Source organism: Aulonocara stuartgranti, assembly GCF_965226115.1.
Source record: "Aulonocara stuartgranti genome assembly, chromosome: 16".
Taxonomy (NCBI): domain Eukaryota; kingdom Metazoa; phylum Chordata; class Actinopteri; order Cichliformes; family Cichlidae; genus Aulonocara; species Aulonocara stuartgranti.
In genome coordinates, this window is record NC_138952.1 from 1,289,787 (window position 1) to 1,360,074 (window position 70,288).

A 70,288-nucleotide genomic window follows, 5' to 3' on the forward strand; every position below is an offset into this window, starting at 1 on the left:
AGCAGCCGGTGTGTTTGAGGAACGGACCCCAACGAACTATGGTTTAACAAAGAGCCGTTGATTTAAGCTGATGAGAAAAGAGACAAGCGAGGCGAGTTGAAACAAGGGTGAAACATAACTGGGAAACAACTGTGGCTAAATATGGAAACAATGACAAGAGACTAGAGCATGAAACTGCACAGGAACCTGAACAGTAGGAGCAAAAACTCTATGACATGAAACAAACAGACGACCCGACCAAGGACAGTAAGCGGACTGAAGCACACAGGAGGGTAACGAGGGAAGTGCAAACACAGCTGACACAAACGAACATGATGGTGCCCCAGGGGGAAGTAAAACCAAGCACACTGAACACAGAACACAAAACATGGAGAGACGTGGACATGACAACATGCAGACAATAAACACATGACAAGAGACGACTTATAAATGAGGAATTATAGAAGAAACAAAACCAGAATGAAACTCAACTAAATCCTAACTAATAATAGCAGCGCAAGGACTAAGCATACTTTCAACATGGACTCCAAATGCTGAGTCACAGACACCGACACAGGCTGCGTTACAGCTGATCAAAGTTTAGGACCACATGCCTTCAAAAGGCAAAAATGTGGATTCATTGTCATTGAAAAACTGCATTAAAATTACGTTTGAAGTAAAATGGTCATTTGGTACGTAGAGGAAACTGATTCGTCACAGATCTGTATGAAACTGAAGTTTACCCTGAACAGCTGGAGCCGACCCACAGTGGCCACAGTCCATAATAAAGTTATCATCATGTCAGTGATGCTGATGCTGCTCTGATGGAGCTCGGTCTAAACCCCGGGACACTGATCTGACCAAACAAATCTCATCTTTCACTCAGTTTGAATTCTGTGGACACAAACGGTCGTTATGAACATGAGAGGAAATGTGTGGCCGACTCTTACAGTAAGTGGAGATCGTTCTCCAAGAGCACAGATGCACCGTGTTAAGCTGTGAGGCTTCAAAGGCCTCATTTGTTTCAATTACACGTGATTTTCTTTCACTGAAACTTTGATGGGCATCGTGCATTATTTTGCAAATGGCTTGATTTTGTACTCCAGAGTGTGGACAGTGTTTCTACAGTCTACACAAAACGGAGCCACTCAGAGACGCATTACTGCTCCTGAAAAAAAGGTCTCCCGTTCAAAGTAAAAACATCAATATAGCCAAATTTCCAGTCCCTTTGAAGCAGCAGCTCTTCCCTTGAGACTAAACTTATGAGAAGCGAGCTTATTACTGGAAGGTCACAGATCCACTCGAGAGAAGAAGAAAGGATTGTTTCCTCTCGTTCCAAAGTGCTCCTGTGGGCGTCTATTGGATAACGTCCGATGTAGTAAATGCAGCATCTGAAAAGTGTCAGTAATGTATTACTGCATCCAGTAGTTGCACTTGTGAGGCAGTTAAGTGTACAAGGTTGTGAAGCTTGCCTTGTATCATTCAGTCCTTTTTGTATAGCTATACAAACGTTATATTACAGGCAGTATTAGAGGGAAAATCACAACAGTGGAAAGGAAGGACCCCGCTTTGACTCGAAGAGACCTACAGCAGAGGTCTGCCAGGACTCTGGCAGCAGTGGTCTGTACATACATGCTCAGTTTTAAAGACCACGTGAGAACATAGACGCATCTTTTTGACTGAAATGTTACGCTTAGCGCCGTCTTCCATCCTGTGCTGAGCTTTAAAGACTTTTCTCTCCCACTGTGTGCTGGGTCCCTCTCCTGCTCACACACTCACAGGAGCGGTGCTGATGCTGAAGGGCTCTGTGTTACGCTTCAGCTTCTTGGACTGCATGGGAGCTCTCATCCAGCCCCCCTATGAGGTTTGGCGGGACCACAACGCCCCCGAGGACCCCGACCGACTGCGGAGGCGCAAGCTGGTCCACTTTTCGCCATCGTCCTCCCAGGACGCCTGCGGAGACGGACACTTGGCTGTGGTGTGCTCTGAGAGGCAGGCCAAAGTGTTCCTGATGCCCTCGCAGTCTTGCCTGTTTGTCCACAACATCACAGAGTCGTCCTTTGTGCTGAGGGCTGACGTGGTGTCTGTGTGCAACAGCGTGTGCCTCGCCTGCTTCTGTGCAAACGGACACGTCATGACACTCAGGTATGACCACGGCCGCTCGAGTTCTCTGTTATTAGATGTTTGTTTTAATCTGCGCACGCTGTAGCGCGGCCTGCTTTAAAGCCTGCTCTGTCAGCGCAGCTATCATTTCTGTGTTTGCACTGTTAAGCTGAACGTGGCTGCGTAGCAGCTTTTTCCTTTTCACAGGTAAGGATACTTAATCTGAACCGGTCAGTGAGAGCGTTTTGGTGCAGAGGAAATCTGAGAGTTACATGTGACTCTATGCAAGGGCCACTCACTGGGTGGATGCTGAATGGTCTGGCTCTATCCGGTCTTTAAGTGATGATGTGATGAACCTGCTTCCGAGTCCAAACTACTGTGTTTATTAAGGCTGCTGTGTTTTTAACATGTTTTGTATCTTGTTCTATTTAATCTGAACAAGCCCCTAAAAAACTCTCTCTGTTTTTACCACCACTGTTCATTTTAAAGCTCAGTGTTTAAACCCTTACGATGTAGCTACAGCCCATGCAGCAGTATATGAATGACTAACCTCGTATTGTGGATGGATTATCTCAGTTGTTCTCCTGACTGAAGTTTGGTCCGTTTACAGCATCCTGCCATGCGATTGCATTTGTCTCTAACCATCAGGAACCCTCATGTTAACTTTTATCGTGTGGAAAAAAGTTAGCGTTCATCCTCCAGCTTCACTGTGTTTATGCTATGCTAACATAGCTGTGTCGCTAGTGATCACGTAGCACATCATTATATAGCAGCTAGCCCAACTTCAGTAACCCTACAAACGTCACTGCTGTTTAGTTTTCTGTCTTCATTTATGGTGGAAGTGATAGCAGAGCTGTACGTTTGAATTTTCCAGAAATCTCTCAGTCAGAACATGCTACATCATGTTTAGGTGGAAGCTAGCGAGCGAACTTCCTGCTAACTTCTAACTCTGTTAAACGTAATAAATCCTGTTTTCATGGATGTTAAACTGAATTGTTACACCTGGTAAAGCAGCAACGCTGATCATTTTATTAAAGGTGAAAGAATTTAGACAGTTTGTAACTCTCAGTGATGCTTCAGTGTTCGTTTGACTAATGACGTCAGACTTAAAGACCGGATTCGTGCAGTTTACCTCTGAGACTACAGCCTATGAAAAGCTGCTTTGTTACCAAAGATTAGAAAAGAAACATAATAATGATTTCTTTCTTTTTATTCTGATGTTCAGTGTAGTTTACTTTTGAAGCTCAGTAATTATTACACAGCTGTTCTTACCTTTCTTCACTCTTTCATTCTGCCCACAGTCTGCCCAGCTTAAGACCGCTCATGGATGTCAATTACCTGCCTCTGACAGACATGCGCATTGCAAGAACCTTTTACTTCACCAATGGGGGGCAGGCACTGTATCTCAGCTCCCCCACAGAGGTCCAGAGAATTACATACAGCCAGGAGATGTGCGATAACCTGCAGGTCAGCACTAGGGCTGGCAAAATTGGCCATTTGGCAATCATCCCCTCCGTCTGTTGCTGATGGCCAGTGAATTATCTGCCATCTTCTCTGATTACATCCTTCGTGCAACTTCTAAAATTCTTTTTTTTTTTTTTTGCAGGAAATGCTGGGAGAGCTGTTTACACCAATAGAAACACCAGAAGCCCAGAACCGAGGATTTTTAAAAGGCTTCTTTGGAGGAAATGCCCACACCTTTGACAGAGAAGAGCTCTGTGCGTTGTCTGTCTACATTATTTTCTTAATATAAAGCATTCAGGAATGCATGACACCATATTATACTGCTAATAATAAGACATGAATGTCTTTAGCCTGCACATGGCAGATTACATAAGATGTACTTGCTGATTTTGTGGCTTTGGTTGTGAGACTAGCACTCGCTCTAACCAATAAGAGGTCGCGCAGTGAGACGGGGCGATGTGAGAACACCTTAAGTTTTCTTAAGTTGAAAATACTCAGACTAGTTTAACTTGTATCAGACGAGGCAATCGCAGTCAGAGCGAGCACACAATGTTGGCAAACAATGACAAACAGTCAGTTGGCAAAATCAGGAGGCGTGTCTGAAGAACCCCAGGGTGCGTTTGATTTCCACACCCCTGTCACTCTGTCTCGTTCCAACAGTCGGCGAGGCTGCGGCTGGGAAGGCTTCTCGGAGTCTTGCGCAGCACATCCCTGGACAGGGAGGAGTGGAAGGCATGAAGGTCGCCGCTAGTGGAGTGGTGGGCGAGCTGGCGAGGGCGCGCATTGCTCTGGATGAGAGAGGCCAGAGGCTGGGGGAGCTGGAGGAGCGCACCGCCCTAATGATGACTAGTGCAGAAGCCTTCTCCAAGCACGCTCATGAGGTGAAAATGAAACATAACATGATGTGAAAATATAAAGAGCATCTAAATGTACAACTTTGGATTTTGAGACATTAACAAAAACTGAACTGAAGCCAACAAAAGTGGTTATTAAATGATTCTCTTGTTGGCAAATCAATAATTTACTCCCCAATGCAATAAAAAGAAATGCTCTCAAGGTTTCAGTCCTTCTCATTAAGAAGATGTCCTTTTGTATCTTTTCCAGCTGATGCTGAAATGCAAGGACAAGAAGTGGTACCAGTTCTAATAGCAGGACGGGGGCCTCGGTCTGCCCTCATGCTGCTGGGAACGATATGCCGCGACGGGACTTTCACTTCAAAAATGAAAGCATTCAAAGAGAGGCACAGTGACTTTGTCTTTATGGCTTCTGGCTTGGCTTCATGCACACACTGTCACATCGCTGAGTGATGAGGACGGGCTAGTTCCCCGTCTAGACCTGCAGCGAGAAGGACGGTGAGGAGATGGCGGCATTTGAAGGTCTGAAGATGGAACTGGAAGTGTGTGTGTGTGTGTGTGTGTGTGTGTGTGTGTGTGTGTGTGTGCGGTTTTTCTGGACCTTACTGTGTAGATAGTCAAAAACTAAGAAACCAACAAGAAATGCATGAAACAGCAATGAATGACTAAAAATATACAACTGCCATATTAAAAAGCAGCATGCTACTTTAACATGAGAGTCAAACATAAAAAGACGTTTTATTTATGATGTAAGCCAACAACACAAATTATGAAAAACTTTCTATTTTTTGAGATATTAACAAAAAATGATATATAAAAAGGGAAACGTATACCTGCATTGCTACTAAGCCAAAAGTTGTGTTACTTTCCCTTTTTTTAATGTTTCTTTTTACTCCCTAGTCTCAGCTCATATTACTTCACACACTATATATACCAAACGCACACAGTTAACTTTGTCGACACACACTTAAAAACCGCTAAAACGTTGTTCGTACTCTGGGCTGCACAGTGCAAATGAAATATAACTCAGTTGTATTAACACTCAGCTCTCAGCAATCTAGTTCCACTTTTCAGCTGCTGCAACTTACAAACCCGTGAAATGAACACGAGAGAAGGCGTGGGTGTGGGAGCGTGTTGCGGTCAGTGTGTTTATATCTATACTACAAACTTATATTCACGTGCCATAAAAACCACGGAGGAGCTGATCCGGGTTTCCTGTGGCTCACAGCAGAGAACGGTGACCGTGAACATATGAAGGCGTGTTTTAGTTGTCCCTGATCTTTGAGTCTATCGCTGCCTTCGCGCGACGTTAGGTCGCGTGTGCAAGTGTGAGTGAGGCAGAAAGAGAACCACACCCTCCCTCAGCCAGAGCAGCCAACGTGAACGACACCCTCACATCTCTCTCCACCTCACTCTGCAGTTGGTGCATTCTGGTGTGCAACCCGAGCAGTCGTCTTTTCATAATGACAGGCAGTACTCGTGGTGACTGTCACCGTCTTCGTGATGGGAACATGAAGAGGAGTTGTTTGTCAGTAAGCGGTTCGGGAGAAGTGACAGTTTTTTCCAGTGATGTTCAGCCGTCGAGTACGTGAAAAAAAAATGAAGGCGTTCGTTCGGTTTTGGTTTCTCTTCCTTTCGATATCGTTCTTGATGACTGTGACTATGATATCCTTGTGTCGCAGTCCTATATTTGATGGTTACGGCCTCTTTAACGAAGGCTTTTGTATTTTAAAAACAACAAACGTGTCATGATACATGGTCGTCGTGTATCACATCGTGATTGTGTTACGTGTCAGTGGGTAGCCACACGACAAGGACGAACAACATCGAGTGAGGAGGATATTTTGTACTTGTGTATTTGTCTGTATTTTGAACTGAAAACTCAAACGCGGGATAACCGGCATCCGTCTCTCACACACATCAGACCTTTATGCTGATCGTGGCGGCGTCACGCCCGCGTGAAACGTGCACGGCAGCACATACATCCACAGCCTGAAACAATAAGAGGAACACGTGAATCTGCATTGCTAATCATCTTTGCCTGCTTCCTGTCAGGCGGCTGACACATTCCTGAGGCTCGAGCGGCCTTCACGCGTTTATTTTTACCGACTTCACCTGAAATCCTACAGCCAGGCTACCTGGATTTGGTTCAACGGGGTGTCTAAAACACAGCAAACTAATAATGTCGTTCTCTCTTATCTCTGTACCGTCAATGAGTTTTGTGTAAGTGCAGAAAAAACAACACAAAACCAAAATACACAAAAAAATGACAAAAAAACTCCGATTCTGCTGACAGGGTGTTTTGTTAGAAGGTTTTCGGTTTCTATGTTTTCAGTTTTTATATTAACTGTACAGTTCAATCTTGGGTGAAAGGTGAAACAAAAAAATAAAAAATAAAGTATATTCTTGGGATATTTTCTCGTATATGTTGTACCTGTTACTGCTGGTACTGTATCTGGTATTCTGGCTCTGTCTAAATCACAGGAACGATGTAGTTCTTCACACTGTAGTATGTTAAAGAGGCATTCACTTGGTTTTCAATGATGGCAGCAACGTTTGTCTTATTTAAATGGATTCTACCACTTTTTGTTCTTCTTGATATTATACTGGTGTAATAGAAATTACTTGACAAAAAATGATCTGAAAATATGTTGATGCAACAGCAAATTGAAATAAACATTGATTGATGTACACGGCTGAGAGCTCTCGTCACTAAACCAGCTGCGAGTGCAAAAGCACTTTAGTTTGACCTTTGTTCAGGTAAGTAACCACGTTTTGACCCACAGGTAAAGCCAGGATCAGGTTTATGCAGTTATTGTCATTTACCTTTCATCAATAGTAATAAAGCTTCCAGACTAAGAACTGTCCTTCCTCTGGTAAATTCAACGCTACCTGCCAGGTGAGTCTAATGACATAAAGAGGACTGGAGTTCATTTAAGCTCAGAAATAGTTCATGAACAGACGTAACTGTGATATTCTGTGATGTTAAGAGCAAAAAGCCTGATTTTACCAGTGCATCATATTTATGTAGAAACTTTAATTATTTTGACAGTTTTGTTAGATTTAGTAGGTCCATAAGTTTTCTGACTGGAACACAGTTTGTGTACTTTTATACACCAGTGCAGTGCATTTATAAATCAATACGCGACTAACGTGCAGACTCCCTGATTTTATTCAAGGTTTAAGAAAAGTACTGCATTTACTGTTCATTTCTATGCGCTGTCCCCACTGTCAGAGGCTCAACAATAATTGGCCTATTGACTGACAAACAGTTTAACCAGTTACGCTTTTATCCAAACCCAACGAGCTGTCAGTGGAAGTCGAGGAGGCCCTCGTTAGGCTGAAAAGGAATCAACGTGTCACACAGACAGAAAAAACAACCGAAGAAGGCAGCTGAGGTGGATGATCGCAAGTTCTTTCTTTAGTTAAAAAAACAACATTTTAACACTCCAGAGGAGGGAGGAGTGTTATTGTCAAAGAGACACCTTCATGAATGTAAATAAAGACGGTTTACATTCAATTTTATTTATACAGCAGCTGTTGGCTCAAGGTGCTTTATACTGAAGGTAAAGAACTACAATGATATACAGTCAGTCGTGGCTCAAAGAGTTGGCAGTTTGTCTTGTAATCGGAAGGTTGCCGGTTCGAGCCCCAGCTCGGACAGTCTCGGTCGTTGTGTCCTTGGGCAAGACACTTCACCTACCGCCTACTGGTGTTGGCCAGAGGGGCAGATTAGCGCGTTATGGCAGCCTCGCTTCTGTCAGTCTGCCCCAGGGCAGCTGTGGCTACACCTGTAGCTGTTGTTGTGAATGAATAGTGGAATTGTAAAGCGCTTTGAGGGCCCCGAAAAGCGCTATATAAATGCAATCTATTATTATATGACCCCCTGTGATCATGTGTGACAGTGGGAAGGAACCAGGGGGCCATCTGCTGCAACTGGTTAGGGATGAGGGGATGAAAACGGGACAAAAGACGCGCTGTGGAGTTAATAATAGATGCAGAGTGGTACATAAACACTTGTTTGCAGTAATGAGAAGAGAAACTGGAGAAGGAGGAAACAGCTCACGAGCCAAAGTTCGGCTATGGCTGCAGTGGAAGAAGGTTGTTCGTCTTGATTGTGACTGCTGATCGAAGCAGCAGGATGAGCTGTGAAGAGCTCAGGGCTTCCTCTCTGCTCACATTCAGATAATCCTGCAGAGCTGATCAGACAGAGCTTCACAGTGCAGACAGATAATGAGCCAAAGCAAACTGCAAAAACAGCCCAAGACTTTCTCAAGGAAAGCAAAGAAAGTCTCCAATGTCTGAGTCAGTGACCTGATCTCAGCCCAACAGAGCAGCTTTAGTTATTAAATGCAAAACTTAAGGCAGAGACTCAGAAACAAGCGGCGGAGAGACACTGGCAGAGCATCTCAGGTAAGGAAACAGCACGTGGTGATGTCACCAGGCAGTAAAATATCATTGCAAAGACTTTTATCCAGATACTAAAATATAAAGTTTGTATTCAAAATTATGTTAGTCTGACCAACTACTTCTGAGCCTCTGAGACGGGGAAGATTTATGGGTTTTATTTATTTGAATTAAAGCTGTGAGTTACAAAAATGGTTTAATTTTCCACATATGGCCCGAACTGCACTTTCAAACAGAATATTTAATATTTACACTGGAAAAAAAGTTCTTAAACTTTAACTTCTTTGAAATCTTTCAGGACTTCAGATTTGTACAAATTTAATTTAAGAACATTTCTATTTTGTACAAATAAATATAAATAAAATTATATCTAGTAAAACAAATACGACTGCGCCGTATAAAATCACATTAATTATAGTTTGTTATAACTTTCAGGTGACATTTATAACATGTTTATTATCATTTATATTATTACCAGTAGTGGGAGGAGTCGTTTTATTGTTATTTAAATATGAGGTAAAGTTTTCATTTCCAACCACTTACATTCAGGCCAGCATGTACCCAAGACTTTAACTTCCGTGTTTCCGTCCAATCACATTTACACCTGGAGCTCCATCGGTCTCTTGGCCAATCGGGTCTCACAACGCGCTCTGTTGTCCCGCCCCCTTTCATTCAGCTAATTGTTTACTCGACTGTAAAAGATTTTTTTGAGTTAGCTGCCGGTGTGCTAGCAGCGTTAACGTTCCTGAAACAGCGACACCGCGCTCGTTCTAACCGGATGTGAAATGCGGTGTCTGCGGTGAGTCGTGTGAGTGTAGATGGAGCGAAGCGAAGTTCACACGCTGCACACTGACTTCAGTCCGTCCGCTCAGTTTTCACAGAGTTGAACGAACAATGGCAGTTTGGGCCGGCAGAGGCCGAGAGCTCGCACGACTGTAACCCGTGTGAGCCTGCGCATTGGCCGGTATGTCTGCACTGCGGCCGTGGTGGCTGCTCGTCTGTCTGGCTGTGCTCGGGCATGACCTGCGGGGGTCTCAGGCGGGCTCGGCCCCCAGCGCTGCGAACACTTTAGTATGGGGACCCGGGCTGGAGGCTAGCGTCGTCCTTCCAGCTCGATTCTTCTACATACAGGCGGCGGACAGCTCGGGGAAAAAGTGAGTAATGCGAGGCCTGTGGTATGCGACTCCAGCTGCAGAGCCTGGAGTTTACTGTCGTATCGGGGTGTCAGAATCACATCACTGGTTTTCTCATTATCATGCGCATGTGCAAGCCGGAGACCTCACATGTGACCACGCAGGTGTGATTTAACAGTCAGAAGTACCAAAGGTCTGAATGTAGCTGTGTGCAAAATCACGTCTGTCTCTGAGTCTCCTCCGTATCACCTCTGTGTCACTATCAGATATCCAGTGCCATGTCAAACCTCTCTGTTCTTTATATTAGAAGAGAAAGGGGACACGAATTTGCTGATAAATATGGAAATGCAGCAAAGAAAGAGTTTATGTGATTGCAAAAAGCGTCCGAGTGAATATTTAGTATGACCGCTTTATTGTTCAGCACAGTCTGAGCTCTCTGAGCAGCTCTGTGAGGATCTTCAGGAACTGTTCTCCAGGCTTCCTGAAGGACAGTCAAAGCTCTTCCTCGGATGTTTCTGCCTTTGCTTGTGTTCTCTGTCAGGATGATCCCACACTGCTTCAGTGGAGCTGAGGTCCGAGTGTCATGCTAAAGAGATGTTTCCAGATGTTCCTGCGTGGTGGATCAGACTCTGTAATTCATCAGTTTATCAAAGAACCTGAAACCATGACACAGCCTCCACCGTGCTTCACAGATGGCTGCAGACGCTCACTGCTGGACCTCCTCCTGACCTCCTCGTACACACTGACCATGATGTGGATCCATCTCTCCATCACACCTGTTCCTCTGACCTTCAGTCCAGTTCTGGTGTCATTTTCAGCCTCAGCCTTTCCTCCTGTTTCCCTTCAGCCGTCCTTCACTGAATCTTCTCTGATGAGGCTTCAGTGAAGTGTGACCATCGCTCGGTGGATTTTTATGCTTGAATCAGAGCTCCTTTGATGGGGTGTCCAAAGAAAAACACTGAGACACCTTCAGAAAACTGGAGAACTATTGCTCAAGAGAACCTTTAGAGAACATTTTATCTTATCTATTTGTACTTATAAGCCAAAAAAACCTGCATGACTACAAAAGAACACTATATAAAATAAAGTGTGGTGTTAAATCTGAAGTTTTGACCTGTGAGGGCAGATATGACAGACAAACCACAGGCAGGACGATGTCAGACGGCCTCCAATGACCTTTTTCATCACACAGTTGCAGGAGCTTATCAAAGGTGCCTCCTCTCTGTGGTGATCATGCCTGCTACAGTCATTACTGCACCGTGAGCTGGTGCAGACACACTGACTGTGCAAAAAGTGCACCCAACCATAAAAAACAGTGCACAAGTTGTTACTCTGAGTGACGATCCAAGTTACCCAGACACATCTGTTAGGAGACCACCACGGCACAGATGTTTTCTGTGACACGCAAACTTTAAACCTTCTTGTATGTAGAGAGTATAAACTGTGAGTGAGCGCTGAAATGAACCATACGATGATGAACTGGCAAAGGTTCAGTCCGCTGCTTTGTAAACATCGGCTCGTATTTGTTGTTATAAGATGAGATGCTGTCCTCCTGAGCAGCAGTAGATATCTTTGTATTCTCCCTCCTCCCACAGTTTGACTGCATCACCTGGTGAGAAAACCTTTGAAGTAAAGATTGTGTCTCCTGTGGAGCAGTTCACCAGGATTTGGATCCAGGTCCTGGATCGTCGGGATGGCTCATTCCTGGTCCGCTACCGAATGTACGCCACCTACTCGGAGCTTCACGTCCACGTTTTGCTGAAGAACGAGCACGTTGCCAAGTCACCGTTTGTTCTCAAAGGTAGGGCGCGGTCCGTGAAGCTGCGATGTTCACTCTGATAAATGACATCATGGACTTGATTCCTGCTCACGCTCCAATCCTGAGTCTTCACCTGCTGTTTTTGCTGGATCCAGAAACTTAATGAGTCAGTGTTGTCGTCTGCAGGCCCGGTCTATCACGAGGGATGCGACTGTCCCCGGGAGAGCGGCTCTGCGTGGGAGGCCCACATGCACTGCCCTCCGTCCTTCGCACAGATAGAGAGGGACCTGTCCTTTTACCCGAGTGTCGACCCAGATCGTAACGCACAGGAGATCCCACAGCGCTTCGGACAGCGGCAGAGCCTCTGCCACTACACCGTCAAAGACAACAAGGTGATTCCACCTGGGGAAACAAACACAGACGTATCATAGGTGTTTATGTTTTACCTGAGAGGAAGCTGAGAAAGTCAGCTTGTGGGCCTCTCAGTCATCCAGCCAGGCCTTCTTAAACCACGACACCATGTAGGCCTCTGGACACACATCAGATCCAAAGGTGAGTGTAGAAGGGAAGAATATGAAGGGTAATGTTCCTTCATCCTGGACCCTGGAGCTGTGTGACTCACCTGTAAGAGCAGAGCCAGGTGTGCATGAGTGCTGCTGTGATAGCGATGAGTCTAAAGCCCGGTTCACACACTGCTCGCATTACATGAGAATATTCAGGAACGTATCCGCTTCCATGACTAGTTCCCTCTAAAGGTATGACTGTGGTAAAGTGAAATTGATGCTTTTAGTAGTAAAAACTACTACAGTAGTACTTTGCTACTGCATTTCATACTGTGTGTGTGAGTGCAGCCGAGTCCCTTTATCAGAGGTGAATGTGACGAGTGTCACGCTTCAGGGTTTCTGTTGCTCTGTGTTCACTTCATATCTGAACACTTTAAATGAACGAGAAGGAATAAAGTCATTCCCACATTTCCCAGCATGCCGAGTTGTTTAATTATTTTAATGTCTGCATCATTTTACAGCTCTGTCTGTTTTCTTTATAGTTTAATGAAATACTGAAGTCACTGTATCATTGCAGTAACGACTCAGCTGCCACTGACTCCTGTAATCCTGTGCAGCGGTGTAATCTATTACCTGTGAAGGTAATCTTGGATTGGTGAGCAGCTGTTTTCTGTAATGTGTTTCTGTTGTCTTTAGATCTACGTGAGGACATTTGGGGAACATGTCGGGTTTAGAATCTTTATGGATGCCGTCCTGCTGTCTCTCACCAGAAAGGTAATCCGTGTTTACGTTTACTCAGCCGTCGCTCAGACGACCAGAAACACACTTTGATTTTAATGTCTGTATATGTTGATGCATCAGGGATGAAACGTTCAGACACAACTGGTGCAGTGCATGCTGGTTATCATCGTCATCATCAGTGCAGATATGCGATCAGACGGTGGCAACAGTAATGATTATCATGAAACATTTTCAGGTGCGGCTCCCTGATGTGGAGTTCTTTGTTAATCTCGGTGACTGGCCGTTGGAGAAGAGGAAGCCTCCCGAGAAGCTTCATCCCATCTTCTCCTGGTGTGGCTCCAATAACACCAGAGATATCGTCATGCCGACCTATGACCTGACCGAGTCCGTCCTGGAGACCATGGGGAGGTAAAGCTCTGTGTGGATTCAGCTAAAGTATTGCTACGTTACCACGGAAACTGGCAGTAAATTCAATTCAGTTTTATTTACACAGCACAAAATCACAGCAACAGTCGCCTCAAGACGCTTTATATTGTAAGGTCGACCCTACAATAACACATACAGACAAAAACACAATCGTATGATTCCCTATCTGCAAGCACTTTTGGTGACAGTGGGAAGGAAAAACTCCCTTTTAACAGGAAGAAACCTCCAGCAGAACCAGGCTCAGGGAGGGGCGGGGCCATCTGCTGTGATTGGTTGGTGTGAGAGAAGGAAGACAGGATAAAGACATGCTGTGGAAGAGAGAAAGAGATTTATAACAGATATGATTCAGTGCAGAGAGGTCTGCTAACACATAGTGAGAGAAGAAGAAACCCCCAGTGCATCATGGGAATCCCCGGCAGCCTACGTCTATTGCAGCATAACTAAGGGAGGATTCAGGGTCACCTGGTTCCTGCTCCTCTTCATGTACGCGTGCTCTGCCATCACCGAGGCCGTCAGTAAGCAGACTGCAGTATGAACCTGCATTTCCTCCTCTCACCTTGCTGCTGTTTGAGTTGATATTTAATGCAGGTGTGATGATGAGAGCTGTTTAATGTTGGACCCTCACCTGTGAGGTTAGTGATCTCACAAACTGCAGAGGATGTAACATTCAGCACGTCCTCTGCCGTACAGGGTGAGCCTGGACATGATGTCGGTTCAGGCCAACACGGGGCCGCCGTGGCCCGAGAAGAACGCCACCGCCTTCTGGAGGGGGCGGGACAGCCGACAGGAGCGCCTGGAGCTGGTCAAGCTTTCGAGGGCTCACCCGCACATCATAGACGCCGCCTTTACTAATTTCTTCTTCTTCAAACACGACGAGAGCCTCTACGGGCCGCTCGTCAAACATGTTTCGTTTTTTGACTTTTTCAAGGTGAGATGAATTATATTCCATAAAAACGCTTTTATTATGTCAGATATTCTTATGCTAATGTGTGTGTTTTCATTGTGTCCATGCATCACCAGTACAAGTACCAAATCAACATTGATGGCACTGTGGCAGCTTATCGGCTGCCGTACCTGCTGGCGGGGGACAGCGTGGTCCTGAAGCAGGATTCTGGGTACTACGAACATTTCTACAAGCAGCTTCGAGCGTGGGAGCACTACATCCCTGTCAGGGCAGACCTGAGAGACCTGCTGGAGAAGATCCAGTGGGCGCGTGACCACGACGAAGAGGTGACGAGAACACGTGACTGGATCCTCGCTGGTTTCACTAATGACGAGTGAAGGTGGTGTCATTTTGTTTTCTTCTTTCAGGCAAAGAAAATTGCTCTCGCAGGTCAGCAGTTTGCCCGCAGTCACCTCATGGGGGACACCATCTTCTGTTATTACTACATACTGATCAAGGTAATGTGATTACAGTTTCAGAGTTACTGCACAACTGAAAAAGTATACAATGTTACTACTCACGCAGTCTTACTGTGCTCGCGCTGCGTCGCACTGACACAATGCTGATCATTCTTCATTCGGACCGATGTAAATGTGTCGCACTTCCCTCACATGTCATATTTATGCGTGCGAACTAGGACTACGCCAAACTCCAGGTCACCGAGCCGAAGATCCGGAAGGACATGGAAGTCGTGGAGCAGCCTGCTGATGACCTGTTCCCATGTTCCTGCCACAGGACAAACGTGAGAAACACCCAAATGCTTTGTTTGCTCTGCAGCTTGTCTGCAGATCCGAATGATCTTATTTTACTTTTTGCACGTTAAGAAGAGGAAACAACGTTAAATCTGGGATAGTTTTATTATTCTACAGTCTGTGGCGCCATCTGGTGTACGTGAGGCGTCACTGCAACCACCAAGAAGCCACGTTAGAGTGAACGTTTGGACCAACGTGCTGTTCTAACAGGAGTGTTTTCATGTTTGTTTTTCAGGTGAAGGATGAACTGTGACTGAGCTCCTCCCACTTCATAACTGACAGCCTTTTCTTTTAAAGTGCCAATCAATTGTATGACTATGGTTTGAATATCTGATTCTTATTTTTCAATAAATGCTTTTAATGTGTTCAGAGCGTGTTTTTCTCTCTGATGTCAGATTATTTACTCAGTGAGGTTTAGTGTCAGCCCTGAGGTTGAGCAGCTGACCGCTGTGCCTGTTGGAAAATCAGCCGTGGCCACGCCTTCAGTTTACCTGACGGATAAAACAGAACGGAAAACATTTAAAATAAAAATCGTATCCTTGTGAAAAAGTAAACAAACGGAAGTGTCATAAAGTTAATGCTGCTGTTTATAACTGACCATTACCCTGTTGCATGGTTTAGATTTGAACCACAAAGCATTGAGTCGCTGTTGGTGAGGAGTCACTGCCCTGTACAAAGTGATATTTTTGCTGAGATATTTATCCTGATATATAAAATCAAACGTATAAAATCAAAGATGCTCAGACATGGATAAAACTGAAAGTATGAAACATGATAGAGAGTATAGGGTGATGTTTCAATTGATCAGATGTCAGTAATATCCAACAATGTGCCAGTGTGCAGGATGACTGGGAAGGAAGGGAAGTGTTACAGAGACTGACCATTATGAAGTATGATGCTGCGTTTCCAGTACGTCCACTGGATAAAGATATATTAAAAAGCGAACAATCTGAAACAAATAATTTTAATGAAACATAAACATTTCAAACCATTTATTTATTTTTTAATAAAAAGTACTTTAGATACAGGTTTGGTGACGCTGTAGTGACCACTCCTCCCCGCTAGGTGTCACTAATACGTATTGAAGTCCTCGGTGTTCCAGAGAAGAAGCTGCTTGTGATGGAGACGTTTCTGGAGGTAAATATGAAAAATAAAAAGCAAACATGTCAGAAACCAGAGTCAGGTTAGAATGAAACGGAACTCGAACCAGGAGCGGAGCCCGGAGCACCGAGAGGACGGGTGCACGAGAGGCTAGCGCGCGCCACGTCCTGTGGGCTCGGTGTGCTTCACAAACACACAAACACCTGCGCAGGTTACAAAGCCTGTAGGCAGTGAGCGCAGCAGGAAGTGTAAGCCTCGGGGAATTCAAAGGTTTCGAGTCTGATTTTGAATAAGAGCGTGGCTGGAACTGATCTCAGACCAGCAGGCAGCTGGTTCCAAAGATCAGGACCACAGTAAGTGAAGCACCTCCAGCCCCGAGCTCTGGCTCTGGAGCAGCTGATGACCTGACAGGTGTGACTGGGTTAGAGACACGGACCAAACCACAGAGAGCTGTATGAACTATCAGAAGGATCGTAAAGGTCGCAGGGAGCCAGTGTGGAAGTGGTGTGGAGTAATGTGGTCACGTGTGTGTGAGGATGAATGAGCTGATGATCTGGAGAGTGTTACAGTAATCTGCTGGATGTGATGGACCAGTGAGTCAGAGTCAGCTTGAGATAAGACTTCTGATTTTTCAAGTATCACCATGTAATCACCTTCACTGGCTCAAGAGTTGGGAGTTCGCCTTGTAATCGGAAGGTTGCCGGTTCGAGCCCCGGCTTGGACAGTCTCGGTCGTTGTGTCCTTGGGCAAGACACTTCACCCGTTGCTTACTGGTGGTGGTCAGAGGGCCCGGTGGCGCCAGTGTCCGGCAGCCTCGCCTCTGTCAGTGCGCCCCAGGGTGGCTGTGGCTACAATGTAGCTGCCATCACCAGTGTGTGAATGTGTGGATGACTGGATGTGTAAAGCGCTTTGGTGTCCTTAGGGACTAGTAAAGCGCTATATAAATACAGGCCATTTACCATTCACTGCTCTGTAAAGGTCGGGAGAGAGAATGGTTGGCTGTGAGGTGCTGAATCGGTGCTCGCTGGCTTTCAGGAGGCGGTGAAGGTGCCGTTTGGGGCCAAATCTTTAGATGCTGCCCTGTGCGTCCCTGCCGCCATGTCGGACGCTCACATCGCCGTGATCCTCACGCACGGAGCCGGGGGAGACATGAACTTCAGTCAGCTGGTTTCTCTGGCTCACCAGCTGGCATCACACGGTTTCCTGTGCCTGCGCTTTACATGCAAAGGTTTGAACCTGGCTCACAGGCTGAAGGCGTACACTGCTGTGTGGGTACGTGTTAAAGTCAAAACTGCACTCACTGCTTTACGTGCAATATTACACGTTTTTTGTAGAGCACCAGTATGATGTAACGTGTGCTGTTTAACGTGTTTCCACCTGTAGGACTACCTGAAGTCACTGCAGAGGTTCACAGTAAAACGCGTCTTTTTTGGAGGTAAGAAGCCTTAAGATGTTCAAAACAAAAGAGGAAGAGCTCAGAGCAGAAACGCTGTCGGGTCATTTTGTCTCACGTACTTCAGTTTGCAAAGTGTTGTTGTACCTTAACAGTTTACTTTGGTGGGAAGTATGTTAATGTGGTAAAACAGACCCCACGTTGATGTCCGGGGCTTAAAGACCGCACTCTGTCCATGAGCGCCTGCCTTTAACTGATGACATCACCAGATACCACATCTTCACCTCTGAACCTCCATCTATGTTTCAAGTGAAGACGAGGACATGCAGCAGTGTAGAAATAACTGAGTGGGAGTCCTTGAACACTGTGACGTTTCCACAGGCAGGTCGATGGGGTGTCGTGCGGCTGCAGCTTTAGCTAGGCGACTGAGCGAGGAATCCGAGGCCGCGGTGGAGGGTGTGATCTGCTTGTCTTTCCCCCTGCACCCCCCAGGACAGACGCATGCACACCGCCAACGGAGCGAAGATCTAAGGGTGCTGCCGGCGCACACGCGTGTGCTGTTTGTGTCGGGCACTGAGGACGACATGTGTGACAGGGTGAATAATGAGATTCATACCTAATGCATGTTTCCTTATTAAACTATTAGAAGACTGTCCTGTGTGCTCATTGTTGCTGTTCTGTTTGCATGTAGTTCTGATGCATCTGTGTAACGGGACATTGCTCTTGCTCTTGGGACGTGCTGCAGTGCTCACTCTGCTCTGTGTCCTCGCTCAGGTTCACTTTGACACGACGGTGAAAGAAATGAAAGCTCAGGTTGAGATTTTGTGGCTACGAGGAGGCAGCCATGGACTGAAGGTGAAAGGCCGTTCTGAGGTGTCCGTGATGGAGGAAGTGAACCTAAAAGTCATCTCTTGGATCAGGAATCAGGCGGCACAGGCCCCTTAATGTCCTCTCGTTAAATCTGTTGCTTTTGTTCCAATAAACGATGGCAGTATTTCACAGTGGGCGTCTGTGTGAACACATGGGGAACTTTTATTCTGCACAGTATGTGAAACCCGAATCTTAATGTGCAACATGGTGATGAATGTTGATAAATCAGTCTGTGCAGACATTACTCTTCCTCACACTTCCTCTCCGTATTCATCTGAAGTCATAACTCATTACAGTTTAAAGGTGTTTTTCTGCTGCACAGACTACCTTTAGCAGCACTAAAAACTATGCAACAAACAGTTCAGGAGTTGTACACGAGAAGACGTTTGTTTGGGATTGAGGAGCCTTAATGTGTTACATAAGAACAGTCCTGGTTTATGGGTCAGGAGGAGCCCCTCAGAGGCCGCCTGCAGCACAAAGGAGAACACCGAGGTGATGATGATGCTGTCGGTTTGTGAGAGGAGCTGAAAGAAACTCTTTCACATGGAGGTTTTCACATCGACCCCTCGCTGAAGTTCCTCTATGAGTGTAAAGTGGAAGACGACCCTCGGTTTGAAGTTGAGTGCTTGCTTCCTGCCTGTACTGTCACAATAAAGTGCTGTTCTCCTGACAGCACCTTGTGGCACAGCGGTGGTTTGTGCTGTGTTTCAGTATAAAGGTCACTTTTTCAGGGGCTTCAGTTTTGACCCTCACCGTGTTTGTTTGGATGAAATAATTATTCTGTTATTGTGTGCAAACAGGACTAACGTATATGTTTACAAATGCTGTGTTAATAATCCATTGCTCTATTAAAACACGTTTATTGTCATTATCCTCGTTGTGTTTTCATAATTTTAATATTTATTGGCCTTTATTGTTTCTACGCTTTTGTTCTGATCAGTTCGTGATAACTACTCGGAGGAATCATTTGTGTTGTAAGCACTTTAGCAGAGCACACTCGGCGACTGCGGTGCCTTTAACACAGACGATGACGTTTACGCGTGCTCGTACGCCATTGGCTGTGGGACTTCCGGGACGTATTTTGTTTTTCAGGCAGACTCGAGCATGGCCGTGGAGCTCTGGAACAGAGTCAACGTCCCTTTTCCCAGCGCCGTGTCCGCTGTCCGCGTGCCCTTCACCGCACAGACAGGTACGAGCCGCAGCGCGCGGTCACTGACGTGCTGTGTGCGAAATAACACGCCGCATGCGACCCACGTGGGAGAGCCAGGACTCGGCGCCGCGTGGCTGTGAGGTGACGATGATGATGGTGTTTGTGTTTGTGCAGCTGCAGACGTTGAAACGCTGCTGACGGAGCGCGAAAATGTGCTGAAGCTGCTCCGCAGTGAGATGCTTCAGACGGAGGTCAGGCTGCTGTACGAGCTGCTGTACGTCCTGAACAACAGCTACCGGGGCAACAAGACGTTCAAGGCACTGAAGCAGGTGAGCGCTGTCTCCAGGGCAACCGTGGGTGTGTTCATTAAGAGCTCAGGGCAACTCGGAGCGCGCCCACCTGAGCTCCGAGTCACGTACAGGTGATATCGTCGTGTTGGTGTTGTTCCCAGATCAACATACTAAATGTTGTTCCAGGATCAACATTGCAAGTGACCAATCAGAATGTTGTGACGTCATACTTTTGCGACTTCGGGAAAAACCGCCGTAAAACAAAAAACCGTACTTAAGCTGCGAGAAACCGCCTCTGTCCGCCGATCAACGGACCCTGACCCTGACCGTAACCCTTTAATAAACGCTGAGCAGAACTGATATTGTCCTTGCAACATTGGAATTTCATAAATGCACGAATGGCTTGGCGCGCAAAAGAATAACGTCACAACAATGTGATTGGTCACTTGCAATGTTGATCCTGGAACAACATTTTCATGATGATGTGGGAACAACACCAACACGACGACAACATGTTCCTCCTCCATGCAGCCAGGCAGCCTGTCGTTCACAGTAGGGATGGATGACGCCACGTCTGTATGTCCTATACTGATGTCATAGATTTGGATACCGATATGACTCCGGTATAGTCTGCTTTTAGTCATAAATGTCATATTAAGATTTAAAAAAAGCAAAAAAACGACTAAAGTTCTTCTATTATACTTGTAAGCAGCCAAAATACTGCTCAGCTCAGCTGATCTTTTTATTTAAAGCTTTGAAACAAACGTCATCACCGGTATCCAAGAACATTACAAATTCCAACTTTAGATCTAAGTATTTAAAGTAACATTCAAAACGCAGTTTTATGCAAAGTTCTGAAAAACACATGAAGCCCAATATCATCACAAAATAATGTTTGTATTCAACAACTTGATTGATTGATTGATTATGCCTTTAATGAAACGTTGGTTTGGCAGCACGTAGCGAGGCTCACAATGCTCCTTTAAGCACCAAAAACTGACATTTCCCACAACAGAAATGCAGTTCAGCTTTATTTATACAGCGCCAGTCGCCTCAGGGCGCTTTATATCGTAAGGTAGACCCTACAGTAATACATACAGAGAAACCCCCCTATGAGCAAGTAAATGGCCTGTATTTGTACAGCACTTTACTAGTCCCTATGGACCCCAAAGCGCTTTACACATTCTGCCGGACACTGGCGCCACCGGGCCCTCTGACCACCACCAGTAGGCAACGGGTGAAGTGTCTTGCCCAAGGACACAACAACCGAGACTGTCAGAGCCGGGGCTCGAACCGGCAACCTTCCGATTACAAGGCGAACTCCCAACTCTTGAGCCACGATCGCCCATAGTGGGAAGGAGAAACTCCCTTTTAACAGGAAGAAACCTCCGGAAGAACCAGGCTCAGGGAGGGGCGGGGCCATCTGCTGTGATTGGTTGGGGTGACAGAAGGAAGACAGGATAAAGAGACAGATTAATAACACGTGTTGTGCTCATCGAGTACAACAAATTCAGCAGTTTTCTCTGTTATCAGCTTTGCTTTGTTGCTTTCTGGACGGAGTTTCTCGCGACTCTGAATGTTTTCCAAAAGCGTTTGTTGATACTTTTCTGCTTCGTGTTGGAGGCCTGGATGAACTCTGTACTAGGGATGGGTATCGTTTAGGTTTTATCCGATACCGGTGCCAAACCGGTACTTTTGAAACGGTGCCGGTGCTTAAACGGTGCTCAAACCGGTGCTTAAAGAATGGAGAACACAAACTTTGTCCAAAAACCTCTCATGTTTAACTGTTTTTTGTAAAAAGATAACAATGTTAGCCTTTTCTGCAGCTATGGGGCATATATGGTATCACTCTTGGCTGGAAGCAGTGCTTAAACAATGGAAAAAACAAACTTTGTCCAAAAAGTTTCTCTCATGTTCAGCTGTTTCCCACTTTTTCTTTGGTCATTTTAGCCTTTTTGGCCAGGGTGAAGGGAGCATCTGCCATCAAACAAGAAGACAGCCGCATGTAGCTATGATGATGTTTGCTAGTTCACCTTACATGCATTAATGTAATAACGTGGTTAGCCTACTCAACGTAAATTACACACGAACAACATTAAGCTACTCACGCAGAGAAGAACGGCTGCTGCTGCATCATCATCCTCATCATTTCTGCTACACTGGCAGGGCTAGGGGCCAGGACTCTCCTCTTCGGGTTTTTGGGGGATGTTGCTAACTCCGGTCCGATAACAGGCACCACACCCGCAGTAGATGTGCTCGGTGTGAGGTCTCGCAGCAAGCTATCAAATACGGCGCATTTCTGGGCTTTTAAAAAAAACGCTATGCGTCGCCAGGTGTTTCATCAGATTTGAGGTGTTACCTCCTTTGACAGTATCACAGTATCAGCTTAAAGCACTTGTTGCTGCTGAGTTTGCATCTTTTGCTGTGAAGTACAGCCAGACTTTGACCGCTTTGCCTTGGGCGTTTTTAATCTGTAGCTCTGCTCTAACAGAACGTACGTACCTGGCCCCGCCTACTATCCTCGGAAACGTAAAATGATTGGCTAGAATCTAAAGTGTATCACAGCTCAGGAAAAAAAAGCACCGAAATAAAGCACCGAAATGTGCGCTGCTTTTCGGTCTGGTTACTACCGTTTATGTCAGAACCGGTGCCATCATGGCACTGGACACCGGTACCCGTCCCTACTCTGTACTGAGTCACTGGATAAACTCTGTGTGCTCCTGTATTTGGTATTTCTGTGAGTGTTTAATCATGTTTGTGGTGTTAAAGTTCCCAACGCTGCTACCACATCTTCCTATTTTCTTCTTTCAGTCTGAAGTAACTCCACGCCGCCGACAGGTCTCGCACACAACGACCGCTCTATCGCATGACACATACTGCTCCGACGTGCTAAGGTCACGACCTCGGTTATGCCGTGTCGCAAGCTTCATGAGGCACTTTTGTAATATTTAAAGGATCGGGCTACACTTTTTATTTCTCCTGATATCTGATCAAGTCATTTAGGTCAGGATCAGGCCGGTGCTGTATATGGGATCGATGCATCCCCAGTTCACCCCGATCCAGGTTCAGCCTCAGACTGTTGTTACATGTAACATCACAGACACGGAAATCATGATTAACAGGATGAAAGGCTGCGTGTTTGTGACTCTGGGGACAATAAAACAGCTGTAATCAGACTGACAGCCTGACAGCTCCCTGAATGTCTCCAGAGTCACAGCATCAGAAAGACCTCCAGCATAAGTTATCAGTGAGCCTCCACAGACTGCTGTTTGTCCTTCACTGATCGATGTTTTAATACAAAGATAACCTGAGTGAAAATAAACTGCAGTTTTTAATGCTGATTGTATTTATCAAGGGAGACGAGGTATCTGTGCCCAGCAGCACTGCAGTCCACACCTTGTGGTGTGTTGATGGTGAGTGTTTCACGTCTCTGTGGAGGAACTTTGTCCCACTCTGAATAGTTGGAGGCTTTTCCAGTATGAGCGCCTGTCTATGGTCACCTCGGTCTGATTAAGTCCACGCTTTGACTCGGACGCTCCAGAACCTTCATTTTGTCTTCAGAGCCAATCAGAGGTGGAGCTGCTGCTGCTGCATGACTGCCGGGCCCACATTCTCCTAGAGAGCAGCTCAGACCATCACGCTCCCACCGCCGTGTCCGACTGCTGCTGTGATGTTCTCTTTATGTTTAATGCAGATGTAACGGGACTCAAACCTCCCAACGTTCAGCTTTTGTCTCCTCAGGCCACGGGATGTTCTCCCAGAAGTCTCGGAGATCATCCAGATGTTTTCACTAGGCCGGTGTTCTGGCCTTAGTCAACTAGCAGACTAACCTACATGTTCCTTCCTTCAAAGGTGGAGCAGTGTGTGAACCGGCTGAAGAACATGAAGCTCGATGCTGCTCTTCAGGAACTGTCAGATCTGTGTCCGAACAGGATCCAGAGGTAAGTCTGCGGCTCGCTGTGAAGTGTGTGACGTGCAGAGCAGGTCTTCATCGTGAACCTTCACTGCTGTGACCAGGTCGGATTCATGAACCAGTCCACTCAGCTTTTATCTACTGAGTGCACAATGAAAATGTGTGTTATTCCCACAGTAGACCGGGGGTGGGCAACTGCATGAATGAAGTCCTCTCAGCATGCAGACGGACGTCTTTATAGAAGATAGGACGGAGATTCAAACTGTGAAATTCTGTGTGGATGTCAGTTTCTGCCACAGTCTGCAGTGGTGTGTGTCTGTGTGTTTTAGGCAGCTGAGCATCAAGGACGGCCAGTGTGTCGTTCCCAGTCAGCCCACGCTGGAGTGGATCTGTCTCAAAGTGCTGGGGGCCGCTCGGCTGACGAGCTGCACGCTGCGTCGCTGCAGCAGAGCTTTCACGTATCCTTCTGTGAGGCCGTTCTGTTCTCAGACTCGGTGTCAGGGACCAAGCAGTAAAGCATAAAGGACACCGGTGGTTTTAATTCAAAAAACGGGTTTTATTGACCCAAAAATATGAAAATATATTTAACAAAGCCAAAACTTAAACAGGCAGACCAATAAAAGAGGTCAACTCAATAGACTAAACTCAAGATAATAATTAACAAAACCTCAAACAAACATATGGTAAACTGACCTGCTGAAATGACACACAGGTGACCTTAAATACTGGTTTAGCTAAACCAAATGACACACACGGGGGAAAACAAGATGGCTGCCATATAACCAACTAATACAAAACATTTAAACAAACATGAAACACCCCCCAGGCAATGAAGCATGTGGTGCAATCCAATTAGGCTGTCAGCAGTACTTCAGGTCTCCCAGCCCTTTGCCACACCTTTTGCCAGACAGGAGGAGACACCAACCCCCAGGTAACTCAAACAAAGAAAGATGTATTAATATAACATAAAACAGAACTTTGACCTTGCAAGGTTAATATGTGTGCACGCCATATAAACATTGGAAGGTGTGATGGAAAAATGAATACATTTAATAAAGAAACGATATTGAACAATAAGTAGAATATTTTAAAGTAGTGACTGTAAATTAAACTAAAGTGAATCAACGGGTGATGAGGTGTGGAGCTTACCATGTGTGGCATGCCATCACACTCGGCATCGATCTCCGCGTGAACGACGTGCGGATGTCTTCATCTGAACCAAGTCTGACTCTCGTGCCCTCTGCAGGTTTCCCCTTAACAGCTGCTTGTTTCAGACTCGCAAAGCAGCAGATGAAGTGGGAGGAGTTTGTCATCCTGAACGTGGTGATAACCAGCATGCTCAGCCGTCTGTGGTCAGGACGTTTTCTGCAGCATACGTGCATTTAGAGAGAGAGCGCACTAAGTCTGCAGAAAGTGTTAACACGTTGTATTTCGTGCGTTCTCAGGGTGATTTTCCGTGGCGTGCTGCTCGCCCTGTCCGGCCTCTACCGGCAGCTCCTGGAGCTTCTCAGAGACGTAGCCCGAGTCCAGCCCATGCCCTTCCTCACAGACTTCTCCCTGCCAGCTGATCTGGCTCAGTTCCTCGGTCCCTCTGATGCTTTGTTATTGACCAAGCCTGCGGCGCACAGCAGAGCGCGGCAGGAAAAGAAGCAGGCGGCGAAGAAACTTCCAGCTGAAGCCAAGAAGACCTGCGCGCAGAAAAGAAAGCTCAAAGAAGACCTCGGCGTTGCAGTTATAAGAGGTAGTCTGCATTCATGCGCTGTTTTTCCCAACGCAAACGTGACCTCAGTGAGACGTGAACCTCCCCACATCCCCACTCACATCCCCACCCACATCCCCACTCACATCCCTGATATTTCTCCAGGCGTCGGCCTCGCAGCAGACAGGAAGTCTTTTTTCAAGCTGTGCAGGACTTTCACAGAGGTATGTGAGCAAGCACGTGACTCGTCTCTACTTTTACTGTTTCTAATGTTCACGTATTTACTTCTTCTTCTTGCGACTCGAGGGCAAGTCGACGCCCAAACAAACGAGCAGAGCTGACAGGAGACACGAGTTCCAGAAGCAGGTGAGAGATGCTGCTTCTTTCTCACACCTGGAGATCCGTGTGGACGAGATGATTCGCTGGTGCAAATCCCAGAGGATGGGAAAGGAAAAATGCCTTTTAACCTTCCTGCAGTTAAAGTGCCGGCAGATGAAATGCCTGGAGGCAGCGGGCTACAAGTAAGAGCGACACTTTCTCAGGAAGTCTTCCTTTAGCGTTCTGCAGAGGTGCTCATGTTCTCTCTTCTCGTGCTTCAGCGTCCAGAGGAAGCTGCAAACCTTCAAAAAGGAAGCTTGCTGGGCTTCATCTCCAGAAGGATCAGCGCCAAAGACCTTACGTTTGCTCGCCTCGAGGAGACGTGTCCACGGGAGAATTCGTTTTCATACTCTCAGGAGGCTTATGATGAGAGGCGGCGTAAAAAGGAAAGAGCAGGCGGGACGACAGACACGAGCTCGACTTAGCGGGGACGACCTGAGAAGCGGGACCGCTCGAGAGGCGACGTGTCGGAGCACGGTCACTCACGATGACATCGATGACATTTTTGCCTCTGCAGGTCTGTGAAGCCCGAAAGCGCCGATTTAAGGTCACAGACAGACGAACAGTCTGAGCAGGTTTGGAAGCAGAAGCTGTGCTCGCCATGTTTAATGTGTCTCTCATTAAAAGCTATAAAGCACGGAAACAACTGAACCCCCCCAGACTAAAAGATTCTGTTTTAATTTGGGTACGCATGGAACACACACTCACCAGCCACTTCATTAGGTACGCCTGTTCCAGCTGCTCGCATACACACGTGTAACCGCTGGTTCGCATCAAGATATGCAGTAAAGCATCTGGGGATGCACAGCACGTCAACGGTTAAAGATCACAGCGAGCGTCGCTGCTGAGGTCCAGCCGAGCTGGTTTCCTGAACTTGCCTGAAGGATGTTGGCTGCAGTCTCAAAGCAGAGCCATGATGAATGAACCCAACCCAGTATTAGACACCTGATACAGTGAATGTGTGAAATCAAATGTAAGAGAAAATAAATTAACTGATGGAGCTGAAATATGACTGTGTGAGTAGAATGCTTATTTAATGAGCATGCAGACTGAAGCCTGTGCTTATGGTTTGAAGCATGCATGCAGTGGCAGCATGTTTACGTGCTGCTTCTGTCTGTCTGAAGGAAATTTAAATCCGTTTGTGCAGCTGTGCCAGTTTTTAATAATGTTCGAAGTCACGCACTACAGATCTGAGCAAGGCTTTTACAGTAGTTGGTGTATTTGGCTCCCCCTGGTGGGCTCGAGGATCAGCGCACAGACAAATTCCAGGCTCGATTCATCTTTGGGAATACGGAATAATTCTTTCATCCTACGGCCCGCGGCCGAAGCAGCGTGAGACGGCTCAGGTGTCAGCAGGAATGAGTCTGTGCTGAAGGCGTCTCAGAGCCTGCAGTGGCTTCTGTTAGCAGACAGACGGGCACCGGTCCTGCTCTGACACCAGCAGCCGGCACACAAGCTAAAAGGTTTGTTTTGTTACAGCCACTATGTTTCATCATCACCTGCCAAAGAAGATGGAGTCGTCCCATCTGCACCAACGCTGCGGCTTTCATCTCCGTCAGAGCTTCACTGGGCTGAGTTACAGTCTCACATCAAACTGCCAGATCTATTTGAACACAATACTTAACTTTCTGGGTTTGTCAGGGTCCACTCTTTTATTTTTCACAGCCTGGAGGTGAGGAAGAGGTGCAGGAGGAAAATCGTAAAGGTCTGCATCATGTATGAGAGCAGAAACTGAGCTGAGGCAGAAGGTTAGTCTTGATTCCACTTGTCTCATTTATCATTTAAATAAAAAGTAATACTTCTGTAACATTAGGGAACTTTCTCCTGTTCACCAAAATCACCACACAGGCCTGCTGTTCTTCTTAAATGTAATATCGATAACCTTGGACTAATGCTAAATGTTAATAAATAATAAAATAAACAACCTACGTCAGTTAGGTCTCTCAGTATTTTGTAGCATTTCTTTGCACTTTTGCCTTTTTACTGCGCAGTCCCGGATCACGAGCGCTCCTCTACAGCTGACGGTCTTCAGTTCTCCCTGCAGACGTGTCTTTGTGCCGGCCAGTAACTCTTCTGGAGGTCGGTCTACATCAGGAGTGACACATGTTCGAGGTCTTTGTCAAAGCCACGACCCAGACACAGTTTTGCTGCAGAGTGTTTTCTCCATGATTCTCCTTGACGAGATTCCCAGTTCCAGATGCACAGGACTCCCACTGCCGAGTTTCACTGTGGGGTTTTCTTTGGACTCCTTCCTTCTTCGTCAAGACATAAGCACCGTCTCTAGTTTCATCTCATCTGACCTGAGCTTGTGCTTTAAGTCTACTTGATCTTTCTCCAGGCTTCTTTCTGTTTCTCGAGTCTAAACTGGTTTCTTTAGTTTTTGGCGTGACGGCTCAAAGCCCCACTGAGTCTAAACTGGGAGATGACCCTCGGTTTAGACTTGATTTTGCAGCTTTGAGCGATTCTGTGATTGAGTGCAAAGCTCAAAAGTCTGGAGTGAAGTTTTTCACCTACATGTTAGCTGGTTACAGCTACACTCAGTATGCATGTGAAGGCTTAACATCAAAATAAACAGCAGAGGCAGCACAAACCTCCAGTCTGCGTCTGTAATCACGTGAATATCCCATTAAGATCAAACAGACTGTGCATGTGTAGCTTTCATGTTTTACAAAGTGTTGCTGTGATAAGATGAATTTATATTTCCAGGTCTTCATTCACCTTAACTTAGACACAGCCCCTCCATTGTCCAGTGTTGGCGGACTGTTACCTGAAATAGATCCACTTTTACCATTTTCAGCATCATTATCAGGCGCGTGCAGCGCGGCGTCTGCGGCGCGTGCACCTCGGGTCAGTGTAGCGAGACCACGCGGTCGTCTTCTGTCAGCTGGGACGTGTTTAATAGCATAATTGTAAAGAGCTGGTTCTACACGGCTGAGTCGGCGCTGCAGATAAATATATATTTTTGCAGGTGGTTCTCCAGGGCGGGTATAAAGGTCTGTATTCCCAGTTTACTGTTCTTCAATTTATTTTCCTCACACCTTAATAGCAAAAGAGGAATTGTGCCCATAAATGTTTAAAGGCTCTGCTTTTTTATAGCACGCAGCTGTGGGATTGTCAACATTTGTACTCTGAGGTGTGTTAAATTAATCACATCATTACCTCCACAGGAGGGAAAAAGCTGATGGAGTAATGGTGCCGTGCACTCCTCAGCCAGGCCTGCAGTGGAACAACGAAGGCAGAAAATCACCCAGACTGGGGAAAAAGAAACCATGCAAAGTCTAAATTTTAACGATGTGAGCTCTGAATATAAACAATAATATAATTTGTGTATATCTCATCTTTGCCTTTATTTTAGAAAACTGTCTCATGTATCAGTTTTCTCGGATGAATAGAGAATAAAGAGAAGGATTAAAAAGTGTGAGCACAGACGGTGGTTTACAAACCTCAGTGAGAACCGGCCCAGAGAGCTCACTGACATTTTATTGCCACCTCCATAAACGTGGTCTGCAAAAGTCCCCGTCGTGCAGTTTCCATCCACTCATTCATTTTCTATACACACTTTTGCAAGAGGCACAGTGCCCATTACACTGCAATAAGAGCTGCACTGCCTCTGCTTTGGCTCGTTCGACTAGACGAGCTTAAGGTCGGCTGCAACATCCGCTTTAACAGGACTGAGTCTCAGCATCACACCTGGATTTTATCTTCACAGCATCAGCCATGCATCTTTAAAAAAATCATCATCTCTGTTCTAACAATATGTAGGAAGACATGGCGGTGCTGCTCCTGTGTCTCAGAATAAAACGTTTCTTCTACGACAGGACAGGAGAACTCACATTTTGAGTTTCTGTAAAAGGCAAAACATGTCTGGGACGCGCTCTTTATTCTTACTTTGGCTAGTATTTAGCCAGAGGTCAGGGTTCACTGACAGCAGGTGGTTTTATTGTCATGGAACTGCTGATCTGGCATGTCTGAGCTACAACACTTGTTCTTAATATTATGTCTCAGTGGGCGTTTCTGTGAATCACAGACTGGAGGACCAACAGTGAAGGGGATGAGCCGACTGGACTCTGTGAGGAACCTCAGGTCCTTCCGTTTGTGCTGGAGAACTTCTGTCCGTCTGTAGCAGCATCAGCAAACTAGTCCACCAAGCTGGAACCTCATTGGTCAGAATCTGGAGGTGTTTGAGTCAGTGAGGGGCCGCAGTTCACTAAACACACCGTCCTCCATCATGGACAATCACAACTAGTGATGTGCGGATCGATACTGAAATATCGATTCCTCCGATATCAGTCATTTATGTTCTAGAATCGATTCTCACATTAAAATATCGATATTTTAGTAATTTAGGGTAAATTTGTAGTTTATCATTAACAGGAACACAGTGGAAAGAAACTATATCATTTGGATTGTCAACATTGGAAGGAACTACTTCCTCTTCTGCCTTTCATAGTCATGTGCAAAATACGGCTGTATAACTGTGTCCAGCCCCTGGCGTGCGCACTCGCAACAATGGCTGAGTGTAATTGGAGTTACGTGCAGACGTATTTTACCTCCACAAACAGCCGAGATGTGGTTTGCAATACATGTGGCAAGACAGTGAGGTGCTGTGGCAAGACCACTAACCTCGTGAGATACCTCACAGGAAATCAGATCACAGAATAGGACGAGCGTATGTTGAGGCAAACTGAAGAGGAGAGGGACAGGTGCTGCTAGGGCGAGACAGACGTCTCTCGTGGAGTCCTTTAGTGCTGCAGGCAGGCAGCGTGTTCAAATAGCCACAACTTCAGGTTTTTTATTTCTATATGATGAATTCTGCATTATTAAGTGATAATAGCAAGTAATATGATGTCCTGTAATCATGATGATGCTATAATGTGAGATACAATAAAAGATACAATAAATAAAGTAAGTTTTTGCACAAAGTATCAGTATCGTCGATACCACCCTGAATTTTACTTGGTATCGGATCGGAAAGGAAATCAGTGGTATCGCACATCACTAATCACAACTGCTCCGGTCCGGTCAGCAGAGCTCCTCCTCCCTGAGAATTATCCAATCACGCTGCGAGAAAGAGCGGTTCAGGAAGTCCTTCCCACCGTCCTCGGAAACCTCTCCTCTTTGTAACAGGTGAACACACCTGTCAGGACACAAGACTCCACACAAGTCTGTTTCTCATATTTAAAGTGTTAAAGCTATAGAGCTATTTATTTGAGTTTTGCTCTAATATTCACAAGAATTTGCTTTTCCACAATCCGTCTTATTTTTATTTATTTTTTCATGTTAAAAATGATTTTCACATTGGTTTATGTAACATTTCGCACTACCTCACATCCGTCAGTATGAAGTACTTGTTGTTTTCATTGTAGATCATAATATTGATAATCTTATTCTTGAAGCTGCTGCTGGAGCACCGTCACTGTACACAACCATCGCAGGGTTCGTGTGCTAGCTGTGGGGTTTCCCTTACAATACAAAGCTCCGTAAGGCTCGTGCTGTTGTGATTTGGTGGCGTATAAATCAAACTGAACTGAATTCAGAGTATTGTTTATTTTCCCTGCGGTGTCACGTCACAGAAACCTGGTCGTATTTAAAAGTTCCTACAACATGTTTTGAGTATTAACTCCGAGGATTCATAGACAGTAACTGTGCTAGTTTTACACCACTCTGTTACACTGAACTGTTTTTTGTTATTTATTTAAAATTATTAATTAATAATTCATAATTATTAGTAGTAATTTTTTTTTTATTAGTAGTAATCCTGTCCAGTTAGAAATCCAAGTAAACGCTGGCAGTCAGGCTGATTACGTCACATCCTGCCGTTTGCAGCTTGTACTTCCGGAAGGTGGGGCTTTTGTTGCGGGAGCGGTTTGTATATGTAGACCAATGCCTCTGTGTTCGCTGTTAACGCGCTCAGCAAGATAGCGGCAGCCTCGGGCAGACAAGCGGATCGTGCTTCGGTAAGGCTCCGGGCAGCCCCGGTCAAGCGGAACACCGTGAGTCTGTAACCGGGGCTTTGGGGAGGTTGACGGTACCGCACCTGCTGTAAGGACGGGCGAGCACCCCGCGGGTCCAAAGGCTGTCCTCTCAGCACCCACGGCTGTGAGGACACCGGGACACACACTGGTGACTGATTAGCTGTCTCTGTGGAAGCTAACGTCAGGCACGAGCTGTTTGTTTGGCCGGTCGTTAGCTTAGCTTCCAGTGACGGTGTAGCCTCGGTAACACAGACACAGCACAGCCTGTCCTCTCCACGGCTGTGCTGTGGCACTACAGCGGCTTTACCGCTCCTGTTTGCTCTGTTGTTGTGTAAAGTTACCGTTTAGAGACGGACTGGGTAAAGTTAGCGGTTCTACTTTGTTTGGCGGTAGTTGCTGAAAAGTTTTTACCTCTGGGAAGATGAGTGGACACACCCAGTGAGCCAGGTCCGGCTCATGTTCCTGTAACTCAGCTGATGTCAGCGAAAAGGACAGTTTGGTGTGCTAACACTGAGATCATGCTGGTGCTGTCACACCTGTCCTCTGTCTGTATGTGACGGAGAAAATCATACATGGAGTTTCTCCTGTTGTATGGAGGGACACCTCTGTCAGCCCCCTGACTTTGGAGGCCCTGCAATGGTCACTTTAACCCTCCGGTGAAGTGCAGAAATGTGAGGAGGAAGGCAGCTAGGTGAGTGCTCCGTGTTTACATGTATACAGTTGAGGTGCTGGTGGAGGGACGGATGCTGGCAAAGCAGCAGCACTTTTCCTTCTCTTTGACAAAGCCCGCTGTGGGTCTGTGTGAGGGGAAAGTGACCGTGTGTGGTTCATCACACAGACTCGTGTCATTCTGGGCTGACTAACACCTCATTTAAAGCAGCAGTGACATCCTGTAAGCTCACAGTCTCGTGATCTTCTGAAACCCTCGTAAACAGCTCCCGAGCACCGCGCTGATCCAAGCACAATAACAGCTCTTCCAGGAAAAGCAGGTCATCAGTTTTGTGGGAATTCCCGTGGTTTCTAAAAGCTGGTGGGCCATTTTTATTTGTTTTGGGGGAAATTGTATTTAAAGGGCCCATATCCATTTTTATAGTGTTATGAGATGTTTATGGAGAAAGTTACCCCCCAGCCCCACAGGCCTCTTCCAAGGTTTATGGTTATGATGAAAGAACTGACCTCCCAGCCCATTGTTCCTCAGTGGGCTGGTTTCAGTCATTATGCAAATGTACTGATTATAAGATTATAAACCTGCAGCTGAGACTGAAGAAGTCAGCTGGATGATGATGAAACGTTTCTCCCACAAAACGCTACGTCCAGATGAACAGAATCGACCTTTGGAGACTCTTCCAAGGTTCCCTTCTTCCTACGTGGACAGTGGGTACTCATGTTGAGCTAACATCCACCCACGGGCTGCTTCTCACTTCTTCTTGGGTCAGAGCTAAGTGGAGTTTGATAGCATGCTGCTAAAAAATCACTATGACTGAAACTTTATTAAAAGTTTTTTTTATCTCCAGTAATTTTATGTTCCAGAAAATGGTACAAATATCAGAAGAGTTATGTGACAGCACGTAAAGCAGAAATAACCAAACTGACACTTTCCTGTGACCCGGAGATCTGAAATCCCAGTGAATTACTTTAGCCGGTGACATTCCCGCAGGAACAGGAAATCCTGCTGTGGATAACCTAGAGGAATGGTGAGCTTTGGTCAATGTGTAGCTCTGAGGAATAACCATGAAACAACCCATTTATAACCAGCAGGGACGTACAGCCTGCGTACTGCATTTTAATGCAGACAAACTCACAAGTGAAGTAAGTAAAAGTTTCTCTTGTTGTCAGAACAACTGTGAAATCTGGGCTGTAATGTGGTCCACAGCAAACACACAGAGCTGCTCACTGAGCTGCTGAAGTCACATTTTCTACCCACTGTTTCTAAGTACAGCTGATCAGAGATCAGATGACAGAAAGCGATCGCTGAGCCGAGGTTGTAGTCTGCTGAACGAGCCGTCCTATTGGTTGTTTCTGCCTGTCGCTCACAGACGCTGATTTGAGAGCTGCTGACACTGAGACGGTCCGTTTGCAGAGGTACTTCAGGTAGATGTCATATCGATGTGAACCGAGTGTGGATCATTATCTTTGGTTACTCTTGACGAACCTGCTCAGTCAGGCTGCTGCTGCCCACTGACTAACAGACGGTCTGTGCTGAGAGTCATGCAGGTTATTTATGTAACTTAAGTTCACTGAATTATCTTGAAAGCCCGCTGCGGTCTTTTCCTGCTGTGCATTAGCATTAGTGCCATCCTCTCAGGTCTGTCATTAAATAGAAGTGAGGCTGTGTGCTGATGTAGGTAAGTGCGTAGCAGTGATAAACGGCGCCTTACTCAGCAGGCCGACGGGGCTTTGTCTAGTTCTGTCTGACTTAATTAGAAGTAGAAACTCGGCCTGGACGAGCACTCGGTGTAGTTCTCTAGAAGACGCCCACTGACATGTTCTGATGTCCAGATATTTACACACAGTAGTTGTAACTGATATGTGTAACACATCAAATATGGAAAGCATTACATCCTGTTTCCTTAAAGGAAGAGGAACTGCTTATGCAAATAAGTGTTTGTGGAACACAATGGTAGCCCAGGGTCGGTGTGTTTCAGTTTTAATTAACACCTCACGGCCGGGGTCTTTCACTCATTCAGGCCTCTGTGGAGACCTCAGGATGTTTTACGTCCTTCAGGTTGTAACTGTATCTGCTTTAATAACCGGTAGTTTTTTGAAGGGGAAGCACAAACACGGACATCATTTGGTTAGCAAAGCAATAAACCATCATATTGGTTATTACTTTACAGCCGTGTCCTGGCTTCTGTATCGATGCCTTGTTACAGAGTAAAGTAGGGGAAAGTGTAACTGTCCCGGTCGGGACGAGCAACATCTTTAAACTGAGTATTTGTTGTTCATTTCTTTTTTAGAGCACACGTCGCTCTCTCTGCTCGACAGATGCAAAGCCTGGGAGATTAGATTTCACACAGTTGTCCAGTCGCCTCGCTGTCTCATTAAACCCACGTCTGTGTTTAAGCTGTAGCTGCAGGCCGCAGCACCATGTCTCGCTCCAGCGTGGAAGTATTACAAGGCAGATTGAGGTTGACCACCTCGCCTTCTCCGATGGTACAGACAGTGTGAGAGCAGTGAAGTTTACCGTCACCACCGGCTCTGTGAAGACAGATGGAGCGGAAATGTGAGGTGGTGCTTTTATTTCTTCCAGGGGCGGCACTGCAGGCCGCTGCGCTGGTGTAGGTGGTATGTACCGGGGCCCGTTGTGATTATTTGTCAGGAAAATGAAAAGATATGTTTACATTGCAATGAGAGATAAGTAGTGGGCAGCTGGGAGTTGCTCAGCAGGAACAAATACATTTGTGATGAAATGTGTGCTGAGAAGTGGACTCATCGGTCTCTCCGTGGTGAATCAGTCCAGTGGAATGCTCCGGGAATGGGAACGACTCGAGTGTCTGGATAAGATCATCAGGGTCAGCTGCAGCATGGGGAGCAACGATATCTGCTTTGTGTTAAAGGCGTGTTGCTGATCCACTGCAGGGATCAGTGAAGACTTCGTATGCGTTTACGTTTGTTTGAAAGGTCCCGCTCGCTGCGGCCGGAGGGCGAGGACTGTTACAGACGATCCGGGTCCCTGCTGCCCAGTTTGGTCAAAGGCTTCTCTGTACACTCTCCTGGCTCAGGGTCGTTAGTATGCACAGTGGGGAGCTCGCTTTTTGAAGATGTCTCTTGTGCTGCTGCGTGCTGTCTTTGAAAGTAGGAAAAATCATTTCCTGATGCCCAGATGTTTGGTAAATAACCCCGCAGGTCTTTATTTTTTTGTGTGTGACCTGCTCGTACTCTTACCTCCATCGTATTGTTTTATCACAGCGAGCTCCAGTTATGGTTATAGTGGGAACTGTGTGCTCCCTCACTTCTGCTGGAAAAGAAGGAAGTGTTGAGAGGACAGAAGCATTAAAGTGAAAGCTGTTTAGCATGCGCGACGTATCGGTGGGCCACATAAGTGTTGTGATTGACTCAGTGGATCGGTATCGAGATGAGAAAACTAACTGATCTCCTTTGGAAATCCTTGGAATTTGGAGGTTTGTTATTTAGGGAATAAACATCACTGTTTTCTTCATCAGACAGGGAGAGGAAATCCCCCCCACCCCTGGGATCAGACGAATGTGGAAAGACGGAGCATCCTCGGGCTCTTTACAAGTCTGGCTCAGATGTCTCGGCTTTACTCGGCACATAAATCCAGTTTGGGTGCTTCACACTTTCTGTTTGCTGTAATCTTTTGTTAGGATCTGCGAGAGTCTCTGCAAACCTCCGTACGTCTTTGCCAGAGTGTGAGGATGAGTGCAGAGGGAACATCGGGCCGTTCTCCAAAGGGAATCTTAATGAATTCTTGCGCTGGTGTCATCTATATTTCAGGAGCCTTAGAAACCAGAGCGGCCTTGTAGGCTCCCCCCATAACCCCACCGCCCCGAAGAAGGACCAGCACCGCGCGCACTCAGCTCCTGGATGTGGGTCATGCTTAAATATGAATTTTTCATATCTTTTGCAACTGTCCCCTGATTTTGACCCTGCATTCAAAGTCGCAGCGCAGCTGGTGGAAATGTGACACGGCCCCACCCTCGCTGTGTGAACTTCCCTCGGAAACTTTCCACTAAGCACACATGATGGTTCCTTTGTGAGTGCGCATGCGCCATTAGCGTGCTGCCTGCTGTAACCCCTAATTTCCCTCGGGATGAATAAAGTATTCTGATTCTGATTCTGATGATGCGCATGTTTCACACTGCCTGAGTTTATTGGCTCTGACTGCTTTGTTTATGATGGAGTCTGTGTCTGCGCTGGCGTACGGAGAAGTGGGTCGCAGTAAATAATTTACACGGTGACCCCTCCTCTGTGTCAGCTGCCTTCCTGATGGGTGTTTGGGTATGTGTAGGCTTGTGTGGGTATCCTGGCCTGTGACTGATAACAAAGACAGGAAGAGCACAGATCAGATTTCACTTCCTGCTAGGATATAGGAAGACCACGATGCCTCATCGCCGGCATCAGCAGCTATCGTACGACGGCTGACGCAGCAAGACGAGTTCTGCTGTCAGACGATGTAAAGAAACTGACGTTCACACACAGGTTGTTGCTGTTTGATTTCCCTCCAGGAGTTTGTAGCTTCTGCAGAGCTCTTCTATTACATGTGTGAGAGGCAGGAGGTTCCTGAGTGTGAGCACTGAGCCCACTCTGTGAAATGAAGTGTTTGCTGTTTGGGTGGAGCAGATTTAGAATAACGCCAGGAATCAGCTGTGTGCTGCTGTTAGTGTGACAGCTCAGAGGAGGCTCAGCATCGTCCCAATGAGGGAGCTGGGGTTCCTGTGATGGACTGTGCAGACTTCATCTCAGCTCGTATGGTTCGTGCACGGAGTGGCCAGCTGTTGCGCCTCAGTGGCTGATGAGTGTTCGCCTGTCCGGCATGAGCGTCAAGGGTGCAGCGCGGATAACAAACGGGGAGTGACGATGCCTTAAACACAGATGGGGGTTAACTAATGAGTAGGGATGGGTATCGAAAACCGGTTCTTGTTGAGAACCGGTTCCCACTGTTTCAATTCCTTGGAATCGTTTGCCACTTTTAAAAACGATTCCCTTATCGATTCCAGTCGCCCCGAATGACGTCATCACGTTGAGTAGCGTCTTTTACCCAGTAGGAAACACGGCGCCTGAGCGGCACAAACGCTCAAAAGTTTGGTTACACTTTATGAGAAAGGATGACAACAGGGCAACGTGCAATACTTGCAAAGTAGAGATTTCATCAAAGGGAGGAAACACTATGAACATGCAAAAGCATTTGCTCAAAAAACACGCGATTGCTTTCAACGAATGTCGTGTTTTTGATCCGCTCCGGACTAGCGAAGCTCAACCCAGCAGCAGCGGTAGCGTTTCCACGTCCTCTCCCGTTAATACTGCAGGTAACTAATCAATTAGCATTGCACATTATGTTAGCGCGATTTACCTTATTACAAAACCTGCTATTACTGTGCGTTGCATTTAGATAACCATGATGAGACAGACAGAGTCTGGCTGGCTCAGATGCTGGCAGTTCTCGCTGCAGTCTACCGGTAGCGTCTCCTTTCAGGCCAGGATAGACGAATGTCACCCAGCAGTGTCTAAGTTTGTGGTCAAAGGCTTGCACCCATTTGCCACAGCACATGCCCCCGATTTCACTTTGGTAAGTGAATGTGTTTAATTGTAGGCAGGGACATTACTGGATATTCTTGTGTAATTGCTACAGAATAATTTATGTTAAACTTTGTTATTGCTACAGGAGAATATTTATTTTATTATTTTACATATACATTTTTTTTCCTGGGGACCCTGTGACACCCCATTGAAGAGCCGTAGGCTGGATCTCTTAAGATCTCACTGTTGGGTTTGTAAGGCCATGTTACTCCTAAATTTCTATCTTGTTCAAAGAGAAGATATAAAACACAGTTCTAAGCTAATCGACTTTAGTGTTCTCCTTTTTTAAAAAAAAAAAAAGAATCGATAAGGAATCGAATCGTTAAACAGAATCGAAAATGGAATCGGAATCGTTAAAATCTTATCAATACCCATCCCTACTAATGAGGACTGAAAGTCATCAGTGTTTATCAGGGCTGGAATTGTGTTAGCAGGCTGCTCTGCAGGAAGCGATGGGTCATAAGAGCTCAGGATACAGATACAGTCACAGATGCATCCTATGATATGGATGCAAAAACATCAGCTTCTCTTCATGACGATCGCCTCTCAGTTACAGCAGTGAGCTGATAATGTCTGCAGTAACGCATTTCCTTCTGAACACGGGACTTTGACTGATTGTTGACTGCTGTGAGCTTTTAGTTTAAGCCTTGTGATTTAAGTAGAGTCCACCAATGATGTCAGCACGAACTGTCACATGGTTTTCATGTGTGACACTAACTGTGACAACAGGAAGTGAAGTGTTTTTACCACCACGGCCCGTCCACCAGCTCCACTCGCGTCTGACTTTCTGCCTGCTTGTATACAAGCTCCTGTGACGCTTCGTGTAAAGGTGGTAGATAAGAAACGCTTAATGCCAGGAAAAGATTCCTCGGACACTCAGTCATCTCCTAACTGATCAGATCAACAGGCTTTCACAAATTGCTGGTTATGACTGAAGCTGTCGGCCGTGCTCAAACATATAATGAAGAAGCACTTCTGATTCCTGCTGAGCACTGCAGGTAAACATTGTTAGACTGCTGATTTGTTGTGAACCTTATTTGATGCTCTCCACAGCACCACGTCCACAGCATAGAGCAGGTGAGGGCACGGCAGCTATCGTATCTGACACAGAGAAGGTTGTGAAGTCGGGTAAAAGCAATTGACTGCGAGCTTTCACCTTGTGAGGGCAGAGCCATTACAGAGCAGATAGATGGCAGGCACGTCTCCCTGCTCTTTAACCAGTTTAGCACACGGTGGCCTGTTTAATGCATTTGTAAATGCTGCTTTGCACTGAAGAATGATGGCTTCATTACTTCTGATCAGTTGCAATGACCTTTTGATGGCGAACTTTATAAAGTTCTAGGATTCACGAGTAGGCAATTTGGTGCTTTAATGGAGATGATGGGGGTTAAGATTTAAGATTAGCTGGAGCACAGCCTGGAGTCCTGGCACAGCGAGTCAGAGTGAAAGCTGCTAAGAAGCAGCTGCCATCTGTCCTCGCGCTCGTCCACGGTACGCTTGTGTTTTCGGCACACGGAGGTTATTTACTGTACGCACTGATGTTTCCGCTCTTGTCCTCTACAGGTCGTGAGTGTGTGTGTGTGTACCTGTGCACATGTGTTTGAGTGTTTAAGAGAGGCACAAAGAAGAATCCAGTGATGGCTGCCAATAAGGGTAAAAACCAGAGCTCTCTGGTGCTGCACAAGCTGATAATGGTGGGCAGCGGCGGCGTGGGAAAGTCAGCCCTCACCCTGCAGTTCATGTACGATGAGGTGAGTTAACACTTCTAAGGCACTGCTGTAGCAAGGTCACGACAGCAGATGAGGGGGTTTGGCTGCAGGCGTGACCACTCTTCATTTATTTTACTATCTGGATTTTATTTGCAACCTTTATGATGTTTTCAGTGGTTTGCCATAAATGTGAAATGAGTCCCTTGCTCCCTGTAGCCTGAGACTAACAGCCACTCCTGCCTAACAGAGGCGCTGCTGTCACTGGTCCCCACCTGTGTCGGGGAGAGCTCCGGCTCCCAGCAGCATGTCTGCAGGCGTTTTTGTCCATGCGTCTGATTTCCATGTTAGCCTGCTGAGTCACTGCTGATCAGGCGCCACTGCTCTGCCTCTTCACGTGTAGTTTGTGGAGGACTACGAGCCCACCAAAGCAGACAGCTACAGGAAAAAGGTGGTTCTGGACGGGGAGGAGGCTCAGATCGACATCCTGGACACCGCCGGGCAGGAGGACTATGCTGCTATCAGGGACAACTACTTTCGCAGCGGGGAGGGCTTCCTGTTGGTCTTCTCCATCACAGAGCCCGAGTCCTTCGCTGCCACTGCTGAGTTCAGGTACGGATGCGTGCGTTCAGTTTGGTGCCATTAATGAAAGCCGGCGAGTGGTTAAAAATGACATCACTGATCATCAGCCATCGTCGCTCGTTACACATCTGCTGTAGAGTATCCAGAGTCGGCACATCAGCAACAATCTGCACCCACGAGTGTCTTTCAGTGTCTGGATAATACATGAATATCCAGATCGTGTAGAGTCACACCCACGTCACAGTGTCAGTGGGGAGGCGTGTCAGTGTGGACGTGTTGTGGCAGGAAGGTGCAGATAGGATTAGAGCACAGCAACAAAACACTGAAGCTTAATGCAAACGTTAGTCAGCAGCACTTTGAATCAAACACGTCAGCCTCTGAGGCTCGCTGAGAGGGGAGAGGATGGGATCCTCCAAACGGCTACAATGCAAGTTAGATTAGTGTTTTTCAGCAGTGTACATGACGGCAGCACGTCCGTCGACAGTGTGGAAACATTAAAGCGCCGGCCCCGATCCTGCTAATCAACCTGTAAAAGTCTTTGTTTCTGTGACGCTGCCAGCTGGTTATCATGTTAAATTTGGGGAAACGTCCTGAGAAAGACCAAATAATCATTTGTGCTCACAGGGAGCAGATCTTGCGGGTGAAGGCAGAAGAGGACAAGATCCCGCTCCTGCTGGTGGGGAACAAGTCGGACCTGGAGGAGCGTCGGCAGGTGCCCGTGGACGAGGCCCGCGGGAAGGCCGAGGCGTGGGGCGTCCAGTACGTGGAGACGTCAGCAAAAACCAGAGCCAACGTTGACAAGGTATCATCACTCAGACGCACCAGCACAGAGCTGTGCTCAAGTTTTAGGCACTGAAGGTGACGTAAACGTGATTCAACAGAAATTAGAGTGCGCCTCCCAGTGGGGCCGTTTCCAGCATGACCCACTGGGATGAGGCCCAGACCCAGGAAGGAGGTGGGCGGGCACAGGGAGGTTTAATGCCCACGACCCTCCATACAGCAAACAAAGAAATTCTGAGAGCTGGTTTAATCTCTGTGGACCTGCCACACTTCTTTTTTGAATTATTTTTGGGGAATTTTAGCCTTTGAGATCGAGCAGGGGAGGGCGTGCTGATGCACACGGGTGACCCGCTCCGCCCGATGAGTTGTACCAACGCCCGCGTGCTGCTGGTCTTACTGGGAGCCGTCACATAGAGTACTGAGGAATCGGAACGTGCCTGAAGCTTCTGCACAGCTGAGCTTTTGACTCTTTCACACACGAGTCCTGTATGTGTTATAAATATGCGATTGATTTCTTTCCAGGTGTTCTTTGACCTGATGCGTGAAGTGCGAGGCAAGAAAATGTCTGAAAACAAAGACAAGAACGGGAAAGGGAAGAACAAGAAGAACAAGAAGAGCTTCAGGGAGAGATGCTGTTTACTTTGAGCTCCTCGTGGACCTGAAAACACAAAGCTCCACAGAACAGAGGAGCAGAGCTCAGCGTCTTTGATCTCAATGAATCTGATTATTTTTTATTGATAGCTTGTTATAGTTTCATGTCTAGAACAATCGCAACCACTATGTTGCCAATCTGAATGAATGAAAGCTGACTGGCTCTGCTGTGAGGATGGACGGCGACTGCAGCGCTTGATGGCTCACAGGAAGCCAGCGACCAAACTGCCATTGACACTAACTGTGCTGCTCGACACGTTCAGCGGTTTACTGCCTTTCCTTTGGTTCCTCTCTCTCTACAAAGCCGTTAGTTTGTTCGCCTCCTCTAATCTGGGCCTGCAGTCAGTGTAGACTGCATGTACACTGATGGCCTCTCTGTGGAGCAGGTTTCCATCGCCCACTTTGTGTTTGCAGTAGCTGCTGAAGCTGCAAGTTTAATGTCCGGTTTCCCCCCCCCCCTGCCTTCAGGTTTCTTGAATATTTTTCTTCAGTTTCATGCGAGGAATTGAGGTTTTTTCATCCCAGGAGGTTCACGCAGTGCAGTCGTGTCCTGACACGATCACCATAAATCAATGTTAAAACCATTTTCAGTGAAGCTGTAAATTACATCCTCGCTGACTCAGAATCCACTCATTTCTCTTCACGTACACGCAATGAGATATTTTAACGTTTGTTCTGTATTTTAAGAATGTGGGAAATGAATGGTGAGAGAGCTCTGCCACGTCGGTGTGACCCTCCTCAGAGCGCAGACGCCACCGTTTGTCCAGGAGCGAGGTTGGATCGGTGCTGGGAGGCACGACAATCCAGGAGGCCACCCTGCTAATGCATTCAGTCTGTTAGTCTCCATAGTCCTGATCTTCTTTTGAATAACATGCACTACATTGTCAGTACCTTAGAAGTGGCTTCATGCTGTGTTGAGTCACGCTGTGCCAACAAAAATTCAAACTATGTTTGTGGGTGTGTGGTATGTATGTTGTGTAAGAGTGTGTGTGCATTTGTGGGAGAACCTTCTTACCTTGCTGTGTGTCTGAGTGAAGCTCTGATGCTCCAGCTGTTGTGTATTCAGATGTTCATGGTGACCCTGCTGTGTGTTTGTTGGCGGCTGAGAGCTGCTGAATAAATGCTTTTCTTCCTTTTTTCATGTCTTTGTAAGGAGCTAGATTCAATGTCCGACTTCCTGCAGACAGATGTAAAAACGTTGGTGGTGTGCTGCACAGCGCCCTCTGGTGGAGGCAGCGGAGCCACTTACTTTATGGCCACAGTTACAGCGACATTATCCACTGAAACGTGGCTGCCAGTCCGTGGTCCCCGTGGGGCATACGGCCTAGTTTGGTCAAATAACCCAGCACTCACTCACTTTGCATCGATTGTTCCTCTGCCATCAGAAGAGTGCCAACGGCCTGTTTTTCTCCAATCTGACAGTGATGTAGTAGCACCATTTATATTAACCTCACAGCCTTATCTTACACGGCAGGAATTGTGTGACGCCACCCTGGAGATGAACCGGTCGTGGGCTCTCGTAGCTGAAGCCCCGGGGGCGGCCGGGTCACTGAAACTCATTTCACAGTGCGAAAACACGGTTGACTACATCACCAGGCAAAGACTGACCATACATCACTTTGAAAATAGTTTTCGTGTGGAGGGTGGGAGGAAGCTCCTTCCCTGGTGTTACAGGAGGGGCTGCTGTAGTTCCAGGTACACGCCGCCCTCCTCCACACAGCTGGGGTTATTCCTGTGTTGCTGTTAAATCTGACTTCATCTTATTCTGCCTCATTTTGAAACGTCCCCGAGTATTCAAGCTGGGTTATTTATATAATGTTCCGGGATTATGGATTTGCTCTTTTTCAGCGGAGCCACGCTTCACTGTCCGAGCCGAAACATCCCTCACGTCCTCAGGCTGTGCAGCAGCTCCGGGCCGGCGTCTGTACCGCGCCACAGATAAGACTCCTCAGCTCGCTATTGATCATATAGGCCCGCGCAACTAAAGGGAAAGCTAACATGAGAAATAGTGTGGGGAGTTTCAGCCTGTAATGATAATGGCTCCACATTTCCTCCATACTTAACACAAACACACTAATCCTCCGTAATTTCCATCTCCGGTGAAACCTACTAGGTTTAAAAGCCTGTGGCAGCGTTTCCACCAGAGAAGCCAAACATGTCACAGCTCTGATAAGCACATTTACCTGCCTGACACTCACCTCTCTGGATCCCCACTCTTCGCCTGCGCCTCTAAGTAGGCAGATTAGGTGGTCTGTTAAACCCACAGGAAGGCACTTATTTAGAAATACATGAAAGGGCAAAGTGAGCCCGGCTAATGACCGATGCTGTGTCACCGGCACACTCTGGGGTCTTTTATCATTCTGCAGAGAGGCCCCCGTCCTCTGAGTAACCCTCATTATATCTGAGCTAATGTTGGGGATGAGGATGTGCGAGTGATAAAGCACCATCACAGTCCTTCATTATACAGAAAGAGAAACAGACTCGGTGGAATTGTGCTCGCCCTGTAAGATAAATGCAGCGGACAGAGAATAACTCCTATTTTAGCGACTGTGCCACATCCTGCTGTCTGCGTGCAGTCTCTGCGGGAAACGCCTGTGCACGCTCTGCCCACAGGATGGCAGTGTTGCTGTTCTGCAGGCCTGCTCTGAGCACCAGTGATGCCACTGTGCTCCCTACTAGGATTCATCCACTGGTGATTGTTGATTGACTGAATGAATGTTTGTCAGTCCTTATTAAACATTTAGTTCATGGAACATTAATGGCTGTGCGCATTCATATTAATTATAGTATCGCATAATTAGTGATGGCAGATATCTTTTTATTTAATTTTTATGAATCAAAACAGCTTTCATTGGACAAGGTGGACGTTACCTCTCGTGGTCCGCTAATGAATGAATGAGCTTGTTTTCACTGGTGTAAGTGTGATAAACCCGCCCACAGACACCGTATCTGCAACACAAAATCAATCACCAAATATAATTTGACCATAGAGCTCCGTGCTGTCACTGTCGCAGCAGCTCTGCTGTGAACAGCTCACTTTGCCCTGCATTGTGTTGCTGAGGTGGAGCATCATCACCAGCTCCACGCTGTTGGAGCAATGATGGCGGTAACAATCATTCTTCCTTTGGATCGGTAAAGTCGAACCTTGGGCGAGTCCTCGGTGTCTGTTGGTCAGGCGTCACATGATCTCCACTGTCTTTGAGTTGGATGTGTCAGGGCGCAGCAAAGATGCAGGCATGTCCAGACTGACTCAACCCTGGACTGTGTATAATGATGTCATCCATTAGTTTATGACTGCACAGTTTGAAGCTGAAAGCATTTCTTTGCTGCTATTTTTTGTTTTTAATATTAGGGTGGAGTGCTCAGTTATTGGCTAATGCTAACAAGCTAGCTCCATCCATGTACTGTATGTATCACACAGACTCAGACACCATCTAATTTCTAACATTACTAACATGCTAGCACTCTGTCAGTAGACAAATACCCGGAGCTTCTGTTGGTGAAAGTAAGTGCAAAGCAAACAACTTGGTCCAACACTGCTACAGTCCTTAATAAACAGGTGAAGCACAGCTAGCTTTAGCTGCCTGTATCAGTGTCCACTGACCCATGTGCAGCTGTTATGGAGGCTAATTTAGCTAAAGAGACCAAAACAGTTTGTTTAGCAGTTAAGGAAAGTTAGGCATTTTGAGCCTGAAACCCTGAAGGAGATGTGAGGATGGTTGGATGGATGAGCAAGCTAACATCAGAGACTATAGGCAACGACAAGCCATCCTCAAACAGCCACTCAGTATTTCTTGGCAAGTAACCACTGAAGGACCGAAAATCACCATCCAAGATCAGAAGTGAGAGATTCTTTTGGATAGTTCACATTATTTGTTATCATTTAAACTGCACTACATGGTTGCTTCAGGTTTGTCAGCTGATCGTCCTTGATGTGACTCTCCTGTTCCACAACATTCCAAAGGGGCTCTGTTGGATCAGGTGACTGTGAAGGCCATTTGAGAACACTCAGGTTCAAGAGACCAGGATGTGGCACGTAGTTGGAAGCAGCCCTCAGAAGATGGTGCACTGTGGTCGCAAAGGGACGGACACGGTCACAATGTTCACCCAGAGAACTGCTGCTCGTGGGTCGATCAACTTCGGAAATAGCCCGAGCAGCCCACCTGGTACCAACAACGATCCCACGTTCATGTTTCTTCCTCATTCTGATGTTTGAACTTCAGCAGGTCGTGTTGATCATGTCCACATGCCTAAATGCACTGAGATGTTGCCATGTGATTGGCCGATTCGATGTTTGTGTTAACGAATGGTTGAGCAGGTGTACCTGGGGGAAGCATTAAGAGTATTTTATATGATGCTATCCAGAGTGGTCTGACTGATTCTGAATATGAGACGAGCAGAATGACACGAACGATGCGCTGAAGTGCTGATTTCTTCAGTTGGCTGAGAATTTTAAGAAAAAAAGCAGCTTGATTGAGTTATTGTGCATATGGAAAATTATCTGAGCCAGAAGGCACAGCCACAGTTTTTATGGATATGCTGACCTTATTTCAGCATCTCACCAGAGACGAGACTGGCAGTTTACACACATTAGCACAGTCCTGTAATCACTAACAGACACAAACTCATTATCAGGATCTGATGCAACTGTTCACTGTAGCTTAAACTGATGAAAGCAGCTCTGCAGCAGCTCTGCAGTGACATTACAGCGAGCACATCGGACCTTCACTTCGATGAGCGTCAATGTCATGACATCAGAAATGCCACGCTGTCAAAGAGGCACCGATTTAACTTGTAGGACACGTTTTTTAAATAATCAGGAAGGTTGTTAAAGGTGCCGTTGCACATGGAGATGTATTGTTCTTCCACAATTATTGATGCTAGAGGCGATATGTGTTGTGTTGTGGTTAAAACCCCAGCAGGAAGCTCGTTCAGCAGGTATCCAGAAACAGAGATGGAAACACTGCAGGCCGACTGATAAATAAATGCCTAAAATACCAGCGGACCAGTTTTTGTGCCACATTTGAAGGACTTGGCAAATTAATGCTGCATCTGGTACATCAGAAAACCCCTTTCTGTCATTGTGAAAGCAGGATATCAGCCTTTCATTTTTCAATTTTCAATTTTTTAACAAACAAACAGTCCTCTGCATTTAAATGAGTATCTTTACACCTTGTGTGTTTTATCTTGAGCTTCGGTTTTCTCACCATCTGCTGCCGTGCAGCTTCAAACAGGCTGTGGAACAAACAAAATATTGTTTCTCTGAACATTGTTTTATGGCGCACTTATACTCACCTTTACTCATGCATTATTAGTTACTGAAGCAGACATGACGGCACACTGCAAAGCTGTTTTTCTGTGGTCAGGCGCGTTTCCTTACCAGCTGTAAATGATTGGTCTCATCCAACAGCCCCCACTTATCGAGCTGGAACATTATTATTGCATCCAAAAATGTACTTATTGTTGATAATTGGAATTAAAGAATTACAAAAGGGAGATGGACAGCAGGTGTTCTCCACACCAGCCTGCACGTATCAAGGCCTTCCCTCACAGCAGATTAATTAAGTCCTTGCACAGCCATCAGGTATCTGCTGTTTCCAATTTGAGTGTCAAAGTGTAATTGCGAATGCCATATCCACCGTGGTTAGCCTGATTAAATCTTGCACAGCCGTCAGCAGCCTGTTGCAGAATAACAAAACAAACCTCTGTGCCTATTCCACGCTGCCTGCCAGGTAATGCAGTAAATACAACCAGGAGAGTTGGAGACCCTCAACATGCAGCTCCACTAAGAAACTGAGATAATTAAAACTATGTTTCAAAGGAAGGACTGCTTCCTGTGAGCCGACCAGATCTGGTGCGGGGGCTCCTCAGTCAAAGCAAACTGTTTAACCATGGATGGCGAGAGGAACGTCAAACACATATAGTGCCGAGGTACAGTAGATTTATGTTTGTGCACACCGGGAGAATAATGGTCAGTGTTCATTTGCTGTCAGGCTTCAGTGAAATCTCTGAGAGCCATGAACCTCGCGTTTCTCTCATTTACCACTGTGCCACCGCAAAAAGCCTCAAGGTATCAAAGATTTTCATTAAATTTTTCGCTTGATGTTGTCACAATGACAGTATCATCCATCAGCAGCTACGGGAGAAGCCGTTCATCATCCTTATCAGTGTGCCTACATGTAGTACAAAGAGGGAGCACATCGGAGGAGAGGCTCTGTTGCTCACATGCTCAGGATCTAATTACACTGATAATTTCATACTGTAATAAAACCTCTGTCTCTGTTTACAATTAGTTATAGATGATTGATGTATGTAGAATAACCTGCTGCACAGTGAGAGGATGGACACTTTATTCCCACCATGCTTCTAATTATTTTGTTGGTTTAGTCATTTTACTAAAGATAGGTCGGCTTTTTATGCAAAGAGGACGATAATTTTAGAATTTTGTCTTGAACAGAAAGAGGCTCTGTCTCTGCAATCAGGAGCCTTTTATGATGAGCCCAGCCTAGAAAATGCATTTGCCAATTAGAGGATTTGATGGGTTCACTAAGACGGGTACTCGAGTGCATCTAAGTAAATTTACTGCTGTCAGTAATCACAGGAGAGAGCCGTGTTATTTTTGAAAGTCAGAAGGAGAAGGGAAGAGACTATGAAAGGAAAATATATACAGACACATGACTAATTAGCCACTTTTAGCAACTGGGAATCAGACCAACAGGTCGCTGCCCAGTCCACATCACTCTGAACTGTTGTGGCCCTACTGCTGGTGATGGGCCCGCAGGAGGGAGGGTGAGGAGCTCGCTCATTCTTCCAGCTAGCACTCGGTTCCCTCCTCCTCGGCAGACGCCGGGGAGCCGGTCCAGCTCCAGAGCCTGTCTGTTGCCAGATGAAGGCAGATGTATGTGGGACAGCAGGTCTGTGAGTCAGCTCCAGAGAAAAGTCCTAACTAGAAACAGCTGAATTGAAACCAAGTGTTAAAAACAAAAGTGTTTGCAGCAGTCTGTGCTTTTCAGGAATTACTTTTTGTCTTTGGTGGTTTTTTCTGCTTCTCCTGTTCCTGTTTCAGCCCAGCAGCCAGTGTCAGACTGCACCGTGGAGCTACGTGTTGTTGGAGGACTCGGGGTCTGAAACGTTCCTCCGCAGGCTAATACCTATGCAAACAGACACAACTGCAGCAGCATAAAACAAGCATTGTTATTACAGCAAAATGCACTTTCCCTGTGGTAAGTCAACAAGTTAATTAAATAGAAACATATGACAGAGAAAAGATGCTGCAGATGCAAAACTCAGAAGTCCCAGAGACATGTAATGAATCAGCCTTTGGCCTCTTTATGAGAGCTGCTGTGCTGCTGTGAGCTTCACCTTACAGGGAAGCTTCACTGCAAATCACCGTTCTCTGTGCTACAGTAAAACCTCTCTGCTCTGGTGGGAGTGGGAGAGTTCGAGCACACATTAGCCCCATCCAAACGGCACAAGTATTTCAGAAAATGGTCTGAGTATGAAAGTATGAAAATGAAGTGAACCACATGCTATGACCATCACCATCCAGCCTCAGCTGAAAAGTCGTGACACTGGGCCGACGTCTCAGACGGTGCACGGTCCAAAATATCATCAAAACACTAAATGAAGGAACATCTTTTGTAGAAAACTCCATCTCTGCAGCAGAGCTCCAGATTTTGAAAAATCAATGCTATGGTGCACTGAAGCTGATCTGATGGTGTCTTACAAAAACCTTTTATGTTGGTTTATCAAAAGTACCGTGCAGCCAACAAAGTGCGATCCAGAATGAGGGAGGGCGAGAAAAGCCTCTGAAACATCTCCACGCAATGTCAGTGCAACATGTAGGGATGTGGCCAAGGCGGATTAAACTGGAGGAGGCAATAATTACCCCATCTGATGATTCCTGGCAGTGTGCTCTCATAACCACCATAACACATAACTCATGTCAAAGGCCTATCGGTAGGCTTGAAGTAACGATTCATTAGAGGCTATTTATAATAAGGAACAGCAGGATACTACAGTGCAGCTCACATTTATCTGCATGAGGTGTATGAGCAATAATTGCATCAGGAACTTAAGAGTTTGTGTGCGCGTGCCATTAAAGAATAATGAATTCAGTGGCTGTAGGGGTGTGAAACCTTAGCGCAGCAGGTCGCTTTTGGCTGACAGGTAGGGATGAGACATCAGCTACGGGGCAAAATAGATGCACAAGTCCTTAAAAAACTCTCATGTCAAGTTTGAGATGTCTTATGAAGAGTTTTCTAAAACTATTTTTCAGAAGTATAAGCAGGATGAGCCAAAACGTCACGACCACCTACGAGACGGTCGGTGCAGCGTGGACCTGCTGAGGCCTGGACGCTACAAGACATGAAGGTGACCTTCTATCTCACAACAAGACGCGAGCAGCTGATTATCTGAGGCCTGTGATGTAGCCTCTGTGGATCAGACTGGTTTCATGTCCTGTCACTGCTGTATGGTTTCTCCGTCCTGTGACCTCTGACCACAAGAACAGCATTTGTGAGCCGTTTACAGGCAGATAATCTGGACCACGTCAAAGTCCCTGACATCTCTACAGCTGTCACCTTCTCCTGTGTCCAACACACTTTGTACAACGACACTCACTGTTTCCTTGACGTTGTCTGCCACATCTGCTTCCTTCGTGAAGTCCCTATAGATTTAGTACATTTGTTGTATGCTTCTCGAATGAGATTCATTATGATGTTGTATTTGCTGCAGATTTCACAGGTAGGGAACTGTTCTGTACTGCAGGCTTCATTTATTATGTTGGCAAAAACATCAAACGTGTGAATGGATTCTTCTGATTCCTGCTCCGTGCATTCATCGTGTTTGTTTGGAAGGAGCCGACCTAACCGACCGCCTTGGGATTCGCTGAAGTTTGGTTCCACAGAAGAACCTTTGAACCCCATAATAATCAGCAGCCTTTCCTTCCCCCAATTATTCCGCTGCTGGTTGGCCTTTGGTGCACCAACACTTCAGCCTCCCTCAGGTATTTCAGACGTCTAAAAGAAGCATAACATTTACATACTATGTGCAGTGTGACTATAAAATTAGGTGGCAATTAGGTAACAATGGGGCAGGTTTAACTAACATCAAACAGTTATTCAGATGTGATATTACTCTTCTGCAGGTAGCGCTGTGCGCATCCAGGCCTCACAGGACTTGGATCAAAGAACTGACAACCTTCTGTTCCACTTTCTGCTGTAATGTCCAAAGTGATCTATCTTTACTGTAAGGTGTCTGACTGCAGCGTGCCGTGGAGTACGGAAGATCCGAGGATTCAAACTGAATCAAAGATGCAGCGGCAGGAGTTTTCCAGTATTTTTAAATGTGGTGCACAGGGACCAAGAACACGCCAGAGGAGCCCACAGGACATCAGAGTGTTTCTACAGAAATACAATCAGAACAGAAAACAGGATTTTCAGGCTCATGTGCAGCCCTGTCATCTATTACAGCTTTATCATGCGAAACGTGGTGCTGCATGATAATTTCAACATAATCATAACCTAAAAGTCATGATCCTTATCAAGTCCCTAAACAGTAAACAAGTTGTACTTCCAAAATATATTTATAGTAGCTAAAGTAACTGTCCTCACTATGCATTTCTGTTCTATATATGATATCAGTGGATTGTGATTATTGATTTATTGATGTGTAAATCTCTTTAATGTTGCAGCTGACGATGATGATTTTAATAACTTATAAATGGCTGGACAGTTTGATCTATGATACTGAATCAGCAAAATAATAACTAAAGCTTTAAAATAAATCGTATGGAGTATACAGTGTAGTGGATGCATCCAAAATATGGAATAAACACAGAAAGCAGCACAACATGGAAATCCTTACAAGTACATTAAAGTAACTAAGTACATTAAAGTAACTAAGTACATTAAAAAGTGTTTGAGTAAATGTACACATCCCTGCTGTGAAGTCTCCACCTTTATTTATACAGAAGAGGCTTAAAAGCTTCATGAAAGAGGTCTGACATGAAGCTCATCACATTTCGGTGCTTTTTTTTCCTGAGCTGTGACACACTTTGGATTCTAGCCAATCATTTTACGTTTCCGAGGATAGTAGGCGGGCCCAGGTACGTACGTTCTTTTAGAGCAGAGCTACAGATTAAAAACGCCCAAGGCGAAGCGGTCAAAGTCTGGCTGTACTTCACAGCAAAAGATGCAAACTCAGCAGCAACAAGTGCTTTAAGCTGATACTGTGATACTGTCAAAGGAGGTAACACCTCAAATCTGATGACATAAAATGCTATACGTCTACTGCGGGTGTGGTGCCTGTTATCGGACCGGAGTTAGCAACATCCCCAAGAACCCGAAGAGGAGAGTCCTGGCCCCTAGCCCTGCCAGTGTAGCAGAAATGATGAGGATGATGATAGAGGGAGGGTCACATGTTTAATCTGCTGACAATAAGTAATTGTGACAATGACTGTGTTTATGCAGGTTTTCATGTGTTAGAGCCCTGACTTCAGATCAAGAGAAGAGCAAAGAGGAAGCAGATGACGTGTCGTGGCTTCACTTTCCTTTGGTGACGGGGACCTCGTCTATCGTCTCAGATAATGAAACAGGTACGATCATTCATAGCTTGAGTCTGAGGTGCAGACACAAATTTAAATGTCCGTCCACGGCACGCCTACGACTTCTCTCGTCCTTTGGTGTTTGGTGTTACATACGTGACTAGAGACCAGCCACGAGGGAACACGGCGACTTCCACAAACCTGTTTATATTTTTAAAGGATTAATTAAAGGCCTGTTGCAAGACAGACTTGCATGTTAATCTATGTATATTCATGAGTACAAAATATATTTTTTCTATTGAATAACCTGAAAAATTAAAGGGATTCTTTGATTGGCACTGACTTCTCTGACTCTGGTCACAGCCAGTCAGACCTGCCGTACTGCTGTGAGAACCCTTCTACTCTATCACATTTCTATATTCTCTTTGATAAAATGCCATTTTTCCTATGTTAATCTTTCATAAACATGCACAGAGTCTAGTAATTGATTGTGACGTGCTCTTCCTCATTTATACTCGTCTATATGCATCTGATGCCTCTGAGATTTCTCTGAAAATCTGTCTTCTGTAAAGTCGTCTCATCCATCTACAGTGAACAAACGGCCTTTGTTGAAACGATGAGATAGATTCTTTCATTTTTCCTTGTCTCTTTTGTCCAACAACCAAACTATTTCCCACCATCATCTGGTGAACGTGACTCTTATGACACGTCCTGTCAGTCTCCCTTTCTTCTTCTTTATGTTTTAAAATCACTTATTCTGCATTTCTGAGTGAGCCGAGGGCTTTTCGTTCTTTCTTCTTTCTCAGTGTGGACGGAAAAAGCATTTTTAAAACTGTCCACAGTGGTGTGGACGCAGCCTGAAACGTTTCCATTCTTTTAATAGCCTTGCTGTTTTTGCTTTTGAGTGCTGTGAGCCACTCGTGTAAGTGCTTGTTGCTCTATTATATTATTACGTTTGAGGATCCTGTTCTAATTTTCACACATGGAAACTGCATGTGTTTCATTTTGAATTACAGAAGTGCCTTTGTCCTGCTTCTCTCTGCTTTGTATTAGCTTCTGTGTTAAAGACGTGTCGTGTAATCACCACTACAGCTTCGTGTGTTGCTTTCATTAAACACTGTCCACTAATTACAGGAGCTAATACCCACCAAGGCTGCTTTTTCCTGCAGTGTGGGGGATGTCAGTGCTTCCTCTTTGTTTGAATATATCTATTCACTGAACCCGCTGCAGCTTCTTTGTTGGCACAGCCTCAAACCCACATTACCATTTCTCTGTGGTTACCAAAGGAAGGTATTCCACTCAGGATTCTCTAACAGACACTGGAAGGTTAGTATAACAGATGAAAATATGTGTGAAAGAGGGCTTTGGCAGAATACTGATTAGACACTGGAATTAAGTTGGATTTATAGCAGGGATAAGCTCTTCATTTATCCCTTGTACTCCCTCCATCCCGTGTGTTGTAAGCTCGGGACGAGGCTTTGTCTCTGTCACAGTACGCCTGCACGCTTGGCTTTTTTCTTTTACCCGTGCCAGCGGTGAGACTTTAAGGAGGGTGCTGTCCATCAGTCAGTTCGACTGCATCAGTGCATCAGTTCTTTGGCCGAGAATAAAACTACTGGATAGACCGCCATGAAAATTTGAACAGACACTGAGGTGAATGATTTTGACTTTTCATCTCGCACTGCGAGCCAGAATCCAAAGTGTGTGCACCCTTTAAGTATCCTGCAAATTGTACATGAAATAGTGATAAACTGAAGCCCAGAATAATGAGTATAAGTTTGCTGCTTGCAGAAGAAATGTGGACTGACAATGTTGTTTGAAGCTCTGCTGTTTTGTATCTGTCAGTCTAACATCTGTAACAGACGGGTTTCTGAAGGGAAGCACAAAAAGATGCTCGCCGTAACCTCGAGGCAGAAAGGACTAAATATTCTCATTATAGAAAAATAGAGTAAATAAACAAAGTACACAGAACAAGTAATTGTTGACTGTGTGTTTGTTTAGACAGAATTTAATTGGATGCTAATGAGAGAGGTAGACACAGTGTTCTTTCCTTGTAGATGGTCATCCAGATCTGGGTACGAGTGAAAAGGACGAATTAAAGGAGAAGCAGCAGACCGTCGTTCTGTCTGCTTCCATTCTTATTATGAATACTCTCACATACACTTGTGCTTGGATCTGATTTTACAGTCTTTCTAAAATACAACTCAGGGCTTAAACCGAACCTCAGACCATCTCACTCCAGTCTGAAAGGACACCAAACCGACCCCACGATGATCAATGAGAGGCAGCAGTGTGCTAAAACGTTCTGCACCAAGCCTCGGCTGCTAGTTACCTCCACACTTTAACTACAGTGAAACAGTAAATAATTCAAATCAGTGCAATTTCAGCAGACATTCAATTTTTCAATTCAATTTTATTTATACAGCATCAAATCACAACAACAGAGACCTCAAGGCGCTTTATATCCGGTTGTTCAGTGATGACGCGACGAATCCTACTTCCGGGTCTAAAGTAGTCTGCGTTTAATATGGCTTTTGTGTTGTTAACATGTTTAATGTTTTGTATTTTCTTCTATTTGATCTCAAAAAGCTCCTAAAACAGTCAGCGATCACTGTTGACCTCCCTCGGCTTTTATTACCGCTAATCATTTATTTAAGCTCAGTTTTTAAAACCTTAGGATGTAACTACAGCCCAGCCCATGCAGCAGTATATGAATGACTAACCTCGTATTGTGGATGGATTATCTCAGTTGTTCTCCTGGCTGAAGTTTGGTCCTTTTACAGCATCCTGCCATGCGATTACATTTGTTCCTGACCACCGAGAACACTCACGTTAACTTTTATCACATTAGCTTGTTTATATTATGCTAACATACAGTGGGGCAAAAAAGTATTTAGTCAGCCACCGATTGTGCAAGTTCCCCCACTTAAAATGATGACAGAGGTCAGTAATTTGCACCAGAGGTACACTTCAACTGTGAGAGACAGAATGTGAAAAAAAAATCCATGAATCCACATGGTAGGATTTGTAAAGAATTTATTTGTAAATCAGGGTGGAAAATAAGTATTTGGTCAATAACAAAAATACAACTCAATACTTTGTAACATAACCTTTGTTGGCAATAACAGAGGTCAAACGTTTACTATAGGTCTTTACCAGGTTTGCACACACAGTAGCTGGTATTTTGGCCCATTCCTCCATGCAGATCTTCTCGAGAGCAGTGATGTTTTGGGGCTGTCGCCGAGCAACACGGACTTTCAACTCCCGCCACAGATTTTCTATGGGGTTGAGGTCTGGAGACTGGCTAGGCCACTCCAGGACTTTCAAATGCTTCTTACGGAGCCACTCCTTTGTTGCCCGGGCGGTGTGTTTTGGATCATTGTCATGTTGGAAGACCCAGCCTCGTTTCATCTTCAAAGTTCTCACTGATGGAAGGAGGTTTTGGCTCAAAATCTCACGATACATGGCCCCATTCATTCTGTCCTTAACACGGATCAGTCGTCCTGTCCCCTTGGCAGAAAAACAGCCCCATAGCATGATGTTCCCACCCCCATGCTTCACAGTAGGTATGGTGTTCTTGGGATGCAACTCAGTATTCTTCTTCCTCCAAACACGACGAGTTGAGTTTATACCAAAAAGTTCTACTTTGGTTTCATCTGACCACATGACATTCTCCCAATCCTCTGCTGTATCATCCATGTGCTCTCTGGCAAACTTCAGACGGGCCTGGACATGCACTGGCTTCAGCAGCGGAACACGTCTGGCACTGCGGGATTTGATTCCCTGCCGTTGTAGTGTGTTACTGATGGTGACCTTTGTTACTTTGGTCCCAGCTCTCTGCAGGTCATTCACCAGGTCCCCCCGTGTGGTTCTGGGATCTTTGCTCACCGTTCTCATGATCATTTTGACCCCACGGGATGAGATCTTGTGTGGAGCCCCAGATCGAGGGAGATTATCAGTGGTCTTGTATGTCTTCCATTTTCTGATGATTGCTCCCACAGTTGATTTTTTCACACCAAGCTGCTTGCCTATTGTAGATTCACTCTTCCCAGTCTGGTGCAGGTCTACAATACTTTTCCTGGTGTCCTTCGAAAGCTCTTTGGTCTTGGCCATGGCGGAGTTTGGAGTCTGACTGTTTGAGGCTGTGGACAGGTGTCTTTTATACAGATGATGAGTTCAAACAGGTGCCATTCATACAGGTAACGAGTGGGGGACAGAAAAGCTTCTTACAGAAGACGTTACAGGTCTGTGAGAGCCAGAGATTTTCCTTGTTTGAGGTGACCAAATACTTATTTTCCACCCTGATTTACGAATAAATTCTTTACAAATCCTACCATGTGGATTCATGGATTTTTTTTTCACATTCTGTCTCTCACAGTTGAAGTGTACCTCTGGTGCAAATTACTGACCTCTGTCATCATTTTAAGTGGGGGAACTTGCACAATCGGTGGCTGACTAAATACTTTTTTGCCCCACTGTAGCTGTGTCGCTAGCGGTCACGTAGCACATCATTATATACCAGCTAGCCAAACTTCAGTAACCCTACAAACGTCACTGCTGTTTAGTTTTCTGTCTTCATTTATGCTGGAAGTGATAGCAGAGCTGTACGTTTTAATTTGTTTCCAAAACCCCGCAGTCAGGACATGCTATATTGTATTTAGATAGAAGCTAGCGAGCTAACTTCCTGCTAACTTCTAACTCCGTTAAATGTCATAAATTCTGTTTTCATGGATGCCTGGATGTTAAACTCAATTGTTACACCTGGTAAAGCAGAATGCTGATCATTTTATTAAAGATGAAAGACTTTAGACAGTTTTTCAACTCTCAGTAATGCCACAGTGATCGTTTGATATATGGACCTGCAGCGGAGTTTAGGTCCAGACACGGCTAGTGACGTCAGACTGAACAACCGGATTGTACAGAGAAAAACCCAACAATCATATGACCCCCTATTAGCAAGCACTTTGGTGACAGTGGGAAGGAAAAACTCCCTTTTAACAGGAAGAAACCTCCAGTAGAACCAGGCTCAGGGAGGGGCGGGGCCATCTGCTGTGATTGGCTGGGGTGAGAGAAGGACATTAGAAATGAAAGACTGTAAATATGAATCTGTCGTCACTCATGAACTTAGAAACTTTTATGTCAGTGTAACGTGAGGGATCGCTGTGTGGATTGAAGTGATTAGAAACAGACGGATAACTTTCTTAGCAGCCTCTCGCACAGCAACAACAACCAAACACTTCCTGTGTACGGCCCTCATGAATACTTCACTGGCCATATAGAAGCCAGGAAATCCTATACTCGGATCAATGCAGGGAAAACAACGAGGTAGATTCAACACATACTTATTACTGCTTTGAACCAATGACTGTAGACATTGCTTTGAACATGCACATGCAAACATCCAGATGTGTAAACATGTAAATATCAAAACATGTAACGACCACATGGGTACAAAACCAGCTCTATAAGCCTGTAAACACCTCTTTGTGTATCAATGACATAAACTGACTCCAACACAAGGTTCATCTGTGCAGCTAAAACACACATGAAGCTCTAAAAGTTAGCTTTAGTTCAAAGAGCCTAATCTGAAAGGTGCTGCCCCTGTTTCTGTGTGAAACATGAGAAAAGCCAACTCTAAAGTTAATTTCTGCTAGCATACTTTGGTTTTAGCGCACATGCTTAGAACATCACAGGACTGCACACCTGCACCGCCGTGTTTGACTTCGTGCTTTCATCACTTTCACTTTACATTATAGACATGACCTTTTTAGTGTGTGCAACTTTTTTTGGTATAGTTTGTGTTGGCTGGGACGATCATGACCCCCGAGTTTAGCATCAATGTTTGGCAGCAGAGGGAGGCTGACCTTTATGAGGTGAGGAAGCACATGAGCAATGAGCTGACGGATGGAAGTGAAGTTAGACTCTGCTTTTTTCTTACTACTCCATTTAGACTGAATAGTATTTCCATAAATACTCTGATGGATCTACTTTAGAGTCAGTGAGGTTTTTATCTCTGTAACATCGACTGCTGTGACTCGGCCGTTATTCTCTTAATTTGAATCCTTTTCCGCTGTGTGTCCATCTTGTTTGGAGGTGGAGCTTGTACACCATGGCCCATTCACACTGGGCTGAAACAGCCAACCCCGAGTTGAATACGAGTCACTTTATACTTCCAAATAATATTTCAGTTTAGCAGAACTGTGCAGGTGCCGTGAGTGTCAAGGGGCCGTTGGGATAAATGGTTATTTCAATGGCTGAACTTTACAGAGGCTCCCTGGAGCCACTACAGCATTGTGTAGTTCATTTTGTGAGTGAATAATGGGAAGCAGGGACAACGGCAGATCAGGAAGCCACAACGACGAGGAGCCCAAAGTGTTAACAGAAAAACCAGAGTGCAGTGGGGAAGATGGTCAGAACAGCAGCAGCTCTTCTTCGGGAACACCATTAACCACCAGCTGTTTCCTGTCTGTTCGACCGCTGCCGTGCAATCTGCACACCTTTCATGCGGAATAACCTTGTTTGTTCCGCTCTTTCAGTAACTTCTCAGCAGCTTGCTTAATGATTAGAAAGAGGCAGAGGAATTAGAGGGAAAACACTGAAGTGCTTTGCAGCCACAGCTACACTTAATCATTCATTAACTACACGAGGGCGTTGCTTTGGATGCGACGGTGCGACACACCAGTCAGAGAATCGCATGTTTGATGTTTAATGCTCTGTTTTCTTTTTGAACATGAAATTAACTGCAAATAATTAAAATGAAGTGATGATGCATGACGGCAGAGCTGCAGGTTTTAGTGCTTTGAGTGCAGTTATTTCTGCTTTGATCTAATGAGGACCAGTACAGATACAGCATCCATGCATTACTCCAAATGACAAAGTATGGCTTATGAAATATGGATTTTGTACCTTAGATTAGATGCATGAATGCATATGATATTACTAAAAGTTAAATAATATATAATAAATCATTTATATTTTTGTGAATCATCTCTTAACACTGAGGAGATTTTATCTAATTATTTTCTTCATATATTAATAATTTCCCGACTACTTGTTGCCATGTGACCTTTATGTAGTTACTAAGAAACACAAACTACTACTGTGTGTAATTAATGTAAAGCAATTTTGCTGTCATGTATAACAACATTAATATAACAGCCAGAAGCACAAAACAAAAAGCTGTCATGTCAGTGAGGATATCGAGCTTTACAGTGATGTAAATAATTTATATAAATATGGAACATTTGATGTGTTGAAAGCTTCTGCTTTCATCAGAAATGGACAACAATGCACTGGAACGATGGACGTCACAGTTTGGTGCACGGCCTGAGTTTTCAGACTGTAAAGAAAAGATGTCTGTTTGCTCCTGTCACTCAGTAAACGTGGTTATTCACAGTATAGTTTATTTGCCTGTTATGGGGCAGTTATGTCTTAAAATAATTTTATTTCCATGAATTTTCGTCAGTTTCCAGGTGCTTTCCTTTGATTTCTATCTCCAATGAGCCCGTTTGATGGTTGGACACGTCTGTGACACCTGGAAATGCTTCGGACTGAACGTTGCCTGATGTCTGTTTTCATAAAGTTGTTCCTTTGAGGTTTCACCTTGTTAGTTTGGGGAGAGTTGTTGGCAATTCTTCGATTCTTCTATTGTTTTATGAATATAATCTTTTTTTTAGACAATTTGGTGGAATTACCAAAAAGACAACAAGCTGCCTTTGGTGGCATCTGTTACCTACAGACGTCTACAGGAAGTTTGACATTCTCTACTTTTACTAACTCTGTAGTCTGTTGTTGGTAAGTATAAGACATGGATGAGATCCTGTGCAGCTGCTCCAACGGCGAACGCCCGCTCTGACGTTTCCCTGGGATACAAAGATCCAGGACCTTTGGCAGAAATGGTACTCTGTGTGATGGTAGCACTGGATAACCAAACTCAGTGGACCTAAAGACGTGACTAAAACAAACAGATTCATGTAACCTGCTGTCATCATTAATAGTAACTCCTTTTCCCCATCGGCTCACCATCTGAAAGGACCGATGTGCTTTGATGCACATGTGTACCTCTGCAGGGCTGCAAGATTTCCTTGATCAGCTTTTATTAAAGCTTCAAAAACTTTTGGGTGGGTAGAAGAGTTTCAAGAATAACATGAAAAGAAAAATAACTTTAGTAAAAACATCGTTGTGCAGCACGAAGGTGGAATAGAGGGGTCGTCTCCAAGGACCGAAGCAGAAAATAAGGAACTCCTTATGTTGATCGTGCCTTTGCTTGGCAGCACTCTCACGTCTCTCCCAAAGCACAGAACAGAAGGGGGATAAGAAGGAGGAAGTCTTTAGCTGTGGAGGGGTTTCTTTTTTTCCCTTCGTTGTTTTGTTATGATGGATAGCGCAGAGCGAGCGCCACGATGTGTGTGCGTCTCCGGGAGTGCCGTGTTGTGACCAGTAGGGTCGTTCATCGATTCCCAGCCATCTCTGCTAAACCACTAATAAGACACTTGGCATTTTCCCTGGTGCTAGATTACTCCCTGTGTGAGCTTCCTCTTGCCTCTCAGTTATTGGAGGGTGTGTGTGTTTCTGAGTGTGTACGTCTGCATCTGTTATTCCGTATCCATATGTGACTGTGTGTGATGGCATTAAGTCTGTTATGTTTAGCGTGAAGTACGTGTCTGTACATACATATGTGTGCTGGGAGAGGATAAATTGCATCGTGTGTGGTGGGATTTATGCGCCGGTCCTGGTAACAACCCCGAAATCCTGGGCCTCTGTTAAAGGTTAGCATATCCAGATGAATCTAACTGGAAGAGCAGTTAGTAGGTCTGCTGAGTCACTTTCCTGAGTTTGGAGCCAGTTTTTCACCTTCTGGCTCATAATTAACTCCTACATCACACCTCAGCGTTGTTAAAGCTGCATTACCATGGCAGCGTTTGTCACGGCGACGGCCCTTTTAGCCTCCCTCCACATCTCTGCTCTTTCTCTGGGCCTCTGTTGGACCAGCTGTTGGCATTTGAACTGATTGCTGAGTGATTCTTTGAGCGTGTGTGTGGTGACCCACGTTATTAGGACGGTTTGTATCCAAACACACGCTTTCACATTACAGGCCAAGAAGCTTTGCAGTCTGCTTTCTCTTACAGAGTATTTCCACCTGCAGGTCGCTGCATAGCAGCCATGTCAGAGAGAAAGCACGAGTTCCTTCTGGATGTCCATTGAAGAGGCTCCCGCGTGAAGTTTGAGGTTTAAAAACGCTTCTTACAACTATCTTTAAAATATGTCAGAGAAGACGTCTCAGCGTCTAGTTTCAGAAATCTGGAAGAATCCTCCCAGTATCCGCTTCCCTGAGGTTAGTGGTTGAACTTGTTTCCTGAAGAGGGAACAGAGAAGACCGCCATAAGAAGAGGGCTCAGATGAAAATGTCACCTTGGACGCCATTCAAGACTCGGCGAGGTCTGACTCCCCCGGCGAAATCCAGAATGTCATCTGATTTGGAGGAGAATCGTCAGCGAATATGCTGTGATGTGTCTGAGGAGGCAGGATTAGACGCAGTGTTGGTGATGAGATCAGGACAGACAGATGGAGCATTTATTCGAGCGAGAAGTTTTAGAAACCAAGTCGAGCTGACGTGGAATCTGGCTGCGCTGTGTACTCCTTCTTAACTTTGCTGCCAACTGTTAAGACGCAGCTGCAAGCTGGAACCGCTGTGAAACCAAAGAGATGAATAAATTAGGCATCGTGTTTAATATGTTCTGCAGTGCTGCTAACTTGAACTCTGCAGCGATATTCGCACTTCATGAATTTGTTACCGTGTTAGCGGTTTGTCCGGCACGCCAAATTTGCTCATTGCTGTTAAACATTTTCACAGGATTGTCAGAAACGCTGAGTGCTGCGAGTATTTATGTTATCGGCAAACAGCAAAAGTGGAAGTAAAACAGAACATCAGCACGTATGAACGCATGTGTGCTCACCGGCCCCACAGCCGACATGAAGGAGACGTATAATAACCCTGAGCTGGCTGCCCGAAGGCCAGCAGCCTCCCCGGTAATAAATTTGTCTGAGGAAAAACAATGACAAATACAGGCCTTTAAATGTTCCTGTTTTCTCTCCACGTCAAGAAGAATTGATGTCTCACCGAGGAGTGTCACAAATTACCCCCAGAAAGAAAAACAGCTCAGCGCCGACAGCCGAGCGTGGGGGATCCACTCCCTCTGGAGAAGTCATATTCAGACTGATAGGCTTGTGTAGAATTCAGTGAACCTGACTGCACCTTCCACCCACAGGGCTCAACTCCTTCCTTATTGGTGCAATTCAGACACCTCGGAGGAATATTCCTCTTCAGCTATCTTCAGCTTTTTTCCTCGGCTGGTTCTTTTAGAGGTGCTGCTGCCAACTCAATTTCAGATGGCTTTACACTTCAGCAACATGCCTCCTTGGTGCCCACGCTCGTGACATCCAGTAAATCTCGGGGCAATTTATTCTATTACCATATTTAGGCTTTTTCTATTTAGTATGTAGAGTCAAACTTTGGCTGTATCAGATTGCAAAGTAAAGCTCGACACCCCCGAGCTAACCACCTGCGAGTGTCTCGCTGTCCACAACCCCCCCCCCCCCCCCCCGCTCCTCGTCTGTGCCCTGCAGATTGGCTTAGTGCTGCTCCCTGCTCCACACCGGCTTCATTAACTGATAGCAGCAGAGATGGAGACATTGTGGAGACAGGAGTGTGGAGGAGCTGGATGGGAAAGAAGAGCAGTTAGTAGGTCTGCTGAGTCGCTTTCCTGAGTTTGGAGCCAGTTTTTCACCTTCTGGCTCATAATTAACTCCTACATCACACCTCAGCGTTGTTAAAGCTGCATTACCATGGCAGCGTTTGTCACGGTGACGGCCCTTTTAGCCTCCCTCCACATCTCTGCTCTTTCTCTGGGCCTCTGTTGGACCAGCTGTTGGCATTTGAACTGATTGCTGAGTGATTCTTTGAGCGTGTGTGTGGTGACCCACGTTATTAGGACGGTTTGTATCCAAACACACGCTTTCACATTACAGGCCAAGAAGCTTTGCAGTCTGCTTTCTCTTACAGAGTATTTCCACCTGCAGGTCGCTGCATAGCAGAATCAGAATACTTTATTAATCCCGAAGGAAATTAGGGTTACAGCAGGCAGCACGCTAATGGCGCATGCGCACTTACAAAGGAACCTTCTGACCTACTTTACACAAACATCACATTGGGGATGTCAGAGAGGTCAGCTGATAGGAAAAAACAAACAACATGAGGTGAGAGGAGGAGAAAAAAACTCCACTCAGACTGAGCTCCTAGTGGGAGAACAGTTTGATAACAGAAAAAACACCTCAGCACAAAAAGCACATGACTATCAATACACCATAGAAACACAAGACAAGCAACAGGGTGTGTAAAAGGGTGAGAGAGAGCCGGTGTATACAGCGCATCCGGTCCTGCAGCATGTCTGCGCTGGTCCAGTCGACTGCCATCTTCCCCGGGAGGGCACAAGCATCGAAGGCGTTTGGAAAGGGAGGGGAGATCAGTGTAAGTGTGTGTGCGTGTCCGTAGCTCAGCTGAGACAGTGTCCTTCGCCCCGCCAGGCTAAGTAAACAGTCTTCCAGCCAACCCAGGTGGCCTTGCATGAATGGGAAGAACAGACTCAACACAGTCGTAATCAGGGTGTTGTTGTTCGGCTCCAGCCTTGCTGCTGGCGCCAAAGGGGTCTCCGCATGAAGTGATGGTGCTTTTTACTTTAGTGCGAACAGCTCATATGAATTTCATGTCAGAGAGAAAGCACGAGTTCCTTCTGGATGTCCATTGAAGAGGCTCCCGCGTGAAGTTTGAGGTTTAAAAACGTTTCTTACAACTATCTTCAAAATATGTCAGAGAAGACGTCTCAGCGCTGAACTAGTTTCAGAAATCTGGAAGAATCCTCCCAGTATCCGCTTCCCTGAGGTTAGTGGCTGAACTGGTTTAGGAAGAATGTTTCTTAGACGGCTGTGACCAAAATAAAACTCTGTAACTTTAACATGATCCTGATTTACTCTCAGCTTCTGGAATTTATTCATAATATTCAAAAATGATCAAACTGATCTTGAGTCCATCACCTCATGCTTCGGGTGCTTAATCAGGTGTGACTAACTCCACCTGCTGGGACCTGTGACAGGATTACATCTGTGGTGTCATTCAGCACTCGACGTATTTCCACAGTGGCTGGTTGTGTTTTAAACAGTGAGTGTTTTCACAGAAGATAAATTGCTGATTGATCCATATTGATTGTTGCAGCAACCATGTTTCAGAAGAGTAGCCGGTGCAGAGGAGCTGAGGAAGCTCTGTCATGTTCCCCAAACCTCACTTATACTTCAGTGTAATGTAGAAGCTCGTTGTTGCTGTTTATGGGAGGACTGCTATTTTCCTCTGCCGTCTGCAGCTTTAACATTCCCACATTCTTGTTGGGAGAAACTGATGTGTGAGTTCTTCTCAATGACAAAACATCCGTCGCAAAGAAAAAATCGAATTGCATCAGACAAGAAAGTCACTAATTGCAGAGTAATAACGCCTATTATGCTCATGATTTACTACCTAATGCTTTCACAAGGGCAAACAGAAGTGTTTGTGAGATGAGTGGTGCTCAGCGTCTTCAAATACGTTGAAGTGAAAAGTGGCTGTAAAAGCAATGATCACAGCACATCTCCATAACGGCAATCGTAAAAGCCAGCACCAATGGAAAGGTGACCGCTAATGGCAGCCAAGCAGCACTTGGTGTCACTCACTGCGCCCGGCTTTAATGGTAAATCACTCTAATAAGAAAGGCCTTGTGGACAATTATCAGGTTGTTCCAGAGGAATGTGGCAGGTATCCTCTTCTATAAGGGACCCTAATAGACACGCATTCATTTAGAGAATGATGATAGCATGGCAGGAGTTTATCTGTCTTCAGTTAATGGACCTGCTGCCCTGGGTGGAGACTGAGCTGAGCATTAGACACATATAACAATATCGAGACCTTCACTGTCACTGCGATGGCACAGGCAAAACTGCATTTCTCTACATACAGTATTTATACACATAAACATAATCCTGTTCAAAGGTGCAACAATGACAAGCTCAGACCTCGAGGATACTAAGTAACTAAAGCAATAAGATCAAGCCGTGGATAATCAAGATGTGCAGTTTCATTTTCACTTTAAAAAAAGAATTCATCTATAAGACAGCTGATCCCAGGGGGCAAATAATAAGTTATACATAGTTTTATTAAGACTAGAGCGGGAAAAGGAGAAATGTTTCATAAAGGGCTTACAGACCCACAGAACAATTACTGAGATCAAGCTTAACAAATCCCCGCTGCCTCCTTGGTTATAGCAGGTCTCCTGTTTCCAGAGGATCTGTCTAAGATGAATTTTAAAGAGGAACCATTGGGGCTACTGAAGAATAATCATTCCTGAGAGGAACTCATTTTCTGGGTTATCAGAATGTACCGATTACACAAACAGACGCCTTTAATTATCCACTCGTTTCAGAAAGTGATCTGAAAAGCTGTTGGCGCTGGAACCTTTTTACCCCTCTGTCCTGTGGGATGGTTGTCACCCCGCAGAGTGGGCGGGTCTGATTTTTGAGGAGTGGGCAAAGGGTTTTTGCTCTTGCTGACACAGATTTGGGGTCCGTGTGCTGCTTGGCACTGCAGCTGCTGATGCACGGTGACTGCAGTCACAGGTGACCACTTCATAAGAAGCTTTTGCAGTGATATTACTCGTGTTTATACAACATGCATGATGCTACATAGATATGAATGCAGCTCCAGGACTAAAACGAAGAGCTTCTAACCACTCAAACAGTGGTGGATGCTTCAGGTTTGGGGTTCAGTATCCTGACCAAGGACACCTGCAGACTTGATGATGGGGGCTGAGCCACAGAGCCTCCCAGTGGACAGCCCAGTCACCCAGTGCCACAGTGGCTCAATGAAGCCAAATCCTTGACTTCCTCAGATGGTCACCAGTGAGTCAGGCCCACGTTCAAATACAGAGGAAATAAACATTCATCCATTTATTAAACTCGCCTGTACGAACTGTATTAGAGCTTAAAGCTGGCTTCACTGGGATTGAGACACAGGTGGCACACACAGCTAAGCAGCATTAATCATTGAGGACCCCTCGGTGGCTGTGGCCTTATTCTAAATTTCAGATGAGAAACATGGAGCCTGGTCCAAACCAGTGAAAGCAACACTACATCTGCTCGTGTTGGGCAAACATCAGGACAACAAAGTTTGTATATTTGATGGTACATCGTCAGCAGGACTGTCAGATGCTATAATAGCAACATTAAATTCAGTCTTTTCATCCTGACCAACCCTGAACCAGGGGGCCAGACAGCATCTCCTGTTGAAGCCACAGCAGCCTCACAATGAAAACTCTTCACTTGGGCTGAAATGCCACAGATCCAGCTGTTGTTACTGAGGGCTCGGCTCCAAAAAGGACTCTAACAGATGTAATGATTTTGTTGGAGCATTTGTTTTTAATCAAGAACAAGGTACACCGAGTCTCCTGGAAAAATGCAGATGCTTTTTTACGCTTTTTTGTCACTGTTGCATTTAATGGCGGTGTGTGACAGATTAAATGGAAGCTAGCAAGTCCTTGGGCCCGGCACGAATGCTGCTTGAAAACTGCCAATTTCATTTGCAGGCTGTGAGGAAGAACTGGGCTGCTGACATTCATTACTGACAACATGTCATTAGAAAACCAATTTTCACTTTGGGAAACTTTCAAGTGTAGGCTTTTCAGATTTTTTACATTTAAATAGAAATGCTGGAAGAAGAAGTCTCTTTTCAACTGTTTTTAAACAGGTAAATATTCAGAATTTTTGTGTGATTTGAATGCAATCCAGATATTTTTATTTTATTCCAACATACCTTGATCCATTTATTGTGTGAGTAATGTTAAGTGCTGTCTCTTCGATCGACTTAACGTCAAAGACTCGAGGATTTAAGAACACTTTAAAGAGATGAAGCTGTTACATTTAAAGGTCAGCCATCAAACTGAAGCAAATTAGCCTGTTTTAACTCATCTGTACAGGTGGAGGGGGAGTGGCCACCATATCGCCCCCTCCAAGCATCACCGGTGCTATTTTCGTTTCCTGAACCTGAGCCGTCCCTGCAGCAGCTCCTCGGGACTCTGTGCACGTCTGTGCGTGGTCAGAGATTCACCACAGAGTGGCTGCGGGTCAGACACGATGGCTTCGGCAGCAGTTGATCCAGAGCTGCTGAAAGTACTGTTGATACAAACCTCCCACCAACCACACGTTTATTGTGAAGTGCAGACAGGAAATGTTTTGGACTTTCAGCAACATGGTGCCACTTGTTATAGAGCGTTTCTTAAACAGCTCGTTGGTGCTACAAAAACACTGTTCGGCTTGGTGTTAGTGGACGAGCACGATCTTTCATGTTCAACTGATAGCAGGCATGTAATGTGTAACAGCAGAGCATCAGTTCAAACATGCCAGAGTTTAGGATGAGAGATACTTTATCAATACTTGGCTGATGGTGATAAGCTGAGCATCTCCTCTCAGCACAGCAGTGACACATAAAAAGTCCTTAAAGGTTCAGGTCCTGTATCTTTGTGAGACATTTAAGCCCCCCCACTTAAAAGACCCTGCCTCCGCCACTGCAGTTTCTTCTATCTGTCAATAAAACTGCATTCAAATAACTCAGGTGTATCTGATTCACTCATAGCAGAAGCACATCACCTAACACATTGTTCATCTCCAGTTAACTAGAAATATGATGATTACTTAAGTGTAGCACAGAAGACAGAATGATGGTGCAGCAGAGCCGGTCTGTGGTGCACGTCAGGAAAACTCACCAAACAGGCAAAAAAAAGATAAGTAAGTAAAAAGTAAAATTTTATTTATATAGCACATTTCTAGATAAAAGATCACAAAGTGCTTCACGAGGTATGAAACTAAAACAGTCAAAAGTTAACAAAATGCAATTTTAAAAAGATGTTTTTAGCTGTTTTTTAAAAGTAATCACTGAGTCTGCAGATCTTAAGTTCTGAGGAAGAGAGTCCACAGTCTGGCGGCCACAGTAGCAAAAGCTCTGTCACCCTTGGTTTTCAGTCTTGTATACTGAATAACAAGTAGGCCCTGATCACAAGACCTCAGGGACCTGCTAGAGACGTAGGGCTGTAAAAGTTCAATGGTGTACGCTGGTGCTTGTTCTTGAAGAGCTTTAAATGTCAGAACCAGAATCTTAAAGTGGACTCTGAATTCAACAGGGAGCCAGTGCAGCTGTATAAGCAACGGTGTTACATGAGAGTATGTTTTTGTCAGAAGCCTCGCTGCAGCATTTTGGACAATCTGCAGACGCTCCAGGGAGTTGAACTCTTCTACGACAGCTTATCAGTGAGTCTCCCAGCATGATCTCAGGAGCATGACAGAGACTCCAGGAACAGGAAGCTGGACAGGGCCGTAAACTGTCTGCAGGACCAGTATGTGTGGAAGGAGGAGCAGGATGTGCACGAACTACAAAATGACCATCAACCACTGGTCTGAATACTCCTGACCGTCAGTCAGAACTTCAGGGGGGTGACCTGAGGGCCCGACGCCCTCTAGCGGGCTCTGTGCTCACTGCCCCGTGGAGCCCGACTGGTTATAGAATACCAGAACTGGCAGGTCCACCGATCGCACCCTGTGCTCTTCACAGACGAGAGCAGGTTCAGCCTGAGCACATGTGACAGATGTGAACATGTCTGGAGAAGTCGTGGAGAACGTCGTTTAACATGAACGGTTCAGTCTGGAGACGCATGTCCATGTGGAGACATAAGCCAGGCCATAGAAGTCAGAATGAGATTCTTGGACCCGCTATCGGTCCCGCTGCTGCTGCGGTGGTCCTGGGTTCTACCTGGTGCGTGACAATACCCGGCCTCGTGGGCGCTGACACCACTGATTGGCGCCCATGTTCACGTGTTCCTGATGCTAATGTTAGCAGTGCCAGGTAGCACCTCAGGAGCTCAGTGATGCTCTGGTCCAGATGTGGCAGGAGGTCCCGGGACAGCGTCCGTCGTCACGGCGTCTGTGACTTCAGCGCTTCCATCAAATGATGCGACTTCCTTTCATTCCCAACACATCACCCGCTCCACGTCAGTATAGATTTCCTATTGAGATCTCATGTGTTCCCTTAGTTCTTAATTATAAACATCTTATTATAAACATTTATTTGACTCTTTTATTTTTAATTCTCTGACCACGTTTAAAATTGATAAATTAGACCAGGCTAACAGAAACACGATGCTCAAAACTGAAACCTATGAAGTGACGAAGGGAAGCTTGTGACCCAAATGATTCGTTGTTGAACATCTGACGGAGCAGACGAGAGAAAATCAGCCGAACAGAAACTACGATGAACCGTCTGCACATATCATCAGTGCTGTAAAGAAATATAACATTAAATATGGAACACTTCAAAACCATCAGTGAAATATTTAAAAATAATTCAACATTTATTAAATGCTGAGAATGATTTCATATGTCTGTGGACTATTGGAGAGGAGTGAAACATTTATTAGATTTCTTTTGGGTGGAAAAACACATCCAGCATATTTGTTAAAAGTTAATGAAGACTCGAGCAATCACCAGCTTCATATTTCAACAGCAGCTGCAGCCTTTGAGATGAACGACTGTGGTTTGTGGCAGCAATGATCAATGCGCTCTATTATACGCAGCAAGAGCATCACTGTGAAGCACGTTTCTGAACCTGTGGTCCTAAAAACATTTGCTTACACTTCGTTATAATTACAAACATTTATGCGCGCTTTTCAGGAATTATTAATTGATGTTTCCCTTTGTTTGTCATTAAGTGACCTCCACAGCGTGTTGTAGGTTTAAATTTAAATCTTGCTTAGTGCACAACTTTACTCTCGCTTCTGTTTTGCGTAAACAGAGCAGCTCTATTAATGTC

General features: G+C 45.6%; 4 protein-coding genes across 15 annotated transcripts in view; all 4 read left to right on the top strand.

The window, feature by feature from the left end:
- stxbp5l (syntaxin binding protein 5L) overlaps positions 1-7,083 on the top strand; it is a 127,903-nt gene extending 120,820 nt beyond the window's left edge. For all 9 annotated transcript variants that reach the window (XM_082509145.1, XM_082509146.1, XM_082509147.1 and 6 more), the window contains 5 exons: positions 1,761-2,124; positions 3,384-3,549; positions 3,689-3,800; positions 4,207-4,427; positions 4,651-7,083. In XM_082509145.1, the coding sequence (XP_082365271.1) occupies positions 1,761-2,124; positions 3,384-3,549; positions 3,689-3,800; positions 4,207-4,427; positions 4,651-4,692 (905 nt within the window). In that variant the 3' untranslated portion in view covers positions 4,693-7,083. The remainder of the gene's footprint in view (positions 1-1,760; positions 2,125-3,383; positions 3,550-3,688; positions 3,801-4,206; positions 4,428-4,650) is intronic.
- Positions 7,084-9,451: 2,368 nt separating this feature from the next.
- On the top strand, positions 9,452-15,429 carry poglut2 (protein O-glucosyltransferase 2). Of its 2 annotated transcripts, none has more exons than XM_082508227.1 (10): positions 9,452-9,961; positions 11,536-11,741; positions 11,886-12,091; positions 12,899-12,976; positions 13,179-13,351; positions 14,060-14,297; positions 14,390-14,599; positions 14,681-14,770; positions 14,950-15,054; positions 15,300-15,429. In XM_082508227.1, the coding sequence occupies exons 1-10, from the start codon at positions 9,774-9,776 to the stop codon at positions 15,315-15,317; spliced, it is 1,512 nt and encodes a 503-aa protein (XP_082364353.1). In that variant the 5' UTR covers positions 9,452-9,773; the 3' UTR covers positions 15,318-15,429. The 2 variants fall into 2 exon arrangements, with proteins under 2 accessions (XP_082364353.1, XP_082364354.1); XM_082508228.1 differs by having other exon boundaries at positions 9,452-9,606.
- A 707-nt stretch (positions 15,430-16,136) lies between these two features.
- Positions 16,137-26,865, top strand: LOC309690431 (nucleolus and neural progenitor protein-like). The gene is made up of 15 exons (XM_082507463.1): positions 16,137-16,201; positions 17,201-17,437; positions 17,549-17,600; positions 17,940-18,154; positions 18,333-18,499; positions 18,875-18,938; positions 19,419-19,617; positions 19,753-19,907; positions 23,721-23,809; positions 24,111-24,239; positions 25,056-25,133; positions 25,227-25,522; positions 25,646-25,704; positions 25,787-26,001; positions 26,080-26,865. The coding sequence occupies exons 1-15, from the start codon at positions 16,184-16,186 to the stop codon at positions 26,381-26,383; spliced, it is 2,277 nt and encodes a 758-aa protein (XP_082363589.1). The 5' UTR covers positions 16,137-16,183; the 3' UTR covers positions 26,384-26,865.
- Positions 26,866-31,680: 4,815 nt separating this feature from the next.
- On the top strand, positions 31,681-42,951 carry LOC309691235 (ras-related protein Ral-B). 3 transcript variants are annotated; one of them, XM_082508825.1, is made up of 5 exons: positions 31,681-31,815; positions 39,655-39,842; positions 40,201-40,409; positions 41,004-41,181; positions 41,682-42,951. In XM_082508825.1, exons 2-5 carry the CDS (start codon positions 39,729-39,731, stop codon positions 41,802-41,804), a joined length of 624 nt encoding a protein of 207 aa, XP_082364951.1. In that variant the 5' UTR covers positions 31,681-31,815; positions 39,655-39,728; the 3' UTR covers positions 41,805-42,951. The 3 variants fall into 3 exon arrangements, with proteins under 3 accessions (XP_082364951.1, XP_082364953.1, XP_082364952.1); XM_082508827.1 differs by lacking the exon at positions 31,681-31,815 and adding an exon at positions 31,833-37,820; XM_082508826.1 differs by lacking the exon at positions 31,681-31,815 and adding an exon at positions 37,904-38,080.
- Positions 42,952-70,288: the final 27,337 nt, after the last annotated feature.

What these genes read in the sequence shown, in the direction of transcription:
- LOC309691235 (XM_082508825.1), top strand. Translation starts at nt 39,729, where the DNA reads ATGGCTGCCAATAAGGGTAAAAACCAGAGCTCTCTGGTGCTGCACAAG. An exon ending in TGCAGTTCATGTACGATGAG is followed by an intron (nt 39,843 to 40,200) that starts GTGAGTTAACAC and finishes CTTCACGTGTAG; the next exon opens with TTTGTGGAGGACTACGAGCC. An exon ending in CCAGAGCCAACGTTGACAAG is followed by an intron (nt 41,182 to 41,681) that starts GTATCATCACTC and finishes ATTTCTTTCCAG; the next exon opens with GTGTTCTTTGACCTGATGCG.
- poglut2 (XM_082508227.1), top strand. Translation starts at nt 9,774, where the DNA reads ATGTCTGCACTGCGGCCGTGGTGGCTGCTCGTCTGTCTGGCTGTGCTC. An exon ending in GTCCTGGAGACCATGGGGAG is followed by an intron (nt 13,352 to 14,059) that starts GTAAAGCTCTGT and finishes TCTGCCGTACAG; the next exon opens with GGTGAGCCTGGACATGATGT. An exon ending in CGCGTGACCACGACGAAGAG is followed by an intron (nt 14,600 to 14,680) that starts GTGACGAGAACA and finishes TTCTTCTTTCAG; the next exon opens with GCAAAGAAAATTGCTCTCGC.
- LOC309690431 (XM_082507463.1), top strand. An exon ending in AGGACGACATGTGTGACAGG is followed by an intron (nt 18,155 to 18,332) that starts GTGAATAATGAG and finishes GTCCTCGCTCAG; the next exon opens with GTTCACTTTGACACGACGGT. An exon ending in TGTGCAGGACTTTCACAGAG is followed by an intron (nt 25,705 to 25,786) that starts GTATGTGAGCAA and finishes TTGCGACTCGAG; the next exon opens with GGCAAGTCGACGCCCAAACA.